The following is a 72,089-nucleotide window of genomic DNA, read 5'->3' on the forward strand; positions in this document are numbered from 1 at the left end:
TACTGTTGTTTATAACATTCTGAACTAATGTCTCTCTTCCTTGTACCACAGCCTCCCAAAACACGCAAGTTTCCATATACACAAAGCATTGCCACAATGCATTGACTACCAAGGACCTTGACCTTGTAAATGACCTTAGCGGTTCATAGGATGTTAAGCCCTGACCAACCAACCTTACTCAGTCACCCCTGAAATTTCCTTTTGAGCTCTTCCACCTTTTGAATGGGAAGAGTCCAAATGTGTTTACAGGGATGAATGAGTAAAGTCATCAAGAAAAAAATCTTAATCATGAAATTGTCTCTGTGAATTTTTTATCCCCATTGAATCCAAGAATATAGCATTTGCATTATTTGCTTTGAACTGTAGAAATGAGATTAATCTGTTTCCTAAAATTAGCTTTGAAAAAGATGCCTTAATTTGTATACAAAATGAGCTCTACTGAATGAATCTTGCATTTGAGCTGGATTGTATCATATATTAGTTATATACCAAAACGCTGATAAAACTTCCTGTCAAAACCTGAATGAGACCTAGGATGATAAATCAATCAATGTAGTGTACTAGTTGGTTAAAATTGAATCAAATCTAATTAAACAAAAAGTTACGTACGGGTTTTATGGGCGAGGATGGATATAAGAGGCCTCGTCAGTGCTTCGTGTCGACATCCATCTCCTACGATCAGAATTAACTTTACTTTTAGTACCATTCCCATAAACAGCTGATGGATGGCAGTTATAATGGGCGCAATTAATTAGATAAAAATATGGATATATTCACTTTGTAATATCACAAATCCTCGAGTCCAATCACTTAGCAGTGTTTTAATTAGGTGCAATGCTTACCACAATGGAACTCCGTCTCTCTCAACACATATTTGTTTATTTATCTAGCAAGGATTATTTTATATGCACCTGACATGATATTTGGAAGGAGGTGTATATTGCATTTACCCATGTTCTTTGTGCCTATAGCTGTCCCATTTTGATATAACCATTTTTATCCAAATATATATATCAAACCAATATTCATTAAACTTTGCTCTTTTCTCTTGCTGTGCATCTTTGTCTCTGTATTTTATTGCATCAAACATTCAAAATGGCCACACCATGACCTCTGAACGGCTGAAAGGTCCTGCTAAAAAAATGACTTGATGATTTTGCTTGGAAACATTTAAAAAAGTAAGAATTAAAGTTAATTTACATGGATTATTTAAGCATTCTGGTTATTGAAACTGGTCATTTTTCCATATATGTGTTTGACTTAATTACAAACCGATATTCAGAATTCATGTAGATGTCTCGTAAAATACATTTTGAAAGGTTTGTGAAGTTAACGAGATTAAGAACACACCTGGCGGTCTGTGATGACTGTCTGTCATGGGAGGAAATGCAAACAGGAAATGAAAGAAAGCCAATACCGTTTAGCAAAATATAAATATTGATGAGTATTACACTGACATCTCCGCAGTCACACCAGACCCACCTTGATTGGAACATCTGGATCACAGAGACGTTTGTTTCACTGTGATATACCAACTCGACATGTAAATACCATCTGTATCACCAAGAGGCTTGCTTCAATGCTTTCAATTAAATGTGCATTCGTGCTGATGAAATTGATTTTTCTTTCCTGAAAATAATTGGAAATTAAAACGAAAGCGATACAAAATCGGCCTTTTCTGCTGGTAAATAGCTGCCTGTGCAAGGCTATGAATAATCAAGTGCTTTATGGCATAAACTCTTTAATGCTTGTGAATCGTGGCCGGATTACAGATTTATCTCCGAGTCATTTAAGACTATTCAATACCCACATACATAGCTTCTCACTTTTAATTGTTTAACCTCATCTTTGATTTTAGCTTTTACAACAACTCTAAAGTACAAAAAAATTGTCATTTCATTGGGTTATATTATTTTTTTTTCTGAATAGAAATCGTAAAAGAGGCAGAATTGTGATCAAAGAGACAGACACCAGTTTCATCAGCATAACACATTTAGACCTTAAAAAGAAATATCTTCTGAGGACAGTATTAGTAGCCAAAGCGGCTATTAATGCTTGGTTTTTTCTTTGTTTTTTGTAAGGGAAAAATCTCAGAATATTGGTGGAAATTGGACGACATTCCTATCTAACAAAGTTTATGAAAATGGTAGTCTGTTTCTTAACTTTTGTAAATGCAAATATGTTTTCAGTTAACATTTTCTGTAAAAACTGAGAATAGAAAAATTGAAAAATCGAGAAAAGTGTAATTCTGTTGGTACACAGGCAGACACGGGTGGTAAATGAAATATCTCTGTGTAATGATGTCCTACATAGAACTCTAATTAATGCCTGTATCCTTGAGCTGGAATGTCGCTTTGCTATTTCCACAGATGAATTCCATAAAATTTTCCTACAGGAGGTTTAAGAAAACAATTCTGGAGTTATGAGATGATTAAAGAAGCGTAAAGTCTTTTGTGTATGTTAGGTGCTTCCTTCGATCAAAGGAAATGGGACACTGTTGTGTGTCGGGGCCTGATAGTGTTAAAGCTATAATGATTGAAACATATTGTGTAGACAGCAATGTTACTGATGTCAGTGATGTTACTGATGTTTCCTGTTCTGTTGCCTAGTTGTCCAACTTTCTATCAGTCCTTGGTTTGGAATTCAAGGCCCCCCTAGGTCAGTAATGCCAGGTATTGACTGTAGGTCAGTTGTTCTTCTCTGGGTACTCTGGTTTTCCTTTACCAATATATATCTGACAAATCTTACATGACTCTGGTTGTATATATATAAGGACATAAAAGGTGACCAGTGTCACTGATGTTACTTTTGCTACTGAGGATGGAAAAATTATCTGTACTCAAATCCTCCTCCCTGTTCTGTAAACTGATTTGATCTATTCATTTATTTTTAATTTCATTAATGATATCATATAAAATCATATGATAGTCGGTTTCTTTCTTCTTCTTTTTCTGTACGTAATCCTGCTACTGATTTGAAAATATTTATGCTTCGAACTATACTTGTATTTCAGATTGGGGATATTGTTCATTTTCACAAATTTGGCTTGATTATTTTTGTCTCTAATACTTGTCTGATTCTTGATTCTCCAAAGTTTCAAACTAGGGGGAGATAATCTAGTGAAGAAGAACTCTACTGAGTCTTATCAACAATTTAGGCTGTGGTGGCCAGCCTAAGAGATATTTTTAACTTTCACACTCATGCGAACAACAATACCACAACAACACGTATAGTACTCCAAACTGTGAATATATTGTTCACTCTTTACTCCTCAAACCATGAATACAGCCATACAGTGTCCCAGAGTGTGGAGCTATATTCCAGCCAGGAAACCTCCTCATTGTGATTGGGATCTATGTTTTGGGTAATTATTTGGAGGCAGTTGGTCTAATTAGGACAGTTAAGGTCATTACCTGTAGACTATAATGGACAGCTGGGAGGGAGGTGCTCACTTGTTCTTCTGTTAATAACTGTTAGTAAGGATCTAAATCAAACTTAGGATACCCCTCCTAATTAACCCCCTATCATCACATTGTCATATTTAAGGAAGGAATGTCCTGTTGCTTGATATTCTTTCATATTAAAGTTTACTAAAGACGATTTTGATGAGATGATGTTTATTCCTTCATTATTTCTATCTGTAGACAAAAATTACTAGCTTATCTTGTAAAAGTGAATGGGAAGTATTTGATATGTGAAGGAAATCATTTAATGATTCTAAAAAACCTTTTCACCTACTCCATGTTGTATTACTATATATATATAATTTATCTGATTATTTAATTCTTGTGATAATTTCATACTAATGAAACATCATCAAGAAGGATTAAAGAGGATTAAAAAGAAGATCTGGGCTGGGTCTGAATGTATAATTTTATTTATCTGAAACGCGTAATTGATACATGAATGTGTAGGGGACACAACTACTGATTAGGAAGTTTATATTACATACTGGACAAGGTCTTCAACAGGGAGACCTCTTATTCCAGGAACTTTTTATTTTCTCCCTAATTTTACTGCATGGATAAAAACTAAGACAGTTTTCAAACAGATTGCTTATATCATATTTAGGTTTAAGATGTAAAGACATTTTCTAGTGTTCAAAAATGTCTAAAAAGGCATTAATTTATTTTTTTTTAAATGAAAAGAAGAAATACCATTGGTAGTAGATATTAAAGAAAAGGGCAAATATTACTTTATTAATATAAGAGTTTATTAAAACAATATATTTAGTGTCTCTTACTGTAATGATACTCCCTACATGTATTCTGCTCTTAGGACATCAGAAGTGTCCAGATTCTGGACATTTGTACTGGACAATGTTATTTCTGGTGTGGACATTAACAGGACAATCTATCAGTGATATCACAACTCTGTGCCATTGTAATAAAGCCATGTCAATTTCCTGCAGAGGTGATCGTGTTCTGGGCGGCAACCTTTTTATCAATATGACCTCGTGGTCAAAAATGGATGTCATAATGACATAAAATCTCCTGTTTCCCTGTGAATAATTTACAGATCGTTAACGATACCATCAGTCATTGACAGTCTGTCTGGGTGTCCTATCGTCAAGGGAAATTCTCCGTATCACTTGTAGTCTGCATCATCTGAGTGTTTGTTGATACCTTCGACAAAGGAATCGTCATTATTCCACTTTATTTTAGTTATAAAAAAACAAATATTTCAAGAAAATTATTTCCAATTTTCCAAAAACATTCCTTTAGGCATGAAAACAGAAAATGACGAACATCATTCATTAAGTCATAAATAATTGATTCTTCTTTTGTTCTGACAACGTTTGTTTAATGTTTTTACGTGACAAAATCTTAACCATATGTTGACAATAATGATAATTAATCCGTTATAGTCATTATTCATCAATATTCTAATAATAGCCCAGATTGTCTCTATAATCGCGACTCCTGCCCATCTGTCGTCTGCTTCATCTCATTGGCAGTATGATAACAGGTTTTGTTGATTGACACTTTTCCCTCTCATTATCGCTGGTCTTCCCCGTTTAGCGTAATTACTTACAGCATCAATCATTGTTTTTCATCAAATAATAATCTCTCGTAACAAATTTCTGTCTTTTCTTTTTGTTCTCAATTAGATTCTGTTTCCATTCTTTGATTTTATCTTTTGATCAAAAATGGAAAAAAATGTAGGCAGTGAAAAAATAAATACAAAATATAAAAACACTTTGCTGTTCGTCTGTATTTATATTTAGCTTCAACAGGGAAAAATCATAATCGTTTTGATGAATATTTGCTAGTTTAATTGTCTGGCTTTTAAGAAATCAAGTGAGAAAATTGACAATAGCAATTACTCAAAAACTAACATTTAAAAAAGAAAAAGACAGAAAAATCAATTTCACCAATTCCGAGCTTGATAATGAAGCCATGCAAAAATTTTCCAAACTAATTTCAAAGTAAAGAAAAAAATAATTAAAATGAAAACTTTAAGCATCGAATGCCATCGTTATTGATACGACTTTAACTTGTCCGTTTGAACTTTGATGTGCACCAGCTGATCGTCTTTAATCGTTGCGACTTTGTTGTCCGTAAGTTGTTTGAAATCGGATTGAGTCGGTTCCGTTTGTGGAGTAGCATGAGGTTGTTGTATTCGGATTGAGTTACGGGCCAGTATAATGTCGTATCCCCGACTCTCATGTAGGCTAGCCTCTAATGTTATGGTATATTGATCTCCAAAAGAATATTGATTCTCGGGTGTTAAATCTTTGTTACCAGTACTCTCCAGCACAGAGCTTTGGTTTCAGCGATTTATAGACCGCATGAAAGCGGGAGTGCTTGCATGACATCATTAAATTCTTACTGCGGTACATATTTAGATGAAATAGCATTTGCCAGCTCATATATGCGTACATATTCATAGGTTTTGGACAGCAACATCTCCGAGGGAATACTAAAATATTCTTCATCATTGAGCTGGAAAATATCACTCTCACATATTTATGAAGCTTTTGTTTTTATAATCATTTGTATTGTGGGTTTTTCAAAACACTCACTCAGACATTCAAATAAGAATAATAAAGAATTTACACGAAGAATACTATTTTCAACAATTTTGTAAATAAATTTGGTTTTTCGTTACCAATTATTATCTATAATAGATCTTATAGGGAAAAGAAAAAAAACATTAAACCATACAAATAAGCACAATTCAGACAATATTGTGAAGCTGAATGATATCAATAAAAACTTATATTTTCTTTGTATTTAACAATTCTACATGACATTGATGATATTATTCATTTCTTTGTAATTAGAAGACATTATATGATTGAGTATTTTTCTTGTACATAAATATGTAAAGCTGAACACCATTACAATCCGAAATTTGTAAATGTTACAGAGAGCTGACATTGAGTTGAATTTCTTATCTGTGCATTCAACAGAAGACAAATAAATCTACTGTTAATGGTAGTTATAGGTTGAGATATATCCAAAAACAAGAGAGAAATAATCCATTTTACCGATTGGTAGTGTTTCTATATAGTTCTGTTGTTGGTGATATATGTGGGTACTGAATTATGGGTAAAGATAGTCGGATAATGGTATGAGATAATGGTACACGATCGGAGAAGAAGGGACAATGATATCAAATTAACTCGGACAGTGTAGACGATTAGAATACAAATATTCACTGAGTACTTAGACAGCGGAGATAAATATCCTCGGGAAGCTAAATCGTCCGGGGAGAAACACAAAGTAAACTATAAAAGTTGAAATATTCATTACTTTAGTAGCCTGAAGGCTAAAAAACAAAAGAAGGAAAAATTAACGTAAATGGCCCCCTGTTTGTATAAGAGGAGAAACTTTACGAGCGTAGGTATTGACTAGTGTAGTGGTGTTCTTGGACTCTACAGAACCATTGCATCACACAACTAATTGATTTATCCGAGAAATTTACAATAACAAGGTTTTGTCCCTGGCTATTAGTCCCCTGTGGTAGTAGCAGGCATAGGGCTGGCTGCTGCGGAGGCTGACAAGTAGAGAGAAGGGATTATTGACTATCAGCTAAGCTGGCCACCTTACCGAGGCAAGCAGAGCCAAGCCAGCCCCATTGTTCTGAGAAACAATTACACATCTGCTGTCTCTAGTTGAGGAACACGTACCCACTCACATGTGTAGGACACTTAAAGAGGGACGGTTTATAGGCAATGGAGAGATGTTAGGAGGGACAGAAAATTCATAGCATTAATTGACTGTGTGACTAGTGTCTTTTATACATATGCGGGTCTCACTTACAGGGAGTTCACTGTCAAACCCCAGCGCAGCAGCAGCAGGATTTCCGTTCAGCGCTGCTCCCTCACAGTCTGTGTATCACGTCCCTGTACCACTGGATTAATTACTATTACACTAAATTATTCTAATCATTCCAAGGATTTACTCGGAGACATTTAAAGGATATATTTTATTATCTCTGTGATTTATTTGGAATTTATTCCTCGTTGCCGTGGATTACGCTGTATTTTTCAAATCTCTATAACCAGTTGTTGTCTCGTTATTTTACCCATCAGGACTGGATTAATTTTATATCCGATTCATTTGTGGAGTCTGCGGATTTAATTTTTGGGATTTTTTCTTGTGACTCTTCATCAAAATTTCCTTACTGGTAAGTGATTTTCCCCTGCCGTTTTGAGCTTATACAAGTTTTTTTTTAAACATTTAGAAAATCTTTTTTCCAATTGAAAAAAAAATTCCTTTCAGTGCTTTCATTACAGCTTTAATTTCTCAATTTTATTTATAGATAATATTAAAGCAAAATTTTCTAATTAAGTAAAAATCTGTCATAATAATGTGACTATTGTGTCATTTTGGATTATTTCATTAAGATTTGTATAATTTCATTGTAATTGAGACTTTGAGTGCTGTATGTTATAGATTTGTTTATCAAGTTGAATCTTATTTGTTTGTTTGTGATTTTTGTATTGTTTGTGTAATTTTCCCCCCTAACCATGGTACAATGATAAAGTACAGATGAGCAAAGACCAGATTGTACCAGATCACTTTTATGGCTGAACCCAGCAGCATCTGCTGGCCCTGCTACAGTTCTGATTAGGGAGGGTACTCAATGCTGATCTTTCAGGTGAGGAGGGGAAATAGCTACGATTCCCCCCTCCCCCAGCCTCTACATACTTAGCTATGTGCCCCTCGTTACCTCCTTGTGTTTCCATACTCCCCCCTCCTGCCAATCTCTGTCTCCCCTCATTATCTACCTGCCCTTCTTTCTACCTAACCCTTTTCAGGCTTTATACTTCTTCCCCTCCCCTTTTCCCCAGCTTTCTCCCTAATCCTTTATACACAAGCCCTTCACCTCCCATCTTCTCCAGCCCCTTCCCTATCCGCAATTTCTCCCCTTTTGTATCTTCATCTAGATATCTCTTGCTATCTTCTCTTGATCTGTTTCCCCCTTGTAGTATTTTGTGTCTAGATCCTCTCCTCTGAATGTTCCCTTCTATACCCTTTCACTTGATCACCATCCCCTTCTCTTTCCCCTTGTATCTCCATGTATCTCCTGTGTCCCCTCTCCCCTTCCCCTCCCCACTTATATCTCCCATGTATATATCCATGTCCATTCAATAATCTCTCTTGATCTATCTCTGTCCTGGAATCTCATGTCCCTCCTCCTCCCTCAATCTGGAGTACATGTGTATCATTTTGACCAATCCTTATAAATAGATCAGAATCCAGTGATGGTCAGAATTTATTTGTATGGGTCAGGCATTGTAAACATAGTTCTATGGACCAAAACTTAATCAAACATGCGGATACATACAAACAGTTATAAATATGTTAAAGTGTGTGGTTTGGATTCAATCAATGTCAAAATATACAATTATAGACATGTTTTGAGGTGAACATTTGGTTTTATTAACCTGTAAAAGAATTTACTGTCTTGCAGAATTTTGGTTTAAAAAGAAACTTTCGTTTCCCCAAAACCAGCTCAGTAAATATTTGACATGTTGCAAGACTAAAATTATAAAAATAACTCCAGAAGAAAGTTCAATTGAATTTTATGAAGATGTTTATTAGATATTTCCTAATTATTCTCATCTTTTAAGTTGACCAATCCTTTTTTAGTTAACAAGTCTGTGCGGGTTTCTTTATGAATCGGAGAGAGAGACTAAGAATTGATTCGTTTCAGTCTTGTCTTGAGGGACTTTCATTAAACTCCATTAAAGTTACAAAGGTCCAGTATCAGCTACCATATGGCAAATCAATACAGGCTTTTATTCTTCATATCGAGCCTTTATCATGGCTGCCAGTGTGGCATCATTTGGCATGGATGCATATTATATAATTCACACACAAAAACTGGTATCAGTGGCATCAGAAACAATACAAATGACATCAGAAGAAATACAAATCTAACGTTATTGGAATTAAATATTAATTCAAGCAAATTAATGTTATCATGTGAAGTGGCATCAGAAGAAATACAAATGTGGCATCAGCGGAATTTTAGAAAAATTCAGACAAAAGGTTGTTATGTTATGTAAGTGGCATAATTGGAGATAGAATATTACATGAGTGGAAATGCAAATACGGTATTGTAAAAAATGTAGCATCATTGGAGATATGAATGTTGCATCTTCAGTGGAAATATGAATGTGGCATTATATTTATAATAGGAATTCAGTTTCTGTAATGGTGGATACTAAAGTTTGGCATCGCCGGAGCTTTAAAAATAAGTTGGTTGATGTACAAGTTGCAGATTAATCTTAATTTAACTTTGTTTTATCTAATTTGACATATCAGATAGCGGTGGAATTTTATATTTTAATGGATGAAATTGTAACTTAGTGGAATTTTATATTTTAATGGGTGAAATTGTGAATTCAGTGGAATTTTATAATTGTGAATTCAGTGGAATTTTATGATTGTGAATTCAGTGGAATTTTATATTTTGATAAATGGATGAAAGTAACTTCAGTGGAATTTTATATTTAGTATGACTCCAAAATGGAATTTGACTTTAATTAATTGATTCGAGGTTCACATTAATGGAATTTTATTTTTTTAATTGATGAAGTGTAGCTTCAGAAGAAATTCATTTTGATTCAACATTTACATAAGAGGAATTTTATATTTTAATTTAGAAATAGTGTGACTCTGCTATGGAATTACAATATAAATACTTTTTTTGTACCATGAATATGTAGACAATGTCCTTTAATACCTTATTGACGTCAGTACTTAATTGGTCTTCAATATTCTATGATAATTTCATTGCATCACAGAATTTCTTCATGTTTGGACACAGAGTTTGATTTGTGTTGGATTATACAGTGCAATGGAAACTTTAAAGGATATCTACCAGTCTAGAAATGTGAAGGAGAAAAAAAATGAAAAGGTCAAACAATACGGATTCTGGTAAAGATACAAACCAGTGAGTGACTTCTAAGGCCAATAGATGAAACATCCTTCAGGACAATGAACAGACATGCTTAAACTTTTTAAATATATTTACTTGTTTTGTCTGAAAAAATCGGCAGGAGTTGATTTTTATTGCTATATATATATAAAAGATTTTTCGACACGCTAGGATGTAAGAGTTCTGTTTCCACATTGGTACATGTTTATTCCATTTACTGAGAGGATTTCAGATGAAACTGTGCAGCTTCCGATGTTAACACATACCAAGGCGCTATAAATCGCGGCACTTTTTGACACGAGTGCCACTCACAGAAACATGGATATAACACAAAAACAAAGTCGGCTATTCAACCTCTGAGCTTTACAATCATATGCTATCAACATTTTAATCACTTTCCAATTATCTTTTGACAAATGAGAACACTGTCTGCTTCAGTTATAGACCTTATAATTCTGTTTCTCCGTCAGGACTATATAATGAGCTGAAAGAGGAGAAATACTGGTGGTTGTGGGGGGTAGACAATTTTTTAAGAGTATTTTGGGGTGGGGGGTGGGGGGTGGTGGAGGGGTAAAGAATTATGAAGCCTGTCTGTGATATACTGTTATGTTGAAGTGTCACATGCCTTCAATCCTCACGGAATTCACAGTTTTGAAGTTTTCTTTCAACTTAGACCTGCAGTGTAAAAGGTTATCTTTTAGTCAAGTACCTCCTCATTTCTGCCAATCTTGAGAAGGGGGAGAAATTCTGGGCTCTCATTCTATCTAGTGTGGGTTCGTGTCTTCTGCATTAAATGTACTGTAAAGAATTGGTGTCTATGTTTTTAGAAGTAAATTTGGTCATTTTTGTAGCAATGATGATTCTTTCATGTATGTAAAAGAGAAAGGAGAAATGTATCCACTAGAAAATGGATTCATAAAAACTATTTATACATTTTTTTCATGTTTACTATGTAAATTGTAAGAGTGAAATGTGTAACATATTTAGTTTGTATAAAAATGGCAGTGAAAAATATATTTAGTTTGGCAGTGAAGGATGTGTCCATTTCAACTGTTTATATAAAATGGTGGAGACTTAGCTGATATAGGCGATGGATAACAAACTGGGGAGACTGAATGTTTCCTCATTGGAGACTCTTGTCAACAACAAATGTAGATTCTGGTTAGATTCAGCTTCAGATGCTGGCCAGGTTCTGGGGAGGGGTACTTAGGGGCCAGGGTGGACAAGAGGGATCTGTTGATGTTAGGTGAGAGCGAGTTCAAATAGCAAGTGAACCTTTCAACAAAATGTTACATATCACAAGTGTTCTGGTTTATTTAGCATGTACTCTAGTTAGTTTATATATGACATCATCGGTCGTCTGGGTTTTTTTTCCCCTTCCGTGATAAATTTAAAGTTAACATCTTACAATAACTGTGAGAAAAAAGAAACAAAATGGAAATCAAAGTTATGAATTAGTAATTGCTTCTTTTTATGCTTGAAAAATTTATTTATAAATTTATAAAATGTACTCTTGAACAAACAGGATATTTTTATTCAAAAATGAAATTTACAGGGATTAATATTGGAGCTTACCAGGGTGATGCATGGTTTAGTAAAATTGTGCTTTCTTTGAAAGAAGCAGGTGATCATATCTACGATGTTCTGCATTTTACAATTAACACAATGAACCAATTTACCTAATATTCTAGAATACAAGTGACGGTTTTGTTATGAAGATATATCGATTTTCTCAATAACTTTGATGTTGGTTCCGATTTAACCAATTTTACTGGCAACAAGCAAGATCAGCTGATCAAAGGAACCAAAAATATTTGTAGAACAGTCTTAATTAAAAGCAAAGGAAAGTAAGATGTGTTTTGAAAAAACTTAATATATTATGTATATATCGAATTTGATTATCATTGTACTATTTTGTACATGAGATTAGGATGGATATATATCTTTCAAATGAAGGCCTTTTTTATTTCAAATATGATTGAAGAAAATTGACGTATTCCGTCTTTGCATATTACTGAGTTAGCTCCCTTGCGGGTAGGTATGGATTGTTACGTCATTATATTTTTAGCACAATTTACATCATTTTCTCCGAAAATTATGAAGTTACGCTTGCAAACACATGACGTCACATTCAATACCAACCCGCAAGGGCAGATAACTCTGTAATATGCAGAATACAGAATTAGCAACACATGAACAGTATATTGTTACATTTCAGTGTTTGGTTTTATTGAAAGTCGATCCGGAGTATTGTGTACCTGTTTAGATAACTTGACACCATACGTAAAGTGTTTGACAATATAAACAGACTACATGATATATGAAATGAGTCCATCCTGTCCCTTAGTGTACTGTCAGGCTCAGCAGCCAGTCATACAATCCTAAAGCACATATATTATTCAACATGCATATATAATTATTGTGTTCTAACATTTAATGAAGCCGGATGTTTATATATACGTTTGTATATCTATAACAGTATGAATCAACTCCCAGGTCACAACTGTGCCTGCGTTATATATCACAAGAAATATCCTTTTATATACAAAGATTCTAACTATCCCTTCATTGTCTAATGGTAACTCCCATTACAATGCTCCTCATTGTCATTCAAAAACTCCATTGCCAGATGGGAGCTTAATATATTCATATTGAACTGCATGGCCATTGTCTTTTAACTGAGAAGTATTATTCAATTGTGAGAACAGACATATTGAAATATTCATTAAATTCTTGAAATACATACGGAAGTGTTTATAATGTCTTACTAGAAGTTGATCTGAGATTGGAATTATCTATTGTTTAAAGAAAACTTATATTGAAGTTTTTATTGTCTTACTAGAAGTTGATTTGTCGAGATTGGAATGTTCATTGTTGAAGAAAACTCATTGAAGTTTTCATAGTCTTATTACAACTCATATTGGAATGCTTGTTATTTGATGAGAACTCATATTGGGTTGTTCATTGACTGATTGAAACCAATATATATATATATATATGAAGTTTTTTTGGGTGGAAATTCAGTTTGTGGAATTGTCATTGTCTTATGAGAAATCTAGTATAGGGATGTTCATTGTTTTATGAACTCAAATAGGGATATTCATTGTTTTATGAACTCAAATAGGGATGCTCATTGTTTTATGAACTCAAACAGGGATATTCATTGTTTTATAAACTCAAATAGGGATGTTCATTGCTTTATGAACTCAAATAGTGATGTCCCTTGTTTGATGAGAACTCAAATAGGGATGTTCATTATTTTATGAACTCAAATATAAATGTTCATTGTTTTATGAAAACTCAAATAAAGATGTTTATTGTCTTATGAGAACTCAAATAAAGATGTTCATTGTCTCATGAATCTGCATTTGGTTAGATCTCGGCCTGTCACGGTCGGCTGACTGAACGGATGATTGATATTCCTGTTTCTGTGTTTTCTGGAATGATTCATCGGTCCATAACTTGTGATACATGAACCTTCTACCATTACCACACACAAAGGAATCCGAATATTGATCTATAATTTTGATAGCTGTCTCTATATTCGCCGACGGTATCACATGACCAAACTCTGTTCACTTTGTTTTACAACAGTCTCGTATCATGCAATGTGTGATAACTTCATTATTTTTATTTCTGTTTTTTTTTCTGCCTTGAATCATTGATGGAAGTCTCATGTTGCAGATTATTTGAATAATTTGGATGATTACATATTTTTTTCTGCAACGATACTATTTATTAGTGGAGGATTGTGCATTCAGAAGGCTTGAAGTCTATCATGCATAGAGAATTAAATCCATGTAGTTAGGTGTAAAAGTAAAATGCATTTCCAACTTCCTCTCCCCTCTTATTAACTCAACTGTTAATTGTTTGAAATCAACAATAGCTGGATATTAACCTCTAGAACAGTGTTTTGTCCATAGAAGCTTTAGTCTACGTCAATTAATTGCTTTGTCAATTTGTATTGCCATAGTGTTTGTCAGTATACTACAGGCTACTATATAATTATTTGCCCATAGATAACCCAAATGATTTGATAACGTTATGTAATCATAGTAATTTGTATTGTGGTGTTTTGTTCATATGAAAGCCTTTTGTTTTATCCTTATGTAGACGAGCATTTTTATTTGGCCCAGTATAGTGTATTTATGTATGACTGCAGTAGTCGAATGGTTCAGATATTTCTACACATTGCACCAGCTCTCCATCTCTTTGGTTATGAGTTTGAAACCCATGTGTTGCTAGGCGATGTAGGGTGATGGGTCATCTCCTTTCTTCTGGCTTTCACCTCGTAAACATAGCATGTCCTTAAATGGCGGGTAATTGAAAATGCAAAAACCCAAACCTTGACATATGTAGGCACTAGCTGTGTCTTGCCCAAGTGTAAGCCCAGTATTTTGTCAAAGTGCGCATGGCCTTATTTTGTTTTGTTTTTATCAGGAGACAATTTTAAGGATATCCTACTTTGTCATCAGTCCCTGATCAATCTTAAGAACTGAGAACAAGAGAGAAATCTCATCAAATGCATACCACTTCGGCTAATATGTAGAACTAATAGGATTAAATATTCATTTACAAGCTGTGGTAGTGGGATAGATAGAATCTTGTGATCCTGGCTCATGGAGACATCCTGCTAGTTAAAGTCATTTAATTGATAAGGTGGCATAATTCATCTCTGCTCTCAGATCAGACACCATTCTGATGAAAATTGCACATTTCTCCACGCTTTGATTTAAATTTAAATTACTTCTTAATTGAATGAATGAAATCCAGAAAGATTTTAATATAAAACTTTCATTCCCCACCCTTCCCGTGGCTGTCGGGGAAACGCCCCCCTCTGTAGCACAGGGCCACTATAGATTACTCTGACTCAGAGACCTCTCCAAGCTGCGGGTGAATCATTCCATTTCTGGCCATTCATATTTTTCTGTCATAAGTGGTGTTAAAAAACAGTAATCCACCACGACTGCATCTCAAGAAATAGCACTTTAAGAAGTTAGATGTGTCTGGCTAGCAAGGCACGATTAATAATCCTCTGAAGTAGGTGACAGATCTGTGGGGAGTCGAGTTAATGTTGTCTTGGTCCTAAACAATTACTCAAACTAAGAAATGTCTTGTGATACAGCTGGATCTTTTTAATGACCATTATTCCATCCAAGATCCAATTTGTGTATGATATCTGTGACAATGCTTTAGTGTCACAGAAGTTTGTTGTACTCTAGTTGTAGATTTCTATCTTTCTCCTCATCTGCATATATATACTAAAAGTACCTCAATGCAAAGAGGCAAGCATAGGAAGACAACATTTCTGAAGAATCGGGAATGCCTATATCAATGAAATAGCCTACATGGGTGCAGGTGATTACTAATTATAACTAAAACGTTATAACATGACAACTCATCGCTGTAGATGTTTCCAAAGGTGCTTTGTAGATATTGGGATTTTTGACTCGGGATACAGAACATGTTTTAGTCTATTTTAGAAAAATAATGTGCCAAGGTCTTGTCTTGAATCTGTTGAATGTTAAAATGAGCAAAGACCACAAATATTGGGGGGAAAAAAAAAAAAGTTATTATACAGGCCCTTTATGCCTTTTTAATGTACAAGATAAGATGCAACATCTTTCTTTGTTTACAGCCAATATGATGTGGTTTCGGTTACTATAAGCAAATGTGAGGAAATGTAAGAAAAGCTCTTACAAGATTGTAATAGGCCCTTTATGCCTGTTTTAGATAACCTTCAATGATCGACTGTTTATAGCATACATGATACAACATCATTATACAAGTGTTGGTTAAAAACTTACAAGCCAATATATGTTGTGATGTCTGGTGAATTATATTCAAAAGACCAGCTGTTGTGTAGTTGAATGAAGGTTTATGAAATGGTACATTATTTGTTGTAATTGCGTGAGTTGTACAGATATTTCTGAAGGTCTCTGATGGTTTTAAAGCCTGACAGTGGTAATGAAGCATGCCGCTGACAAGGGTATGCACTTCCTGGGGTCTGGTCGAACCAACATGGCGCTACAAGCAATGAGGAACATGTCGTAATTGTTACGCCAGACAACGTAATAGCTTTGCTTCACCTTGTCCGATGGGGATGGCTGCCCACAAATGGGATATACATCTCTCTTAATTCCATCATCCTGATTCTTTTTCCAAGTTTTGTGGGTTTTTTTTTTTTTTTTCCTTCTGAACTCTAATAACGCTGACTTGAGGGAAAAGATGTTGCAATATTGATATGGTGATAACCGAGTGTAAATTGAGGAGTAATTGGCAATCATTATCACCAATTTCTCTGGTGCTATCTACTTTTATAGTTGGTTAATTTGACATTGGCCCGAGCTGAAAAAGCTCAGCTGTGATCATTGCTAGGTCAAAGGTTGGAGGTTAAAATAGCTTTAACACCCAATACTGATGAAATATTTCTGTGATAGCAGCAAAGGAAGGTTTATCGTGATGTTGGCAAAACTGTATCCAAGCAACAATGCCTTTTGTATGGCTTGGTGATGGGGGTCAAAGGTCACTACTTCCTGTCGGTAGGATTCCAATGGCACTGGCAGTTCTATTGTGTGAGGTGCCAGAGGTCAAGCTGGGGTCGTTACCTTGGATATTGTCTATATTGTTGATGGATGTTGATAAGTGAGAAAAGTCTTATCTGTTGACCTATAGGGATTGGTGTAGACTGATGGGGCAATGGCAGTGTCAGATACACCAGCTCAAACCCCCTGTGATTGGCTGTCATCGATAGGCCATCAGGGGGCGCTGCAAACACAAGACAGGTGGCTCCACCTGTTAACTGTTGGAGTAAAATGTATTAATATTATTGGTTATTTACAAAAACAGAGTTATTAAAGAGAACAAAAAGCAAAATTAATTTGAAAATTACTAAAATGATAGCTAACATTCGACTTTAAACTTCCAAAGAGGAAAATTCACGAATCATTTTGGCATATTTTTTTTTTCAAAAATCAACTGCTTTTGTGCAAAAAGAAAAAAAAATTAAAAGATGCAAAAAGCTAAAAAGATAGAGCTGTCAAAATATCTATGTATGTAGGATTATTTTGCTTGTGAGATTTTAAGTAATTGTGACTAATACCAGTATATGGAGTAGGTATATATGGTTATAAATCATATCATCACTTATGTTTTTGTACTTCATGAGGCTCAGACCTCTGTCACAATGGTGTGGGGTAGAAATGTTTTGTCAGATAAGAAATAGTCATTATGTACAATTGAGGTGCTGACAGCATCCATTCTGGTTCCTGACAAACATACCGTGGAAAACAACACGATGGAAATGTATGTGCATCCTACAAAAACACCGCTCTTACAATGCACCTGCATAGTTTTTGTAAATGGGGTTCCGTTCTGTGTTGTCCAAATTACAACAGCATTAGTGTTAAGTAAATGTCGGCTCACGTCTGTGGATGGCATCTGGAGGATAGAGATGTCCAAAGTAATTGTACGTTTGTGTAGGTCTTTCTAGTGCTTCAACGTGTTCTACATTATACACTAGAGTGTTTGGGCGAGTATATTTATAGGACTACCTTGTTATACATCCCATCTCTAGACTGTCAACAAAATAGAATATATGTTATTGTTATTTGAAGTAAAATTATGAGATTAAAATGATTCAAATTGTTTGTAATTGTAAACAAACATGGACTCTGTGGTACTTTGAGGATTAGAATAAGGCTGTGCTGACACACTTTAATATAAATGAAACAAGACCATTAATGAGGTTATTTAATTATCTTGTTAAACGACAATCAGCAATTGATTAATGGAAACAGTCAGTACCAACCCGGCCCAGGCTGAGATACCTTGTTATTTCAGGCTATTTCGATTGTCGTTAGACCTAATTATACATTTAACAGTTTCTATCAATTTAAAGATTTTAATTAAGTACCTGCCTGCTCACTGTTCCTTTATTTGAAATATTATTCTATTACATGTTAATGCTTGAAAGCTGACAATTTAAATTCTCATTTTATTCAAAGGCATCTTTGGCAATTAATCTATGCATTTTCAGAAACCTTGTTTCTCCTGATAAGAAACAAACATTGACAATAGCTAGGTTATATATCCAAGTATTAATGGTTCGGCATGCTAGCACTGTAAATGTCTATGACGCTATCTCAAACTTGATTTGTTTTATTTAAGTATATATATAGCTATAATGATTTGTCTTATATAGCATTTGTACATCTCTGAAATGGTATTGTATTCATTGTTGATAACAATACAATTAAACCTGTCTATAAAGACCACCCAAGGGACAAAGGAAAAATGGTCTGATATAGCCAGTTGGTCTTTATACACAGGTTGAATAGTGTTGAAATTGATCATGTGAAAGTGGTCTTGTTATAGAGGTGGTCTTTATACAGAGGTGGTCGCTAATGCAGGTTTTACTGTGCTTTGTACTTTTACTAGATGTATCTTGATATAAACAAATACAAGAAATTGTTATTCTGCTGCATCGACAAATGCACACAAATGCCAATATTTCCGATATGTTAATTAAAATGCCAACAATTGCTACAGTTTTCATGTCCTTCATTTAGCCTAGATACTTTATATTAAATGTCATCCCCATTATATACCAGGATAATTATGATATCATATAAATTGGCCATATTTCCTACCTGGACGACCATATTACCTGGTATATACCTGTCCAGGTGAATTAACCGGCTGCTGGTGTTGGTAATCAGCCAACTGTGTGGGTGTGTATATATAGCTCTCAGGATGATTTTATTTCCATTGAGAAATTTCCTGTGTTTGAAATGTTTGGCATGTTGTAGTAAAGTTTAACATACTCATCCAGTGTTTTCCTTCACAACAGTATTAACAAACATGGCGGTTTGCCACTGTCGGCGTAAACGGTTCGTTTGAACCTGCTCGAGATGTTATATTGCTGTGTTAAATGGTTGAATTAAAACAAGCATTAGGTGTCAGTCAAACAGACTGAGTTAGAGGAGAGTATATCTAGATGGTGTTTGTGTGTAATATTCTGGATAAAAGTCGATCTGCTTGATTCAGAAATATATTCTGAGACCTTAATACTTTGTATTTCCAAACACCCAGCCCCTCAACTATCCATCCCCCAAAATTTCACGGAAGCTCTGCCCACAAATTACCTAACAACAAATATCCTTGTGAAAAATGTGCCTGAAAACAGAAAAAGGTCAAAAATAACTTCCTTCACCCGTTTTAGCCCAAATCACTACCCCAAATAAACCTTGGTCACAAAAGTCTTAAATAAGCCATTGATGAAAAGAAACTCTTTACCACAAATAAGTTTTAAACAGATCAGTCTGAATTAGCCCATGACCACAAACAGGGCTCAAATACCAAAATTAATTATTTATTTTTCAAAATACTGCAAGTATTAAATAGTTGTTAATCTGTGTTAATTGTTTTTAATTATAATGATTTCAGCTTTAATTCTTATTACAACAAATTATTATCAAATTACCATGAAAGAGCCAACATAAGATCACTACATATTTTTAGTTTAATGAGAGGATAATTAGTTTGCCAGAGTGAGAAATAGATTTTGATCAGTAGCGTTGTCTATTTCAAAGACGATGTTAATATCTTTGTCATCTGTGTCAATTTCACTGTCAGAAAGAAATGACAAAGAAATAAACGACTCCTGCCAATCAAAGATCTGAAGTACCAAAAATAGCATTACAGATTGTATACAGATGGCAAAATTAGAACACAAGTTTTCATCATGATAATTCATCTTTATTTAATTAATATAGAAAAATCAATACCAAATTAACAAACAAACTTTCAAAGTATATAATGGCGAAATTTGATTATATGCAGAAGAACCGTTTTAAAGTGTATGATGACAAAATTTGATTATGACAAAGGAATCGCTCTGAGTTGGAGGATTTGTGTGGACAGTGCATGCTGTTTGATTACAAAGATGTCGCTTATTTAGCCCAACGAGAATGATATTCACAGTAATGTGTAAAAAATGAATGATTAAATAGGTCTTTTGTCTGCACGATAATGAAATATTCTCTGTAATTGGACAGCGTGCCGTGAACAACAAACAAAGACTAAACAAAAGATATGAAAATGAGTGCTAATTGTGTTTCAGTGGATGTAAATACAGACGCCTTTTATTTTATCATCATTCCTCTGGCTTGGTAGAGGTATCTGATTTCAAATGATTTGGGATTCATTAGCACAGCTCGTGTGATGTAACGTAATCTGTTTGTTCAGAGACTAGCTTTATCTTTGCTGTGTTGTTATACACTGAAAAAAAAACCTTGTATGTATATCAGCCCGCCAAATATTTACCTAAATTGTTCACCTCTCTATGAAACACTATATTATGAATGGACAGTCTAAAAGTGGCCATGATCGTGGGTTTATTTTAAGCATTTAATGGAATCATTTTCTTTGAAGCTTCATACAACAAAATCAATTTTGTGTTATATTGAAAACAAAAAAATGTATAAGCTGATTTTATCTTGGACAAGCATTTCCCTATTTTCAGCTTTCATATAATTATTTTTTCAGTGCTGGAATTACAGAGTTTAGATTTCCTTTTTTGTTGTCCATTGTGAAGTATTTATAGCAACATGATGATTATGTTGTGGTCTGCCGTATTTTCCAGATTATGTCATAAGTCACAACTTTTATTCTCTAAAAATTGGGAGAATGACCAAACTAAAATCAGACAATGGTTTAAAGGGGTACTTTTGATGGCTGCAATTGCTTAATATTTTTTACCTTAGTAACCTTTAAGAATATAGATATTCATTGTTTTGTTCCTCAAGATGATAAAGGAATCAGTAACTGGTCTGTGCTGTTGTGGTTTTCTACTATGGACAAGGCCCTTAAAATTACCCATTACTCTGTTGGTGGGCTGGTGACATGGTAATAGTCCCATGAGGCGGTTACCAGCTACTACAAAGAAACTTTGGTCTGTTTCCAAACGATACCGACTGTAAGACAGATGAGAATCTATTAGTGGCCCATCTGACACTGATGAGACCCTGTAATTGTTAGGTATCTGTTGTAGATTTGACTAACGAGTTCGCCAATAGTAATGTAATTAAGGATACCAGTATTGGAATGGATCACCTGTTAACGAGGTTTTGCACCTGTAACATTGTGTGACTGACTGGCTACAGTAGCATCTGGTTTCACTCGGAGGGGTCACTCACTGGTCAGCTGACGTGACCTAATTTACCTGTAGACACGAAAGGTTGCACAAGGTTCTCGGCTGTGGGAGGTAATTTACACCTGGTACAATATACCTACATAATTCCCGGATAATAAGCCGACATTTATGTTCAGTTATGACATTATAGACTTGTAGCTGGATCAATATGTTACAGTAGTCGTTGTGTGATCTCGTTACCGACACGTTCTCTTTGTATGGATGTCCATCATTTATTGAATCATTATATCCATTCCTGCTTCTCATTTACTTGTTTCTATAGCTGCTGATCTACATGTAAAATATAGATGGCAAGGTTGCATAATGTCGATATGTGAAGCTGTCAATCCATGATGTTGGACCAAAGTCTCGTGTTCAGATTAGAGAGGTTTCTGTATAGTAGTCAGATTATAAAAGATTCTGTACAATGGTCAAATTAGGGAGGTTTATAAGTGTTCAGATTAGAGAGGTTTCTGTAAAGTGTTCAGATTAGAGATATTTGTTTATATTGTTCAGATTAGAGAGAGGTTTCTGTATAGTAGTCAGATTATAAAGGATTCTGTATAGTGGTCAGATTAGGGAGGTTTATAAGTGTTCAGATTAGAGAGGTTTCTGTATAGTGTTCAGATTAGAGATATTTGTTTATATTGTTCAGATTAGAGAGAGGTTTCTGTATAGTAGTCAGATTATAGAGGATTCTGTATAGTGGTCAGATTAGGGAGATTTCAAAGAGTTCAGATTAGAGAGGTTTCTGTATAGTGTTCAAATTAGAGAGGATTTTGTATAGTGTTCAGATTAGAGATGTTTCTGTATAGTGTTCAGATTAGAGAGAATTTTGTATAGTGTTCAGATTAGAGAGGTTTCTGTATAGTAGTCAGATTATAGAGGAGTCTGTAGTGGTCAGATTAGGGAGGTTTCTAAGTGTTCAGATTAGAGAGGTTTCTAATGAATTTAGAATATAGGTTTTTGGCTGTAAGATTTCCACATACATGCGATGTATCAAAGCTTACTTCTATCTAGTGTAGATGTAGCGTGGAGAGATATTGAGACAGCGTAATGAATTATATATGGGGTCACCTGGTGATGCACGTGGTGAACTGCCTCAGTCTCCATAGTAATTTCTATCCAATCACTCTGATTTGATTGGAGAACAGTAAAGCCATGCATATATATATAGTAGTTCAGTATTAAAGTGATTTTTTACTCTCATGTTCTATAGAAGGGATTTCTCCTTGTACTTTTATTGTTAATTTAATTTGGTCGAAGGAACTTATTTGTTTAAGATTTCCGAAGAAAGGCTTCCGAAGAAAATTGATAAGAACAAATATATCATTCATTTTTTAAATTCTTTGCAGAATTATGAAATTAGGAATACTGTATTAGTTCATCTTTGGATTAGAATTGTTATATGATTATAAGCTAATTAAAACACAGCCTATCCACACTTCAGATGGTATATTTCATTTGTAATTATTGCATATGCAGCACATTCATTAAAGCTGGATGTCAGATTACACAGCGGTCGGATTAGACAAGGGTTTGTCGTCACTGTCATTGGAAATATATGAACTTATGACCTCTATAAGTATCATGGCAATTTATCATTGTGTATACAACATAAACATAATAGACAATGATAGTAACCAGATTGGAACTATGAAATGTCAGTCTGTTCTTTAGAGATGTAAATATCTTCGTAACCACAAGGAATTTTTAACAAATTTTTGTGTGTGCTTTATTCACTATAAAATTATTATAGCATGCACATGAAAGAGAGAAAAACTTTGTCCGACGATGTATTGATATTAGTGTATCTACATGTTGTATTAGCTTGGCGAGAATTTTGTGATGATCACAAATTTGTTGATGACATATAGCTTGGTTATTTTACGATATAGGAATTTTGTGACGATGCTGTGATGAAGCTATAATCGTAATGTATGTGTCCTAATGTACAACTATCTATGTACCGATTCCATCAGGCTAAACTATAAACGGGTACAGCTGGGAATGTTTAGTACCTAGATCCACAATCGGTGCTGACATTCACGACCCTAATGACAATTTATCTCCTTATCTTTTTATGACTATAGATATTTTCATTACCAACTCATACCATAGAAACATTCTTCAGGACAGAAATGATTTGTATTATGTAAGTGTTATGAATTAATAAAGAAGCTAATTTAAGGACTGATATTGTGAGAGATGTCAATAATTTCCCCGTAGTATCTGTTGACGAAGATATGACCATTAGGATAAAAAGTTGTATGTGACAGATATTGAATAGTTCAAGAGATTTTTACAAACAGGACATGAACGAAGCACATCAGTACTGTTACCAACGTGAATGTCATGAAAGTCCTGAGTAACCCTTTCTGGCACTGCAGGCTGTTAGCCTTTCCAATCAGCAGTCACAGTTGGAAAAACTTCCTATTGAAGGACAAAGTTAGCCGATTGATGGACAATGTTAGCTAATTGAAGGCAAAGTATGCTAACTGAAGGAAAAAGTTAGCTAACTGAAAGACAAAGTTAGCTGATTGAAGGACAAAGTTAACTTATTGAAGGACAAAGTTTGCTTATTGAAGGACAAAGTTTGCTTATTGAAGGACTAAGTTTGCTTATTGAAGCACAAAGTTAGCTTATCGAAGCACAAAGTTAGCTAATTGAAGGACAAAATTAGCTTATTGAAGGACAAGGAGAAAACTTATGTTATGGTCTAAGAAATTCCGTTATTTTGCATGGTTTAAATTTTTTGCATTTAACCATCATATATTTCGTACCTCAAGGCCCAACATTTTGTGTATATGTGACATGTAATATTTTAGCATGGAGACGAGACTGGGCCTAATTTTTATCACATGGTCCTGACTTTGAGGGAAATCTGATGATGGTAATATATCCAATTACCTAAGAGCTTTGGAATATACCCTTTCTGGCGTATGTCAGTGGCAGACGCCATTTAAAACGCATCTGGGTGCAGAAACTTGGACTACCGTAAAGCTACTTGAAGCATAATTTGTCACAAGATTTAGGTGGTTGAGCCGCAGCCAAGTTGAGACCTTCCCGCCTCGATCTGTAAAAATTCATAAAGATGGACACCGAAAGTAGAATGTTATCAATTTCCGGGATAAACTTGGCAGCATCTGTATAGCCGAGGATTACCGCTAAATATTGATTCTTGGGCTTCACAATCACATCAAGTCTTGGCCAAGAAATGTGTCCTGATTGGTTGATCACTAATGACTATAGGATGTAGAACGCATGTACGCGGCCGAACAGACACCGACTATTTCATTCCCTGATTACTGATAACAAATCAATCAGCCTCAGCATTTACTGTACCTCATCCACAGACTCAGCAGAATCGAAGATATTGTGAGAATTCCGCATAATAAAGAGTTTTTTAAGAGAATTTGATTTACACAAATGAGAGTTGATTGTTACTCATTTTACAATACTGGATAAGAATTTCCTTTCATAATGTTGAGAGATTATGAGAATTTGGCACATATAAGAGTCGAAAGTTTTTTGGGAATGTTATGAACACAGAGGAAAGTGTATTTTACCATAAGAGAATTTACTTTATTATAGAGCGTTAATTCTCAGTATTTATTTTACATGGCTGTGAGAACTCACTTTTACACATAACTGACAGTTTGTGAGAATTTTCTATACAGTATTTGATTATTTAGAGTTTGTGAATTATACATGTTTGTCATAATCAACTTTGCACACATGGTTCATAGTTAGTAAGTTATTTTTTCTCAGAGTTGAGAGTTTGTGAGAATTCACTTTCCACAGGACTGAGAGTGTGTGAGAATTTGTTATTCAGACCATGGAGAGTGTATGAGAAATTGAGAATTTGTGTAAATATACTTAACATCACATTGGAATTTTAATCATTAACTTAATTAATAGAGTTGAATGTTTGTGAGGGTAATTGGTGAAGAGTGAATTGGCTGTATCGAGCTGAGAGAGCTGTGGAGAGAATGTTCCTCATAGATAATGGTCAGCTGTACCACTGACCAGTACATACTAGCTGACCACTACATAGCTGACAAATGAAGATGAACAGAAGACAGGTATTATTGAGGCCATATTGGATGCTCTATCAGTATGTCTGTATGTCTGTACTATGGATTCTCTGATTACAGGTCCAGGTTAAATAGATTCCTTTGTCAGGTGCTACAGTGGCAATACAGGCTGGAGATAGATCGAACTAGGGAATGGATGGGACTAGATATTTCTACAGTCTAATTATGGCTATCAAATAAGTCTATACAGCGCTGTCATAGTTCTACCATCTATTATGAGGATGAATCTGGCTCTGGGCACAGTACACAGGGTACTGTCTTGTATCTAGACACAGGGTACTGTCTTGTATCTAGACACAGGGTACTGTTTTGTGTGTGGACACAGGGTACTGTTTTGTATCTAGAAACAGGGTACTGTTTTGTATCTTAATTGACACAGGGACCTGTATTGTATCTGGACATAGGGGATGTATTTTGTTAGGAAACAGGGTACTTAAATCAAAGATTTAGCGTTGTTACTTCATATTATGATTATCCACTTTCATTTTAAAATATCACATGTTCAATTACCATGGATACCTTTATTTACATTGTAGCATCTGAGAATATAAAAATTATATCAAAGATCCGTCAAATTTAGATTTCAAACAATTATGAGCTTTAAATGTTAGTAAACAGTATCAAAGATCTGCCAATTTTAGACTTCAAATGAACTTTAAGTGTTACTGTATACCAAGATAGACTTAATCACTTAGATGTTACACTTAAGTGTCATCAAACTGTTAATCACAAACGTTGGTGAGCTCTCAATTACTTCCAAGAATAATTTTTCAGTATCGCATGGTTTTGAGATCCATCTAGTCAAGCTTGTATGACGGTGTTAGGTAATTTCCTTTAATTCTTTCATTTAGAGATAAATCAATAAATGTCAGTACAAAAGAAATTCTTTGAAATAAAGTGTGGTAAGGTAGTAGCATTGCTACTGTATTATCTAACAATGGAAGAGTTTTCTCCCTTACTCCATTGTACATTGTCTGTAAACCAAAATTTTGTATCCGGAAATATATGTAGCTTTATTTGTAAATGATTATGAAGTTCAGTACTTTTGTTGTCAGTGGTAAAATCAATGCTGTCTATTAAGTCTGTATCTGTTTACTTCAAGTATTGAGATGTAAAGTGAGGTTGTTTTAAGAATTTTAATCCCTTTTCTGAAGATTCAAGAAATATATGTCATAATGCTGTTTTGGTGAGCCGCAAACATAAATAACACAAGACTTATTTTCAGATAACAGGGAATTCAAAGTTTAAAATAAGGCTGGTAAATCTACAATATCTACAGAAATACTCCAGTTTTAATTTTAAAGATATTGTGCTAAAACTTTTGAGTGAGCATTTCTTTTAGTATATGGTGTGTAAATCCTTGCTGTGAAGTGGTTTGATCAGAAGCTAAAGACTAATGTTTTTAAATGGAAAAACAAAGATAATTTGATTTGTTCATAACTGTAGGTGAAGAATAAAATCTAATGGTCTGGGATGCTATTAATTGTGATAAATAGTCAAAAGTAGGACTTATCCAGATAGCATTTAGTGTATACATGTACTATAAGTGCTTTGCTGGATAATATATTCCACTTGTCTTTGACACAGCCAGTCAGCGATAAACACCAAAAAGTAGGACTTATCCAGATAGTATTTAGTGTTTGCTAAAAGTGCTTTGCTGGATATTATATTCCACTTGTCTTTGACACGGCCAGTCTGTGATAAAGAGTCAGATGTACTTGTAATGATAGTACGTACATAATCCTGAATGTCAGACAGGTCAAGTGATTTATATATATACCTATCATAACAGACATGGAAATATAACGTCGATGACAGGAAAGGATTTTAACTTTAACTTTATGTTCGTTTTTATTTCCGCGAAATGTTTTCTTAAAAAGAAAGCAGATGGAAATTAGTTTCAAATTATCTTTACAATATTTTACAGTCAAAAGTATGAAACTGAAGGAATTCATCAAATAATAGAGGTAAGCCAGAAACGACAAATCCTTATACACAGGTAATTTAGTACAATATAATGGATCTTTTATAGACAGATAATTTCATGAGTGCATGTGGTCTTTGTAGACATGTTATTTCTGGTATGTAAGATTTTTTTCTATACATCTAGATTATATAGTGTATAGCATTGATCTTTCTAGACAGGTTGTTGGGTATATTCAGTTTGTCTCTTTCAATAGGTATGTATCTCTGTTTAAATGGTTATTTTAGGCAGGAAAATTCCCATGTACAAATAAATCATTCTAAAAAGGTATTATACTGCATGGGTTGGTTGAAATAGTTGGTAGGACCATTGCTTTCTTTTTAGATGTTTTTTTTTTTGTAATAAAAGATTATTCAAAGAGAGGCTTTAAATGCTGACTTCATATCTCTCCCTGTTTTTATGTAAGTTGAGATGATTCTTCTATACAGGTAATTTCCTACGAAAAAGGAAATTCTTATAGACAGGCACAATACAGATGGTCTACTAATAAGACATGCAGTTATTATAAATGGTTCCTGAAGGATATAATATGTGGTTTGTATTGTGACGTTAAAATAATGACAGGAGCCTATTCAAATCTGCACCAGATAAACAGAAAATGTACCTTTGTTGGAACCATCAGGTACTGTGACAAGGGAGGTAACTCCTAGACAATTCTGTAACAGGCTGTGACAGCCTTGACTGGTGGTGGCTGAGTGTGACAAATACAAATATTGATCAATGCTATTTCCCACCAAGGTGAAACATTTCGGGGATAGTTTGGGGATCAGACATAAGTCAGTGTTACCAATTATTCAACCCTGTAAACCCGAGCCCTATATATAAAGTGTACATTCCAGTGCTTCAGCACCCATTGTGTGTGTGTCCTTATCAAGGACTTTAGCCCCCTATAAATCTATAAAACAAGTTATAGTCACTTCAGTGGTACTAGGATCACGGTATAACGAAATGTTTGAAAAATTGAAAAAAAAATGTTGTCAAAGTTTTTTGTCAATGGAGAATGCTTGTTTCCAGTTTTGGTTGAAGTAGAAATTAAATAGAAATTTATTTAACCTGTTTTTACTGCACGTTTCTAAATAGTTTGCTGAGGTCATGTCGAGTATATGACGCATGCTGCAGATATTTAAATATCAATATTTCAAACCTGATTCGAAACATGTTAAGTTTGGAATGTTATATAATCGTGATGTTGGTCCTCCTATATGTTGTAATTAATCAATCGTTCTATTTTCTGAAACATGCCTAGCTCAATTTAATTCAGATTTTTTTTTATGGTAATGTGAACTGTAGATTTAATTTTAAATATCTTAATTTGAGGAGAAAATGAATAAAAAAAATAATTTAAATGGTACAGTTACTTCATAAGTTTGAATTTGTGTAACAAATACCATATTTATAGCAGTGAGATTTCTGTGCAGCGAGTTAAGGTTTGGGAAATACTTGAGAAAAAAAACCAACAACCTTGAATCTATACTGATAACTAAAACAAATGTGTACAGTACGTGGGCTAAAAAAGTGGAGTTGGGAGACCAGTGCAGCCTGGTGGAATTAGCTTTTTATTCGGTCTCACCAAAACAGGTACAGAGATTTTATTTTGTCAGAGTAAACATTCAACATCAAGGTCAGTGAGAATGACATCTACTAACCTGTCTATAAAGACCACCCAATGGATCATGAAAAAAGGGTCTTTATACAGAGGTTGAATTATGTTGGAATGGACCATTTTGGACTTCAGTGTAGTAAACTCCAGGAGACAGCATGTGTGGTCTTATTATGAAGGTAGTCTTATTACAAAGGTAGTCTTATTACGAAGTTGGTCGTTATACAAGAGTGATCACTAAGGTTTACTTTATATGTGATACTTATGTAGAGTGATCGAAGGACATTTTGGGGAAGTTTGACCCAGTGACACAAGTGTAACTTTAACCTGAAGAGTGATGGGTATATATTTATGGAAAATTATAACTTTCCTGACCTAAAGGAACATCACATATGTCCTGAGAAGAACCGTGAGATTTGTTGGGAACTGACTGACTGTCTTAGTGACACAGCTAGGACACCTACAGTGACAGTCAAGTGACAGTCAAGTGACATGTTTAACCAATAACATTAAGTCCCTGTGTTTGGATTGAAATCTCCGCCCAGATACATTATAATCAGTGTCCACAGCGGGTGTATACCCGACAACATCACCACAAGTATAGATACGCGGTAGTATGACGTCTGTTTGTGTATACGTGTTGTACGCGACCCAAGAACTTTAGCCAACCTGTTCAAAGTGAGGCCACTTTCATTGATGACTCATTAGGCAAACTGCCGATTATACAAATCATTCGATCACATACCCGTAATGTTTTCCTCTACCTAACCTTATCTGGTGCCAGCGGGTTAATGGAGCATGTATACTCACACATTCTCATCTCAAAGATTTATTCTGGAGTGGACTAGAGTTTTTGTCTTAGATGTGAAAGTGTTTGATATTTTTTTTTGCCTGTTTGATCTACGTCAATTCCTTAATAAGATCAAAGAGATAAAAAGTTTGATTTGAATTTAAGTCTGTGTGAGAGCAAACTTTGGGATTAGTATATGGCTGAATACTACAGTAATTCTTAAGGATGTATTCACAGATTTTTAACTTCTAAGTGGAAGTCATTACGACTGTTGTCTGATGTATTGAGTTCAAACCCAGGACTAATAAAAAATTTAAAAGTGAAGCTCATTTTTCTCAAAGTAAATTCAAAGCTATTGCTTTTTGATTTTTTTTTTCATTTTTTTTAAGAGTACAACAGGAAAGGGTGTTTCCTTTGCATTATATAAATATAATTTCAGAAATCATTTCCTGCAGATTTTGAAATTAAGCTTTTTTATCCAAAGTCACCCAGACAGAAGTTATTTCAGCACTAATTGTATTCAGGCATTGTCATAAATGCATTCAGAATGTCATAATATCAAAGTTCAGGATTATTCTAACAACACATTTTAATGTAAAAATGATTTTTATTAATGTGTCTTTCACCGTAACTATCGTCAGATCATCAATACGGATCATTTGTAGCGGTCCCTTGATCACATTCAAGACCGTATCTCATTTCCGAGTTTCCACTTAACAGGAACCTGTGATAATAATCACACGTTTATCCAGGTAACACAGGAAATGACAGGTAGACCGTAATTGTTGGGAGTACAGGCCTGATATCAAGTCATGTGTGCAAAATAGTCTTGGTCACGAAGGAGTCGCTAGCATCATCACTCTAATACAACTATTACGTCACGTTACTTGATGTGCAATTTATTCATGTACTCCATTGTTATTTTTTGTTTTTCAAATTAAAAAAATTATTGGCTTTGTTGATTCATATTCCTTGAATCAAATAAACAGAGAACTTTAAAAACTTGTTGAAAGAAATTAATTAATATATATTAAGATTAATGATGAGAAGCTAATTACAGTGTTAAGTGCATATGTTCATGCAATAGACAACATTTCAAAATCTCTTTGATATTAATATACATATTTCGAAAATTTCAATAAACAGCAAATGTGATAAAACTTTATTTCAGATGATATTTGTGATTTTAATGTTAAAGATTTCTGGGTTGTCTTTCTTTGGAACATGACACTCTGTTACATAATGTTATCTGTATATCTCAAGGTCATGAGGTGAAAGGTCATAGTAAGTTGAAGGGTCACTGATACCTGTTTTTGACCTATCTGTACTGTATACATGTACATGCACAGGTGTGCATACACAGGTATGTCATGCAGGTATTGCAATCAGCCTCTCTTTGTAGTTTACACCTGAGCTTTGTCAGGTACGCACAAAAACAATCGCCCTATTCATGGGTGCTATTGTTTTTCATTTTAACAAATTTTATTGACAAAATGTTAGACAAAAGATTGACTAACAGAAAAAGTCTATGTAAATTGTGTCGTAACGTTATTGTTTTAAGTATTCTTGTATTTTATAATGGAAAACGGTCACGTCATGTTTTGTTTTATATAAGTTTTAATTGGTAATATGACATATGAAAAAATAGCTTCACCAATCAAAATGCTCAATCTTATTTAGTTCAGCCAATCAGAGTTTTGATGTATATATCTGTGGAGGATTGACCAGACAGAACTGTTTATATGCACTGGTCAGAGCGGTCTGAGTCATGCTTTTGTTTGGGGGCAGTTTTCTGTACACACTTCATCTGTAGATACAGCTTGGTGAAAAATCAATGATATAGTCTCTCCTTGTCTGGCTTGTAATGGAAAGAGGCCATTACTGTTCTCAACTTGTATATATATATGTTCCATTTGTACCAAAGTTCTTGATGCTGTTCCACTGCGTTTCCTCAAGTTTAACTATATTGATTTTTAAAAACACATCTTGTTTACCGATCTGAATCATTAAAAAATAGATAAAATAGACCATGGAATAATGTTCCATAAGTTGGTTTTGTTCTGGAAGCCAGATATGCTGTATTCGTTTGACAATTGTAGTGGAATTAATTAGCTTTTAAAGGTGGTCAAAAAAATGATTTAATAAACTTATCCTGTATGCACCTTTAAACTAGCTGTCATTTTGAGTCTGCAACTTTGTTTATGTCAAAAGATTTTCATGTTAGTATTGCTGTCAGCAGAATATATGTTTCTGAATGATATATATGTTTTGCTGTTTTGAAGGGAACAACACCCCCCACCCCCACCCAACACCCCCACCCCCACCCTTCTCCACCTCCTTTCAACTGATAAGGCTCACAAGGCTCTCACTGTCCTCTCTCAAACCCCCCACCCCCCACCCTCCCACCCCTCCCCACTCTTTTCAGTCATGCTATTACATATGCCTCAAATTTCCAGAAAAACAAACTAATCACTTTCTTTAACTATAAATCTGCAGTTAAAACATGAAGTTTATAAGTATTTATACCTATAGCAATAACATCTAATCAAATAGGGGGTCATTAATTGGACATGTCTAAAAAGTTGTTTATGTTATTTGTATGGCTGTATGTTGTGTTCTACCACTGATGGTATCATTTGTTATACCGAGGGTGGTCAGTCAGATCCTGTTCTGGATAGCTGATGTATGTTCTGGAGACACAACTTGATATATATCATGTACTTCAGAGAAAAAAATACATGGGTTTTCATGCAACTGTCACTATGAAGCCATGTGCTCACTTCATGATTTCTTCATAACCAGACTCTGCATACTTTACTTTTCCATTGACAGATCCAGAAGGGTTCTTGGAGCTGCTATATATCCTCAGAATTATCATCAAAAATCATGCATGTATTTCCACCATTTTCCCCAGATTGCAAACTCCTTGAAACCTGGACCCTTAGGAATTCGGAAACTCCCTAGATAGTTCTCGACACCTACTGCTTTTTTCCACTGTTACATTGAAATTAAAGTGTATAAACCTATTGTTTTCGGGTATAGTGATTTGATATTAATATTTTGGTTTTGTTTATAATTTTCAGATTCAGTGATTGAGTCATGTAGCTATGGATTAATTAAAACTTTCTGTGTCTCAACGCAATCTACACCAGGTGGCATGGTAAGTAGCACAGCCTCATTTTGATCTACCAATCACAGTAAAGGTACAATTTTGCCTCATTTTGATCTACCAATCAAAGCATAGGTGCATTTTAGCCTCATTTTGATCTACCAATGGTAATATTAGGATTATTATAAGCCCTATCATTCAGATCTTACAACAGAAATAAGAGCAAGGTATTAGATATGTTTTGAAGCATTTTACAAAATGCACTATGGAAATTGATTAAAGTGTTACAAGTTGTGTAAATTGCTGATCAGTTTACAAGAAGAATTTTGTATGTACAAATAAGAGATATATACTTATTTTTAGTATTAATTGTCAATTACATTGTTACAATCTGTTGTAAATTTTCGATACCGTATACCATCATCCCTCGATCCTTGGCTGTTTCCAATAAATATTATAGTCCAATAGTTTTAATGAGGTTAGATAGTTTTATGAAGTATAGGATTTCAATTGTAATAAGAATTTTGATGAAGTGATATGGCTTGGATAAAGCTTATGAAGATGTTTAAGTTGCAAATCTACTTCTAAAGATTGATAAAAAAACTTTACTTGTATTACATATATATTTTTATTGTAAGATAAATTCCATGTCAATCCTAGAAACAACTTTATAATCGTGACGATTGAAATCCTTACACTCGATACCAGTCACATACCTGGCATGTTTTCTCACAGAAATAGATCTCTGTGGGTTATAATAGAGCATTGTTCACAGACAATCTCAGTACAACAATCTCAGGGGAGGTAACTCCTGCTGGCCTGTGACAAAGCTTGCTAGCTCTGTACTCAGACAATGGGAAGAGCACTACAAGGGTACATATAGCCTATAATTAAGGTTATTATGTGACCCCCTAGGGGTCAAGGAGCCCTTACACATAATACTTAGAAGAGCAAGAATGTCAATATTTATATGTTGTAAAAGGTTCAGGTCAGGGCACTTAACACTATTGACGTAACGAGTGACAATTATTTCTGAATTGAAACCGAATCTCAACATTTTTCAGTAATTTTTTTCTCATATATTTTTTTCTTTCAAAGAAAAGATATTTGTCACAGATTGTCAAAATTATTTAAATCTTATTGGGAGAATATCATATTCTATTTGTGTCCTATTCAGAATTGACAAAAAAAATGATCTTTATATGAATTAGGTGTATTGAATAGATAAGGTGTATTATCTAACCAATTTTATTGTCAAACAGATAATGCATTGTCATTGTTTGGATAGGGCGGGACATTAGATATCGTGTCAAAATGTCACGGATGCATTATTTAAAGTCGCCTTATGGCGTCACTGTGATATACCTGCACAAGATTTTTTTACTTTAAATTGACCATTTACGAAATGAACTTGTTAGAAAATTGGTTAGTTGTAAGGGTGAAATATGGGTAGCAGGAGTTCATCATAAAATATAATGCCATCTCTTAAAGCATTTCCTACACTTACAGTTTTAAAAAATGAATCAATTAAAAAAATATACAATTTTAATTTTTTTTTTCTAATTTACTATAATATGATTATCATTTAACCTTTTGATATCGTGTGAAAAAAATATTCATTATCATATCTGCAAGTATTGATCCGGATTATCGTTTCTACCAGAGTGACATTGCACTAAATGATGTAATGAAGCGTCCTGTCAGCTTCTGTGTTGAGCAGGTCACATGACCTTTGTTATAATGTTATTGTTTATCGTTGTTTTATGATATGTTCGGTGATAGAGATTTAATTCCGTGTTGCTAAGCGATGATTGGCCGCGATTAAACATTAGAATTTATAAATCATTTAGAACCTGATTGTTACACGGTGGAATTGGTAAATAATCGTTATATGGAATCCGGATACGTTTGTCAGGTGATGTTGGTGCTGGGGATCAGAAAAAATTAATAAAACAGGTTTTGAATGTAATAAAAATCCACTAGCTACTAATAGTGCTCTACAAGAGGGGTCATCTTCAGAAAATAAAACATTCTTAGGTTGAATATATGGGCCACCTCAAGGAAACAAACCCCTCCACATTTAAAGGTACATGTATAGGGCTATATTTAAAAGTACATTTGCCAAACCTATAAACCTATGATGGGTGTGTGGAAGGGCATGCATTGTCAGAGAAGCAAATTAACCCCTCTAGTGTTGGGAATATTGTCAGATTCAGGAATAAGAAGATACAACATTGTGGGTAGGGTATTTTCAGAGGAGCAAATGCCTATAACATCATCGGGGTTAGGACAGAAGAATCCTTGTATGGACAGTGATATTAAGATTTGTGAGAAACTTGGATGAGTGCACGTAGGAATAGTCGTTGGGGCTTCATTATCACAACAGACAAAGGATCTTCTAAAGATAAAATCTACAAAGTGGAAGTATAATCATACAAAGTGAGGGTTTTATCATATTGTTAACATGCAGACAAAAATTTTAGGAGCAAAATATTGGTGATTGTTTAGCAGTGACAGCTAGAACAGACAAAAACTTCTAGAGACAAAATCTAGGAAGTATGGTAGGGCATGTGTTTGTCAGGACAACATTATCAGGACAAAATTTAGGAGGTTGGGTAGGGTATGTATTTGTCAGGATAAAATTTAGAAGTTGGGGTAGGACAAGGATTTATCAAGACAAAAATTATAAGTTGGAGTAGGGCATGCATTTGTCAGGACAAAATTTAGGAGGTTGGGGTAGGACAGGGATTTGTCAAGACAAAATTTAGAAGTTGGAGTAGGGCATGCATTTGTCAGGACAAAATTTAGGAGTTGGGGTAGGACAGGGATTTGTCAAGACAAAATTTAATGGGTGGGTTGAGGCCCTATATATAGTTGGCATTCAGAGTGTACCAATTTCAAGCTATGTTATTTCTCAAAATATGTCTCTCTAGAGAGATGTGAATTTTTTTGAAAATATTGGTATTAATTTACAAAATACGAATAGTTCTTTTCTTTATAAGACTTGTATAGCCACAGGTGCAGTATTTATCTTTTGTTTCCTAAGCTCGTTTAAAAAAAGATGGCTGCACCCATATACTGAGGTGACAGCAGTTTACTTCAAACACCTTTAAATGTTTTATTTGAATAGACACTCTATTTTAGTCTGCCAAAATGAATTTGTAAAATGGCTTCAAGTTTTCTCCCTCTTATTGATTATTGAGGCAGAATCATAAAAACAAATAATTAGATTTTCTCTATGAGAACAAGATAGGTTTGTTCAACTGCCTGTTTTAAAATAAAGTAGCATTGTTATTTTTTTTATTTTGTAAAGCACAAGAAATATATACCACCGTTGTTTAACTATAGGGCCAACTGTTTAATTGAAAAGTTGTTGGTGTCGTATAGGGGGAATTGAATCAGCTATGAAGTTTTTAAAATAACCAATATATTGGATTTCATTGTTTGAATGCAAAAAAAAAAAATGAAAAAAAAAATAAATAAATAAATAAAAATAAGTGATAAGTAATAAAAGCAGTAATAATTGTACTGTAATTTTCGACTCTTAAAAGTTAAAAGCTAACCAGGCTTTCAACACATGGCATTTATGTGGTGGTGTACTTTTGGCGAGTAATAGAAACAATTCGTTGGATGGTGTCCCAAAATGATTTAGCAGTTTTATGTTGGAATAGCATGTGTGCAATTCATTCATTAAAGCTGAATGGGAATTTTGTTCTACATAGAATTAATTCACAGGTATGGTGCAGGTCTTGGCTCCTGTACAAATCAACAAACAAACCAGATAACGTCCAGTTGGTCCTAGACTTAGTATGTAGACTTTACTTTTCCTATGATAAATAAATAAACCAATTGTTTATCCAGTCAGTGTCCTTAGGCCGTTGACCAGTACAGACCAGCACTACCACCGTTCTATTTATAAATCACTAATGAGAGAGTTTAAAGCTCACCTGGACAGGTATATGTAGTACAAATGAAAAAATCCGGTCCTAATGAGTGTTTGTAATTCATTGATCTGGCGGTAATGTGTGAAAACACTCGAGTTAGTAAGAATAGCCCGAATGTGTGACCTAATTCTTTGTCCATTCATCGGTCCTTACACCTACTCAGAAATTAACGACCTCTGACCTACACAGGTGACTATAGCACACCTGTAGTATGCTGAGCTTACCTGGGTTGTCCCCCCTTAGCCATTGCCGTTGACATGGCCAGTGTCACTTGTAAGGACGTCTTTGATTGGCTGGCTGTGATAAAAAGAACCAACACTATTCAAAAGCTTGTGTCCCTTGGGCATTGTGACTGGTGTATAATGGGAAACCTCTTGCTAAGTGAATGAGTGTATGTACATATCGTGTATGTGTCATCGGTACTATCTGGACACCTGTACACTTACGGACACCAAACTGGTGCTACATGTACACGTTTGTCTGTGACCAAACCCAGAGGAAACGTGTTGGATTTTAATCTGTTCGTTTCGGACGTGTTTTTAGTGTTTGTGTGAAGAAAACTATTGGGATTTATTTATATACTAAGGATGTACTTAGACGGCCTCAGAGTTCTGTGAGTTTTTGGTATACAGGTGACCACAGATATCTATATGTAGTGTAGATGAACCAGGTGTTGTATATACCTGTGTGTTTTATCCTCGTCAGTTTTATCATTGTTTATCTATAAAAGTACAGGTAAATCACTATATACCTGTGGGGACAGGTCAAGTTTGACCGACCCCCATAATAATAGATTAGATTAAAGGTATAAATACTCAATGGCCTGAGCATTATCATGTTTGGCCATAAAGCTAGTGTAGTCTAACAATATGTTAGTCACCTGTAAAACTCCATGTAGGTAAAGTCTTGAAACTATTCCTTGTTCCTCCTGCAACACTGTATATATACATGTATGCACATAAATTACATGTCTTCACTTTTCTTTTTGTGATTTAATCTCCCGTCTTTGACATTTGAAAGATGTCTGACATTTTAGGTCTGTGATCTCAACCACGGAGATGGTCTAGAGAAAACTTTGTTTGAGATTAATATGATTGTATCATCGTTTTACTTACAACCTTCAGACTTTTCCCACCATTTTATATACAGTATGCAGCAGTACCATGTTAGAAAATTCCTATTTAATATCTTGTGTATTCATGTAATGCCAAAATAATTCAAATGCACCTGTAAAATATCTATTTTGTATGAATTTTATTCCAAAAAAATGACTGCATATATATATACGAGGTACACAATTATCTTTTGATCTTTTTTCAAATTTAATTTCCATTGAAGAAAAAAACCACCAACCTTAAATAGCTACAGATACTAATATAAACTAATAATGCACTCATGCAAAGCTTATTATTTATATATCTAGCTTGAAATTGATTGTCAAAACCTTTCTGTGAATGTTGATGTGCAGGCTATAAGAAATTGTATTCCTCACCAGTCCGTCTTTTTTTGTGTGTTTTTATATAACCCTTACCTGTACTTAAATAAATCAGCCACCTTACAGTTAGAGCCTCCTTTGATCACCAGATTCTTACCTGAAAAATTCAGTCTTAAAGGTGTTTCATCTTGATGCTGGCTGTTAACATCGGTTGTTTATTAGCCATCCAAAGTCGAATCAATAAAACTCAACATTATACTAAAACACATTTATTTTCTTGAAAGCTGGATGTCTGCTAAGTGTAATTTATTAATACATGATAAGTTTGCTCATCAAACTTGCATGGAATTGTATTGAACCATTCATGGTACACTCCTAGAAGGACTCCAGTCGGACCAAGGGATAAAGATCTGCTGCAATCAGGAAAATTAACATTTAGCATTCATCGAAGGGAATTATTATTTGCGAAATTAATCTGAAAATTCCAATTCCTCTTGTGGGATATTCTTAGTTAAACCTAATTTACTGGCAATCATTGCGAGTGGATGTTTGCTTGTGTGGGGCGAGTGTGCCAGATCAGGTTGAACTGGTTACCAACACTTGCATGCATGATCTTGGCATTATGCTACCCTTCATCACATCAGAGTCACATCCAAACTCGTCCCTATTGGGTATTCCTGTTTCAGTCCTAGTTAGATCCGTGTGTGGCTCATTCTGAGGCTTACAAAGTTGTCTTGCTGACTCTTGCTTTTGCTTGGCAGCCGAGAGCATCAAAGCCTCGTTGGTGATTGGTGGCGATGCTGTGTGCTGTATGTATACACAAAGTATACAAACTAGTGCCATCTTTGTAAATATGGAAGTCTTGATTTGAGGCGGGGAAGTATTTGTTTTTACACTTGGAAACGTTCTGTCCGATGTGACAAATGAGACTCCTTTTTCTACGCGGCCAATCATCAACTTTAGTTAACTCAGGATGAAGTAAAGAGCCAAGGTCTCATTTGCTTTTCTCTGTCAGGATTTTTTTTTTTTTTTTTTTTACACTACTGTGAAAAATTTCAGGAGCAATTTTTATCTGTGTACAGGGCAAAGGTAGAATTAACCTTAAATTAGTGAGGATTAGTGAAAGTATTTTTGCTTGAAGGCGCCCATATGACATTCAATTGTTCAATTGGATTTTAAAACAAACGCAAACACTAATTGCATCCCTTATGTTGCCTGACAGATTGGGAACACAACCTCGTATTTTGGCAGAAAGTTTACTCTATTTGCCTGTATCGGGATTTTTTTGGTATCAAGTTCCATCTGGGGTAATAAGATTTTTTAATGTAAACCCAGGGAAAGAAAGCATAATGGATTAGGTGTTTATCAAGGTGGGTTGGAACAGGGATTTCGTTTTAGGAAACTAATTTGTTTCGCTGAGATTGAATGTAGGTAAAGCAAATTGAAAGCTTCAGTAAGTTTATCATGGAAAAAGGTGTAAATTGACCAATGATTTCGGTACGGAAAGCAGTAATGACTTATAGACAACTAATGGAAGTAAATGTTACATCAAGGTCTTAACAAGTGACACAAGAGTCAAGGCATAAACTTGGTAGTTTTGTGGAATTCCGTTGGATATATGGATACATACTAACATTACTAACCACACTAACAACGTTCGTTATGTGATACGAACATTGGATTAACTGCCCCGGATTAGTAATCACGTCGGATTAACAGCTTGGTGGAGGGATGATGGTACATATCTGTGGGTAAAGTTGCATGTTGTAAATTTTGTCGTACATTTTCAGGTAAAAACAAAGACGCAGCTTTAAAGCTGTCATCATGAGAACTTGCGCGGTTTTTGGAGTTATCTCCTGCCTTGTGACTCTGTCCTTAGCGGCTGAAAGAGGTATGTATCATTTGATTTTAATCTTTATAAGACGTAGATTCAAAGGTATTGAATGTCCAAAGCATAAGTAATGTCAACCAGAACAAATTTAAATAACAATTAAAACTACTCAAGTATTGTTTGCCATAATCAAATTAAATAAAAAGAGTACATCTTTTAAAAAGAAAGTGTAAATGTAATGGTGAAAATTTTGTCTTTTTATATGTCTTTTTGGACATTCATACCATTTAAAATTTCAGCCTAAAATCAAAAAAAGTCTGATCTCAGCAGTAGAAAAAATTAATGTCCCTTAAATGAAAAGTTCAAGGGTCTTTTTCCAATCTTCGCTTGATTTCTTCTTGATTGATAAACTGTAAATTGACAAAAAATAAACAAAAAATAATTTTGTTTTTCAACAATTTGGATACAACATATTCTAGCTAAGGTCAGACTTATTTGACACATACCTGTATGAACTTAATAAAGAAAAAGACAAAAATATGATAATACAAAAGGTTAATTAAATACCTGTAGAGGTGACTGGTTGCCGCCATTGATAAAACAATAGTTCGTTAAATTATAAGTCAGGGGAACAATGCCTTCATTTAATTACCCGATTCTGTGACATTTTAGGAAACTGAAAACTCACGAACTAGTTTTTGTATATGACGGGTTGATTTAAGAAGGGGAATAGTAGGATTTCATAAACCCCAAAAATAAAAGAATGGAATGCAATACTAAAATTATAATTACATAAAGAGTCCTACAAAATTCTTAATACTAAAATAGATTTAAAAAATAGATCACTTAATGAGTTTCCATCCATGGCTTTATGATTGCATTCTCTTGAAAGTTTTTCTGGTCTTGTCTTTCTTTTTAGAAAAGAGGCTTTCATTTAGTAAAAAAAATCATTAAAACCAAACGGCCAAGTCCTTGTTTCTTTGATAATGTTAACACGGTTGTCATTAAATAATCTTGGAATACTACAATAGCTAATTAACAGCATTCTCCAGGTCGTAACGAACCCTAAATCTGTTGTTTATAGTCAATCAACAAGAAACTCTCTAGAAATGTAATTAAAAAAGACAATAAGATGTTTCAACTGACACTCCTTAAGCCTGATTTAATTCTCCATTGTTTTACATTGTTTCTAAGGATTCTGAAAACATAATAAAGAAATAGAATGGTAAATCCAAGGCAAAAACTTGACCTTTAGCCATTCTTCATTCTGAAAATTCATTTTGAATTAAAAACAATGTGAACGCAAAGTTAGCCTTGGTAGTATATGTATGGGCTTATCATATAGATATATGGCCCAAACTAAAGCAAACTAGTAGTGACTAGATAACAAGAATTCAGACCTACTAAATCTAGGGATCAAAGTAGCCCAGGGAATCGGAAATGATGTTGGGTTCCTTAACTCAGATTTCCTCTTTAACTCCAAAAATGCTTCCAAATGGAGAATTTCAAGTTAAGGAATTTCCTCCATAAAGAACATTGATGAATCTGGGGCCGCAAACTGACCCTTTATCTAATAGTAAGAACCCTATTTTAATAGCAATATTACAGGTATTGTGATTTACAAATATAAAGCATTTTCCTAAGGATTAAAAAGAAATTAGTTTTCTAATTATCATAAAACAGATAAAAGAGTTTATCTTATCCCGATATCTGGTGTGATGATTGACAGTAATTGACATGTTAGCTGTTCCGATTACCTACCGTTTCCTAACAGTACTATCGTACAAAGTCTGTGTGGTGTACCAATAATTAATGCAGTATTTGCATGGCACTGCAACCCTTGCCATGCAGTAACGGGAGAAAAAACACATAAAGATATTCGATGACTATAGTGATAGGGATATCTCCAAGTAATTTGTTCTAAAACATTATGGTAATTTAGTCAAGATGGCCGAAAGTGATAGGCTTGTCAATGCTGATTTCCTTACCGGGTGCTGTGATGTGCAGTGGGGCTTTCTACGTAAAGCACCAGACATCTGTAGCGATGCGTAATACAAATATCCTTTCCCGACTTATTCCTTGTAGCTTGAAACAAATAGAGTTATGCAAATGAGACAACTGTCAGGTTCTAAGATATGTAGATTTGTATTTGCATTTGCAAATCTTGACGAGTGTTAGTGCAGATTTTGCATATAGTTCATGTGTAGGTTGTCAAGAAATTGTTCAAGGCATTTTTGTAAATAAAAAAACGTATTCGTTGAAGTGAAATCTTTAAAAATGATCTTAAAACCAACTGGAGATTCAATATTATATTCGGTAATCTTTCAGTAATCTTTCAGATACATCTATATGGTAGTTTAAGTCAAACCTGTCTATAAAGACCGCTCAATTGACAGAGGAAAATAGTCTTTAAAGTCAGGTGGTCTTTATACATAGTTTGAATTATGTTGAAATTGGTCATTTGGGACCCTAGAAAAGAGGTCTTATTAAGAAGGTGGTCTTTATACAGAGGTGGTCGCTTAGGCAGGTTTGACTATACATATAGCATGCTGGTAAATGGGATGAGCTGCTATCTTGGCCCAACATTTGTATGTCTGAAACACAATGGTACAGAAATCAATGGTTTCAGAAGATGTCCAGAATAGGAATGCTCTCTGAGTTTTAAGCATTGATCTTGTCCACCAGAAACGTGTACAGTCTTGCACTCTGCATGTTTGCTTTGTTCCAATATTGTAACATGATGGGTACCCATAACAGAGAGGTTTGAATTTCTAGCTTGGCGCTTTGTCGCAGAATTGTCAGGAGAGGCCATTCCTAATTAATTATCGCTTGAAACATTAACATATGTGTGAGAAATCCGAACCCTTGGGTCCATGCTAACAAACACTGAGTACGTTATGGCTCTCGGCTGTAAACAGGCTGCGCAATTAGTCAAAATATGTTTCTCAAACCATGACAGCTTAAGGTAATAACAGTGCCATGCCCTGAGGCGTAAGATCCAATGATGTGTCGTTGATAATTGGCAGCTCTTTTGTAAGGATTCCTGGAAGGAGATACATTTTAAATTCAATAAAGTTTCCATGTTTAATTCCTTCTCTTATGGCCTTCAGCAAATCATAATCTTTACTCCAATTTCTCTTTATTGTGGCCATGGTATGATTCAAATGTGCCATATTGGTAATTTGTATTCACTTTATATAGTGTCAGGGCTTGGGTGTAAAGGTTGAAAGCATCAAAGGACAGTTTGGAAGCAAGATTGCTTCAAATCTCAAAGGTTTAATCAGCATTGCCGAATTTGTTCTCACCATATGACAATTTGGACTGTTGTCTATAAAATGTCCTTTGAGTTTTGCTCTGATTTTGAATTTGGAAACTTTGGATGATGTTTTTGAAAGCCAAATTTTACACCCCACCATGACCATTCTTGTTTCTCATTCTACATTTGTTTTATGAATGACATTTAAAACGTTTAAATCATTTTGTTGGAAGGCCATGATGAAAATTTGCAGAATGCAAATTCCAATGCCTAAGATTAACTGTTAAGCAGTGAAATAACTCCCTTAAGGCATTCAAAGTCATAAACGTATTGATGAAGTTTCAAAAGAGATATTTCAAATTGCTGCAATTCAATTTTTCTGTATTTTTTAGAAGAGTTTGACTAGAGGTGTGCAGTTTGAAAGGTAGTACATCAAAACCTGTTTAATATGACACCATGGGGATTGCATTTCTGTGAGTGTCAGATTTAACAAGTTGTCAGAAAAGCCAGGTGTCGGATTAGACAGGTTCCAGTGCATGTATTTGTTTTAAGCTTTATGATTTGATGAATCATTCGCTGTTGTTCAGCGATATATTGCAGTATTGTATCAAATATGCTAACCGGTGTAGGTATGAATAAGTAAACGGTATATATCGATTAGATGTACATGACTGATTGTCAGCAAACAGTCAGGATCAGCGTTGCGTTTTACGCGCTATTGGCTAAATTCGTTCTGACAACACCACGTTTGTCAGCGTGGAGGAAATGAACGGACTCAGAACAAATAACCTGACACTTTAGTTTCCTGCAGCATTGAATAAAAATGATGAAGTTGTTTTAGGAATTTGAAGTATTTTGTTACCTGGGCTGAAGGACAATGACATATATATATAGATTACAGGTAATTGATACGAAGGTAGAGTTCAGGTGCAGGCAAGGTTCTGTTACTGTCACAGGGCTTGTGAGTAATACGGCATGTATATTTCATTATACATTGATTGACAGGTTCAGTTAGATGGAAACCACATCCATTAATAAGACCATATGCATCCCGAACAATACGATATTACCTTGCCCTAACGAGAAATCATTAACACCTGTAATATCGTTGATTACTTTATACCTGCCTGAGAGTAGTAAACCAATTATCCTATTTCACTTGATAACTAGGAAAATACCAATAGGATTGTAGAATTGTCAGGATAGAAATCTGGCCTATACAGGCATGGTCAGCGTCTATTTGGACACCTTATTGTGGCCTTTATTACCATCATTAGTCTTTAGAAATTTTGTATCATGTCTTCAAACATCAAATATGTTTAAACATACATCTTAAGTTCATTCAATTTCAGTCCTCTCTGAGATCTATGTGAAACTCATTGTCTTCTCTCTTTGTTCGGGATGTTGTGAGCTTGTGAAGTAGAAACAGATGTGTCTAAGTATGAACCATTTCATTTTCTATCAAGTAAAATAGTCTTCAAGTAGGAAATATTGGAAAAAGATATCAATGTTTCAGTTTATCTCAATATAGGTAAAGAAGAGAAAAGGGGGTTTATTGTTATTAGGGATTATAGAGGAAGGCTTGTTGTTATGGAAGAGGGCTTGTGGTTATAGAGGAGGGCTTGTTGTGAGGGAGGGCTTGTTGTGAGGGAGGGGATTCAGTTGCTATGGAGAGCAAAGTTTTTTCCTTCTGCCAGAATCAGTATTGTAATTATACCTTGATTGTACCTTCAACCAATCTTTCTGATATTTTTCCCTAAGTTCTATCTCTATTGCATTAAACCTATTAATTTGCCACTAGTATTTGCTTTAAACTGGAGAATCCAGCAGTATTTGTTTGCTTAAATGATCCTGTATCATTGTTGCTGAAACTAGGTGAGCTTGCCAGGACAGAATGAGAGAAATCGTTCATCCTAGTTTTAATGCAAATGGTTTTGGGAGGTGAATAAGTGTTATTGTGTTCTAGTGTATCGGATATGGTTTTTGATATTGATATATTCACATACTTTAAATGAAGCGTTTAATTTATGCTACCAAAAAAGCAGTAATTTATAATTGTTAGAAAATTATTATTTAAAATAAAAATTAAGTATACTTATAAACTGTAATATGCTAATAACAAATTTCATCACACGGTATATTCCGTCTTTGCATATTACAGAGTTAGCTCCCTTGCGGGTAGTATCGATTGTTTCGTCATTATTTCGTGAGCGCAATTCACATCGTTTTCTCCAAAACGTATGACGTTACGCTCCCAAACACATGACGTCGCAATCAATACCTACCCGCAAGTGCAGATAACTCTGTAATATGCATATTTGGAATAGGTTTGAAACCATCAGTGGTGGAAGTACAATTTCGGCTATGACTGTAATCAATTTGTTGTAGGTACATCCTTAAGGCCACCTTAGAAACAAATAATTTGGTCTTTACACATGTATTTCGTGGTACTGAAATACAGGTCTTTATCGATTACTGTTGTACAGGACATATTAGATGGTGATGATCTAGCTGTGTTGTCTTGGGTACAAGTAATTCTATATCAATTTTTTTTTTTTTTATTATCTGTACTCTTATATATTATAGTAGGTATTGAAAACATTGGCGCCACTAGGAAATAGAAACAAATTCTGTACAAGATACGGAAAGGTACGTCTCAAACAGGAAAAAAAAAAAAAATTATTATATCTATTTTATTATTCTTTTCTTTTGACAGTCAGTAATAGTGGTTCATTAGGTTTATTGTAATCACCGTTGGTTTTTTTTAATTTGATGATCGGTAATTATGATGATGTAAACAAAGTTTTCCCATCAAGTCTGACAAGTTTACCATCGTAGGGGGAACAAACGCGCCCGAGACATGTGGCACCAGTCTCCATGTTTGGTTGAGCTATTTTTTGTTTACAAAATTTCCCTTTTCACTAAAGAGTCTGTTCAAATCTTAGACCAGATTGTGTGTGCTAATTCAAGCAATGGCGATACACAAAAAATTAACAGCCAATTAAGGTCAACTGTACAAAACCAATCTGCTGATATAATCTGTTAATCGGCATATTATCTGACGGAATTGCGTGATTCTGCTGAACTGTGACACAGTGATATCATTTGTGGTGTCTAACGTGGTTTTTAAACCTGCCTGCGATTAATTACCCTGCTTTTAAGTCAAGCAAGTGCAATGTTTCATCGAGAAAGCGACGCCATGCTGACATCTGTATTCTAAGATGCCTTTTCTGAGATGTTTTTGCTCATTGGAAGGAGCGTATAACATCTCTTTTTTTCATATTTCCTCGTACTGGCATTAAGGCTTTATTGCATCTGATTATCTTAATAAATTATTTTAATATGTTCAGTCAAAAATGTTGAGGACGTAGTTTATCGAATATTACACTAACATGTACATCAAACTTGTGAAGTATCTAATGCATCATTATCAAATTTGATTATTATAAATGTTCTTTTTCATGATAAAATATGGGTTACAGTAGATGAGCATTGTTTTAATTAATAGTTGTAATTAGCATAAAATTTTAGTGTAATTAATGACTGCATCTCCGTCAGAACCAGAGCACTTCAAGGTCGCTTCATTGTCAATGTCACTCACAGCTTAGCAGACATCTTGGAATAATTCTTCTTAACGTGAGAGGTTGTTTGTTGGATTGGCATTTTGGATGTCAGAAGAAGTCTTCATTACTAAAGCAATAAACTAGATAAGACACGTGTTTTAGTATTATCATCCTTATACCTTTGAAAGAATATCTTTTGAATATTTCAATTTCTAAAATATACTACTGTGTCAATGTACGGAAAAAATAAATAAGGCCAAAAATAGGTACAGGTATGCTGATGAATTTAACGAGATAACGCCTGAGATAACGCTGACATTCCTAACTCACCTGTAGAAAGGCTATCAAGGACTTTAACACCTGTGTATCGACTCTCACAGGTGTGGGGGAGGATCTATCGAGGTCAAGCTCAGGGGTCAGCTAAGGTCAAGCAAGGTCAGACAAGATGATGACAACATTTGTTTTAGCTGAAGTAGATCAACATCGCTGGGTAAACATTGTCAGGGAAAGCGCTGTCTGATGTTAATGTCATTCTTTGATGTTTAGAGAAAGGTTTCTTAAGATGCCAGGTAACAATGGCCATGCTACTTTTGTACAGGTGATCTACAACATATTGTTCTGGATATATTTATAGGTAGGAGGAATGGGCATATTTGTGGTCAAGTTTATATTCAGAAGAGTATACATTTAATATATGACTATACAGTTGTCAGAATAAAGGTTGAAGCGGCAAAAAAGCTGATGTAATTTCTGGTTATTTGAGATTTACGATTGTACAAGATTATCAAGCAAATAAGAGTACTTATATGATGAATAAAGAAATGATTTTATATCATCTGCATAAAGGTTCCTTATACCTGTTTAGCGGAATCAGGTGTTTCTAAAGAGTTTGTACCCTTCTACCTCATATCAGAAGTGCAGGACTATAGACCAATTATTTGATATGGTCCATATCATTGGAGAGAATATAGATTGAGTCATAAATATGCCAAAAGGAATTTCTTATTCATCTCTTATCTATTTCCAAAAGTGGAAAGGTCTAAGAAAGTTTGAATATATATTTTGCAATGAATGGAATGGCTTAAATTAAGCAATAAATTGATGATAAATTTCTGAAAATTGTTTGCAAGTAGATAGTAATTTTGATTCTACTTATCATTGTTGTAGGGACAAAGCCATAAACAGATTTGCAAACTGTACTAAAAAAAACCACAAATCAACATCGTTTTGAAATTTATGCCATTTCAGCTTCCATAAATTAGTTTTAAACGATAAATTGTTTATATATTACATGACCAATTTGACATTTAGGGCCAATGTTTTGCCCATGATTTTGACGTTTGAAATATCAACATTTCCATTTGAGAAAAGGTCATGGTAGTTGTCACCAGTTTAAACACTCTCTCTATAAAAACATTTCATAAATAAGCTTGTAACTTCTCGTTTGTTTGTGAAAGTTCAACCATAAAATTACAGATGTGCTGGAAATGATTGCTGTAAATATTTTTGTTGCGCATGAGTTAGATTGTACGGGTTGTCTGGTTTCTGTCAATAATGTACTTAATGTTGCACACGTTGGTAGAAAGTCTCACCGAAGGGGAAAATTTACTTGTATACTAAATTGCTGGAATTTTATTTAATACCTGAGGAATGACTGATATTGAATCTATTGTGAAATATATTAATTCTAATATGATAGATTATTAAACCTAATACATCAGGGAGAACTTCAGTGTCATGCTCAGTGGCGAAAAAAGAAAAGAGGCATAAATATAAAATAGAAATAATTAATCTATCGATGGTAAGCGTTGGGTTATATGATAAAACTGGTTGTGCTGGTGGTTTTTGGGGATGTTCCAGTACCACTAGAAATTAAGGATGGATTAGATTTGCTTTTCTATATGAACTTACCAGCAGACTGTCTTGATTTGTTTGATGTTGAGTTCAGTATTGTCTACGATCACCCAGCCCGACATAAACAATAGCTTTGTGACAGATCTAGTCGGGTTTGTGTGACCCAACACGTTCAGCGGTCATGATTCAGATGCAGGTATTGGAGCGGACACCTTCATATATAACGATATATATACACTGCCTGGCTTATCATACACACACCGCATTAGCAGGTTTTTATATGGGAAAAAGTAAATATTTTATAATTTTGGATGGGTTTCCTGGTGTAAGCTAAAGTGGCTGCTCTGTAGTTTATGTATGTAGATGTTGAAGCCTGAATGCTTTATGAGTTTGCCTCCTACTGGAGCGGGCTTTTTTTTTATCACTGTCAACACGCATTTGGGGCCAACTACACAGCAGACCACACGAGGAACAGAGGTTTTTAGTCCACAATAAAACACTGTCTCAGGGGATATTCCCAGAAAATCGTTTCCTCCGATGCAATCATGCCAAAACAAATTTGTCTGCTACTATACAGGCACTGTTCACTAAATAGGTGATCTCCACTTTAAATTTTATAACGTCGATAGTACAATTTAAGCAGAGAAAAAAAAGTTTGGCTTTGACAATCAGCATAATTTTGATAAATTTAGCATAATTTTAATAAATTTCTTTGAATTTATGATTGATTTTTGAAAAAGGCTGATAAAAGCAGGTTATGTTTTGTAGAGTTCAAAAGCTACAAGCTAGGTTAAGACGGAGTGACTTTCGACTTAATCACTTATTCCTTACAAGTTTCCCATAAGGCTCATGGACTCCAAAGGGAAACAAATAATTTTCAAGGGAAATAACTCTATAAATCAATTTCATAGACATTTCACTGCCTCTGTTAGTTTTAATATTTTTACTTCAAGTAACCAAATGTCTTCCTTTTGGTTAAATTGATGTATACAGTTAAATTTTTTTTGATTTATGTGCACATTAATATCCAAATGTCGTCGGATGAATTCAGAATTTAGGCATGGAGAATATGGCTTTATGCATATTTTCTGGCTAAAAATAGCACAATTTTTCAGTGCGCATATTCTCATGCTCCAAAGGATTTGTAAAGGAGATTTGGAAAACTTGGAAGGAGATTGAATTTATGTTAGTGTGTGTAATCGAAATTCCGGAAAATTTGTATTCCGCTCAAAGAAGCGAAGGTTAATGCAGACTCCTGCTATTGATTTCTGGAGGTTCTTCTCCATAGGTGGGATTACGGACTTCTGTTCGGGAGAGTTCTTGAGCATCGATTTCATAATTACCCATCAATGGTGACTATGTTTATGGCTGTTGATATCAAGACCACCGTTCTGCTGTGTCGAATTACGCTTTATGTTTCCGAAAATCTTGGAGCAACACCTAATGACACATGTAAACATTGGTTTGATAGATCCCCAAGACACTCATAATAAACACACAATTTGTACCCTATATCTCAGTAATACTCTGAACTTAGTTTTGTGTAGATAAGCATGACAAAAGTGCACAGAAAAGAATTTAGTGTTAAGTTGACTTTGGCAATGAAAACAGAAAGATATTCCCTCGGAATTAGGTTTACAAGTTTGCTGCAGGTTTCGTGGGGAGAAACATGTATTCCATGTCAATTATTAATCCACCATATGCTAGCAAGGAATCAGGAAATGTATAGCCTTAGAAATAAACGCCTGTATGTATAATTTCACCAGATGATATTAGTGCTGATTAGCATCTCGATGGCACCTTCTGAGAGCTGACACTCTGGCAGGTGTCCTCAAGCCAAAAAAAGGTGATCATTACAAATTCATTCACATGCCTAGTGGTCATCTTGTCTTGTGACCTCTGGTCAAACTCTGAGTGATTTATCTTCCGACCAGTCATGTGTGACATGTGAAGTTAACCATAAAAAAGATATTAAATTCTGATAGGAACATTTATTCTGTTTGTTTGAAGTCCAAAGGATTAAATCTACATGGACAACTATAAAATTTAAAAGTTTTCACGTATCTCTCCCCAAATGTGTTGACTCATGGTGAGCTAGGTAAATCTGTTCCCACAAATTTTGATATGTTATTGTCAAAATTTGTAATCGAGCTGAATTTCGATGACTATATCTTAAAGCAACAATATCCACTCTGGGGGTTATGTGCTGATAAAGATCTTGCTAAAGAAAATATTTCAAATAACCACTTCAGTGTAGGTAACTTTTGAATTTTGAGATAGTTTGCATAACTTGAACGCTGATTTGATATGCCGATAACATAAATTCTTTATTTCATATTTGATACATGTAGCTATCATGTTACTTACTTCTGCAGTATACCCACGGACATAATAACAGAGTTGTCATGAATACTTATCTATACAATGAGACTTGGGGTGAAGTTGAATGAAAAAAAAATGTAATTTATATCTCATATATAAGGACAAGAAGTTGAAAAACTGTTATTAATCAACACTAATTTTGATATCAAATAAGTATAGCAATAAGCATTTGTCTGGTAAATAAGCCTTAATTAATAATGACTTGTAATACACCCAAATCTGATTGTAAGCTTGTGTGTGTTTATAAGAAAAATTTTGATGATGATCTACTCGCGCATATCTTGCAAATTAGGGAAAAAAGTTATCTTGCAAATAAGCCTTCTTTTGAGAATAAGTTCTAAGTCACCAAGTCTTATAATAAGCCTTAACTTATTTCAGTTTTTTACAGCAATGACAAGTGATCATCATTGCTAGTATATAAAATGTTCAAATAAGGTTTTTGATGAATAGATAGCTGTTATAAACTACTTATCATTATAACCATAAAATTCTTTATTATCAATATCGGACCTATTAAATGTTAAAATAGGTGATTAATATTCATATGAACATGAGTAGACAAATATTAAAACATGTCCTTTATGAAGTTATTTTTCATCTCTCTGTAAATTAACCATATTGCTTGCAACTGTTAATTGAAACGTTGGGGCTTTTGAAATTATTTCCGTCCTGGAAACAATAATTGACAAATTTGACTGCTACAGTAACGAGAAATGGAGATTAGTTTTGTTGTTTAGAACGGCAATAGAAACAATAGCCACATGTTTGTGTGGATTGTATGTTTGGGGGATTAATTTACAGGTGTGAACAAGACTGATGGTTCTACTCTTCAACTTCATTATTTTGATCCTCGTCCTACCAAGCCTTGTTAGCTTAACCAGACCAATCAATTTCATTACAGGGATCCTTGTAATTCCAAGTCTTGTCAGCTTAACCAGACCAATCAATTTCATTACAGGGAATCCTTGTTATTCCAAGTCTTGTTAGCTTAACCAGACCAAACAATTTCATTACAGGGATCCTTGTAATTCCAAGTCTTGTCAGCTTAACCAGACCAATCAATTTCATTACAGGGATCCTTGTAATTTTAAGTCTTGTTAGCTTAACCAGACCAAACAATTTCATTACAGGGATCCTTGTAATTCCAAGTCTTGTCAGCTTAGCCAAACAAATTTACTAATACGTTAGGTCATTACAGGAAATTCAACTATGTTGTCAACTTAATCAAACCATTAAGGCTTGTTAGCTTTGACTGACCAATCCTACACATTGAATGGATTATTTTCATAACATGTGTTGTCAGCATAGCTAAACCCAATTAATCTAGTTCATTACAAGGATTTTGTTCTCACCAAGTATAGTCACCTTAACCAAACCAATCTGATTCATTATAGGGATTTAATGTACAGGATGCCTTGTCAACTTAGCCAATTCAAGGAACTGTTTTGTACTGATCAAGCAATACAATTCAGAAGAAATAATTATAATATTATGCTAATTTAATTAATAAGGATAGTAAAATGTGGAAACGACATAAATTTCCTAGTTCCTTAAAAGACAGAAATCAAACCAACAATGCAAAGGAAATATTGTCTGCACTGATTTCACGAGAAATAGGCGTTTGACACCCTGCCTTGTTCATTTCCTGACTGTCCTGCTGGTATGTTTTGTATCATGGTTTCAAACCGGAGGCATCCATTCCAAGTCTGATGGTATATTAGGGGTAGAATGGCCAACTGAATAAAGAGAATACTGCGCCATTAGGGTTTTGTAATGTTGATAAAATGTTTCCATTTATATTGAAAAGTGCACATTAAGTGAATGTATCTCTCCCAGATACACTTAATATCTGTCTTATGTTGTCTTATGTCAATAGGCATTGTCTACTGGCAAGGACAAGAATGCATATCGTTATTTAAAATATACCATTATACTTATAAATACAGAGTGTAGAAACATAGCTAAAGGATATTTGTGAATCAATTTAACAAAATTTGTAATTTTCTAACTTTACAGTTTGTTGACCTCAAGTGAAGTCCTTCCTGTTTAATATACAAGCTAGTCGGTTTTATACGTTTCAGGAGGTGACTTTAGGTAGATACAGCTTTAAGTGGGAATGCACTAAGTCCGCGGCCGTAAAACTAAATTACGATCGCCTTAACTCATTAAAATACTACACAGACTTGTTGTCATTAAAAATTTAAAAAGTCACTTGAATTTGTTTGCCCATGTCCTGTCAGTTTCAGGAAATGTATACTTCCTCTAGGACTTTCTTGAAATATATGCAATCTGTCATTCCCAGAAATCATGGAATCATATTCTGCATGCATAGGATGTTATTGAAATTAGATAAAAACACCAATACATATTACTTTCTGTCTCCAAGAAATGCATAAAAGAAAGCTAATTAAAAAAAAAGTCAATGACATAAATGATATGTTTGTTTTTGGTAATGTCCTATAAACATCTAGGGTCATTTAAGGGTCTTTTCAGCCAGTTTTGAAGGTGGGTGAAAGCCAGAGTACCCGGAGAAAAACCACTGACCAGCAGTCAGTACCTTTCAACTGTCCCACATGTGATTTGAACTGGCAATTTAGAGGTGGATGGCTTCTGTTATTGTGTCGCGACATCGTAACCACATGCTCGGCCACTGCTGCCCCATATACAGATTACATGGACTTGACATGTGCGAGTATTTTTCCAAAACTAGTTTGTAAAGAATAAAAAATGTCTGTGGAAGTTCAAAGTTTTACAGACAAAATAAACCCATCCTGTAGCATACCGAAAATTCATTTTGAGAAAATCAATCGAACGATGACTCAGAGGGCTATTCCTTTAGTGGCTCCGTCAATCAGCTGCGGTGTCTGCTAATATGCAGGCCTTACCAGCACTAGTCGCATCCCAAGATGCTATTCCCATCCCATAATATTATTCTGATGTCTCGTGTGCGTGAAAAATATATCGCGTCACTGAGGGATTTCTAATTCGCACAAGAGATTCGCCAAATTTTATGCAAATGTGGCATTTTTATCCGCTTGATGCAATTTAAAATGCGTTTACATCAACAAGAATTGATTTTTTTACTGTATGTGCTGATGTTGCTGTTGGTGAAAAGGTGGACTTTTGTATGCAGTCAAGCTTTTTTACGAACCCTGTATACTTTGAATTGTGATTTTCAAAACAAAAAACCTTCATCATAGTTGATTCAACTTGATTTTACTTTTGGATATAAATTGAGATTAAAAATTCCAAAAGTCATCAAAACAAGATGATAGCATCTTATATTATAACTTTCCTTTAGGAAAGCTTAAAACAATAAGACTTTGAATTTGCATTCAAATCAATATGATAGGTCTTTGAAAATGGCAGCCATGTTTGGTGTAAGTTGTATGGTTTATCATAACTTATAATACATAGAACACCTCATCGACTAATTGGTTAAGATGTCCCAACTTTTTACCACAAGCCCTCCATGCATCTCTGGTGTAAGACACGAGTTTTAATCTTATATGAGACAGAGTTGCCAGGTACTGGTCACAGGTTGGTGGTTTTTCTTTGGGTACTCCGGCTTTTCTCCACCTCCTAAACTCGACACATTTTTAAATGACTCTCAAGGACATTAAACCAAAATACCCCATCCAAGTATTACTCAGACCATTTTCAAGGTGGACAGTACAGTGAACAGTCAAGAAACCGCCTCAGGAAAGATCAGCAGTGTTAAAGCTCACCATATATAACATGTATAATCCTGACTTTGGATAAAGAGAAAAACCCAAAAAACATTCTTTATGCTGCAAAGTGGATGTAATTAAAGAAAAATAAAGGACAATATATATAGGACTAGGCTGTTTCACCATCACCTCATAGATATACAAACCTAAAGAAGTGTCGTCTGGTTTCAACCTTGGCATTTCAAAACGAAAGATAGATCTCATCAAGAGGGATATATTGGAAGCAGCAGTGATGCTTTAAATACCCAGTTTGGTTGGAATTGTGACCATTTTCTTGGAATTTCAATGGCGTTTAGCCAAATTAAAGTCGCAGACCGCCGATTTTTAGACTCTATATTTAAGCCCGAGCTGGAACACCTGAAGAGGCTAGGATAATGCAGGCCGATGGTTTTGTCTTCTGAGGAGATCCGATCATATGGCAAACATATCCTTTGGGTTTCAAATAGTTTTATTATTGATAACTTTATACATTGTTTGTCATTCTAAAGAATTGTGAAAATCAATTATTAATAGTAATTATTTGACCACTGAAAATTTGTTATGCTTGAATCCATGCATGTCCGCAAATGGGCAATTCAACTCATTTGGGAATTCTATATGTATTTGATCACTCTGCAGCTTCCATTTTTATGCTCCCATCATGAAATGGGAGGGAGGGGCATTACTCTTAATAGGAGAGAGGGGCATAAAGTATTAAATATGTTCTAGCTGTCCCATCCCATCCAACGTAGATATATGAAGGGCTTTGTTGTCTGGCAGACATATCCAGTCTTTTAAAAGTCAGTATTTATTATCAATTTACTTCTCACTAATCTCCAAACAAATATAGAACTACAGCTCTAAGGTACTGATTGAATCACAGACTGCCAATGATACAAAACACATTTTGAAAGATTTGTTCATTTCGCTAATGACTACAATCTTCGATTTGATTACACACTTGAAACAGATTGAACGTTTCGAATATGAGTCGTTTCTTAAATTTATCACTATAGCAACCAGAAGGCATTGTGAAAAGCTGTAGCTATTTATAGAGTCTTGAATTAGTCATTTCGTATGTTTGGTTCAAAGAAGGGTTTGTCACAACATCTCAAAGACAATAGGAGCTAGAAAGCAGCCATGCTCTCTCAGCCATTGTCTGTTCGGATAAAATTTTCATGGTTGTTTTCAATGGGTGATTTTGTTGACAGATCTAATCTCTTGTTATATATACTTATACGTGAAGTACTTTATTCATATTTCATGTACAGCTCAACGGTCCCTTCATTCACTAATTACTCGAGTGTGATATTAGTAATTTCAGAGGTCATAAAAAAACACTTACGTGCTAAAAATATACCAGTTGTGTACTGAAGGTGAATTCAGGTGTGACATGCTGTAGTAATGAACTTCAAATTTCAAGAGTATTTGATAAGATTTTTGTCATATATAAATATTATTTCATTACAAAGAAACTTCTGATAAGATGGCTTCAATGAAACACCGATAAAAACTGATGAAAAAGTCTTAAATATTTGGGAAAAAATTCGGCAAAAAGAAATATCTAACTTTGACAAAGTCTTTGTAAACTTTCATTAGGGGTTAAAACGGTCGCTTAGTTTAAGATTTTTAAAGTACATGTATATTGATAAAGTTTTCTAGTTCTTCTGACTATATCAGAAAGTGCTTTACCTCCCACGTAAAACAAAACGCTGCAAGCATTTGAAGTTTGCGAAGCAGGCAATAAACTTCTTCTAACATGACATACTTCGCATGTGCTGATCTATTCGGGCCAGTTTTTCTTTGCATGTTTTACGATATAGATTCATTCAAAAGAGCCGGTCATGAAAGACAGATTTAAATGAAAAAGATGAAAACCATATATTGATACCGCGTCAGCCAATATTCTTTCTTATCCTATCAATATTTCCGTTTTATTTCTGGTTTTTGTATTTTATCAATCAATAATTTTATCATTCCATCTGCCTCACTGAGTCAAATAGACTCCCCTGGAGTTTGTTGTGGGTGGGTCCATTATTGATGAAAGGAGGCACAGGATAAAAATGAAATTTGCTGATTTTTTCATGGCGCCTACCAAATCCTGTTTGCATGCAGTAAAGGAAATATTTGTGACAAAACGCAGAAATTTGCATATAGTTTAGGTTTCATACGAAATTTAAAGAGAATATTGTTAGCATAAAATGATAACTGAATATGTTTTTACGTGCGACTAATGCAACGTGATGTAGCTGATTTCCTCTTTGAAGTCGTTTAATGTGTATAACACTTGGCTCGTTGAAATTCGCCTCCGTGTGTGTTTTGTACGGAGATGGAAATCATTCACACGAAGCCTTTGTTTGAATGAATTATTAATATCCACACCTAGAAAAAAAATGTATTTCTGTATCGATAACCTCTAGAAATATATGATATATGCACTGTTCGTGGCCAGGAGTGGCCAAGAGGTCATGTTATATTAATATATAAGGCTTCATTAACATAACAAAATCAAACTGTGATAGAGTTTCTTGTTTTGGAAGTCATCATATCCTGGTTTATGAAGAGTCCAATTTCTGAGAGTATAAGCTTCCCTTTTGCCGTCATCCAGTAAGCTCTAGATATACTGTTCTAGTTCCAAATCAAACAGTTGGACATTATAGCCGGCGGATCGGGGTCTGTCAAATCATGTTTTTAACTGTAGGTAGTCATTAAGGTTTTGGATGCCTCAATGTTTGTGTATACATTAAGTATACAAACAAAAGATTGATGGAATTTTTCGATGACAATGTGACAATGCCATATTGTACCATTGTGGGTAAAGGCACAAGGACATTGTACACCCAACCGACCATTTTTCGATGGAAATTTGATGGAATCAGTGACGGAATCTTTGACACAAATTGCGATAGGTCAGCCAGATAGATGTCATACATATGTCACCGTCTGAATTAAATCTTCAGACATTTGGCGATAAATATAGGTCAGACATCTTTGATGTTTTGTTTCCTTCCTGGGGCTGTTGATGTACGATGTTTTGTTCCTTAAGATTAATGTAACACGGCCAGATTTTAACCAGAACCATTGGTGTATGTCCGTAACAGGTATTAATCAACATTGTACTTCAGCCAGGTGTTAAAATCTCATTGTAAAGGTCACGTGACCATTGTCCAGGTGTGTATTGTACTTTAATACACATTACTTCAACTTGGCAGATATTGAGTCAAATAATAACCGAAGATGTAATATTTGAGGAATAATCGGCTTAATGAAAACGCTAAAACTAACAATTAGAATAAATATGATCAAGATATATTTTTTTTAAACTTACCAAGTCAATTTTCGAGTGCAAAATTTGAATTTTAGTTTAAAAATCTCTACAATCTCAATTTTGGTTCTTGTAACTACAGCGCTTTGAAGACAATCTTATTTTTCTCATGCCTTAACTGCATTAGGTACAGCACTTCTGTATGAAAGACGAAATTGTCTCCTCCAATCATATTAGCACATTCCCCAGATTTGAATTTGAAATTAAGTTACCTAGCTATTGTAGACAGATTTCCATAGCTCTAGTGTGTCAATGTTTTATGCAAAAATGTGATGATAGATACGCTGTTAGTGTGTAAATGGAACACTTTATTTCAATTTGTGCTTTATGGTGAATGGATACGGGACGATGGGTTGTTACGTCGACAGTCACCAAGCATGTATCTCCATCTTTGTGCTTCAACTTCCTGTCAGGCCTCTTGTCACCTGATTATAATGACAATTGCTCCGATCTCGAGATTGTCCTCTGATAGAGAACTGAATAGGTGAAATGCATGTCTGTGAAATAGAGTTAAGGAATAGACTGCAGATTTTGTTATACCTCTATTTTGTCAAAGAGAAGATGGAGAGTTGATAATATTCTAGGATGTCATATTGAAGTTTGGTTTGAAAATTGCTGCACAATTTCTTATGTAGGCCAATTTATGTCACTTAGACAGACTGCATGATATTGTTTTTTGATGTTTCAGTTCTTTTGCAAAAATGGTTCATGAACCAGTAGATATTTCTGTCTGTACTTTGCACCTGACATAAAATAAATGACGTAGCTGAATAAGAATATGATTTGTCCAAACTTGGCACCTGGATACTATCTCGTGTTCGAGTCTGAAAATGATTCATTTGTATGTTTCTTTCAGTACTTTCTGATGTTTTAATCTGCTAAAGATTCTGTTCAATCCTTCGTCTATACTTGGCATAAGTACTATCTGCCCTCTGAGTCTGAAAATGGTTCAGTTTGATGTTTATGTATATTTGACAGTAGTACTATCTGCTGTCCGAGTCTGAAAATGGTTCAGTTTGATGTTTATGTATATATGATAGTAGTACTATCTGCTCTCCGAGTCTGAAAATGGTTCAGTTTGATGTTTATGTATACTTGACAGAAGTATTATCTGCTCTCCAAGTCTGAAAATGGTTCAGTTTGGTACTTGTCTTTACTTGACATTACTACCATCTGCTCTACTTGGCATTAGTATTATCTGCTCCTCGAGTCTGAAAATGGTTCAGTTAGGTGTTTTGTCTCCACTTGGCACCAGTAGTACAGATGTGAGAGCCTGTTCTGTCGGTAGATGGCACCACCTGGTGTCTGTATGATTGTAGAGAGGTGAGAGGTTTGGTCCCTATGACATCAGTCTGTCTACACGGACCTACTGGGACCTTCACTAAAGTACGAGGAGCTCTGCGGAGTTTTCCTCGTCTGGTATTTCTGTCTATGAGATATTAATGTCATCATACTCCTATTGTCTCCAGGAAAGTAAATCAAAGACAGTTTCAGTTATAGGCTCTTATGCCAATTGTTTATTTCGTCACATGTTTTGGGAACATTTTTTTTCTTACATTTTTTCAGACTTTTCTGGCCAATTGCTATTCATGATCATGACTTGATTTCTTGGTATATACGGGTATCTTTTAAAATAAATAAGGTCTTTTCTAATATGTCCGCAAACTTTTTCTACAAACAACATTCTAAAACCTATTTTTTTTAAATACAATATCCAGGGAGTGGAACATATTTTTCACTTTCCATTGGACTTTCCTACATACCATAATCCAAAGAGTGAAATACGCTTCTCACTTTCCGTTGGACTTTCCTACGTACCATAATCCAAACAGAGAAATACGCTTCTCACTTTCCGTTGGACTTTCCTACGTACCATATCCAGGATGCGGTGTTAAGGTGCACTATAATTGGAAACATGCAAACTACAAATTTTCATGAATTTCATATTAGGCCATCAAAATGCAAACTGATCGGCAGCCTTGCAAGCAAAAGTTAATGAATCGTAGTGTTTCTCCAAGAAATAAGAAAGAAATAAAAGTTTTTCATTAGAGTTTTCTCATTCTTAGGACTATATGACGACCATAAATGTCAAGTTTCTGTTTGTAATTATCAATAGGGTCTGTCTTTAGCCATTGCGATGATGACCTTCCTACTACATGTTTGTTTCTATTGATATTGATTCTAGACACACCTTCTTCTTCTTTATGAATTTTTGTTTTCATTTTTCTACTTCTTCTTCCCTTTTTCGTCTTCCTCCTCTTCTTCTTTTCCTTGTTTTTCAAAATTTAAGTCAAAATTTAAAGCAACATATTTGCCTTATTTCTTGGAATTACTAGGTTGATTGATCGACTTGGATTGAAAAGATCTGTAGAATGTTTTGAGGTTTACACCATGGTTTATATATGCCATTAGAAATATATCTGAGTAAAGAGTAAGTGTTTTCAGGTTAGAGACTTAATTGGTCTGTGGGAAAAATCTAGAAAGTAAACTTGTTCCCAGGTCGGTGTTCACGGGTTGGTGTTCACGGGTTGGTGTCACGGGTCTGTGTTCACGGGTTGGCGTTCACAGGTTGGTGTTCATGAGTTGGTGTTCACGGTTTGGTGTCACAGGTTGTTGTTCACGGGTTGGCGTTCACAGGTTGGTGTTCACAGGTTGGTGTTCAGGGGTTAGTGTTCATGGGTTGGTGTTCACAGGTTGGTGTTCACAGGTTGGTGTTCACAGGTTGGTGTTCACGGGTTGGTGTTCACGGGTTGGTGTTCACAGGTTGTTGTTCACGGGTTGGTGTTCAGGGGTTGGTGCAGACAGTGGTGGTTGAATGGATCTGGAATACAAACTTGTTCTAAGGTTTGTGACCAGTTTGCCCATTTTCATTGATAAGACAATTGTATTGGACCTGTATGGAAGGTCATTCATATCTATTCCATGGTGGCAAAAACCAATGGGAAAGATATACACATGGATTTCAAAACTCACATCCATAAAACTACAGAAATTAATTCAGTAGAATTAACCGACTAAGGGACCATAACATAAAAGTCACATGACTCAATTATCTTGATCATCATTTATGTTACTGGACACGGACACTGGTCAGTGATACTCAGTACTGACCAGTGATGTGATGATCATCAAATATGGTCGGTTGTAGTAATAGTACATTTGTAGTGGAACCTAATGGTCACTCTATGGACAGTGTCCATTATATATTAATTTGTAATTAGACTCGGGAGGTCATTGTTCACCAGTGGTCAATACATTTTAATCTGCAATTAGCTTTTGTGGCTATTGACAAGGACAGTGGTCACTGTGGCTTAAATGTCATAGTAAACATTGAGTACCCTACCACAATTAATCCACTATTGATTATTAGGGGAATTATCATATTACAGTATCTATGGGTCGTCCCAGAGCCGTCGATACTCCAACGCTTGGTATGGTGAGACACCTTGTATCAACACGGTGGGAAAACCTGCAAAGCTTTCTGGCACTGACAATTAAAACAGAAAGAGGATTTGTATCGCTTTCAAGGCGATTAATATTTGATTCCTTCCGACTTCACACTCGGTCAATTTGACTAGCTGAAGCACACACAGAAACCATTAATCGAGCTTTGTGTTTGCTATAAAATATTTTTACTTCATTTCTTCGATCTATAGTGTTTTCAAGTACAAAAGCATGAAACAAGCAGAATGATCTGTTCAAATTATAATTTTGCAAACAAAATAGAAAAAAAAGAACAGGCAGTAGCTATATCAATTTTTCATCATTTGAAATTTTATTCATTGGCAAGCCAGTTCACCATGGCGACAGTGTGTCATTGCCAGGAATAGTTGGAGCAAAAGTCAGCGAGGAGGCGTAGGGTTCTCATGCATATACTTATACTGACTCATACACGTTCTACTGTAGGTCCAGCCTTGGCTCATTATACAAATGGAAATTATGATTACAGAAGTATGAACGGTAGAAACACAGTTGGAAAAATCCCTTCCATTTGTTATCATAGAGCCGAAATTAGTCATAAAATTGTGATATGAATTGTATATGAATTTCTACAACTCGGTCTGTCCATGGGGAATGAGATTTGACCGTTATACAGATAGGAATGAGCGTGAGGTTTACATGGAATTAAATATTAATTAATTAAATATGGAATTTGCAATGTTAATTTGGTAGTTTGTTAATTTATCTCAATAACGGGAGATCTTCTTTAATCTCTAATGAAGCTTGTTTTAGTAATGAGAGATGTTTAATCTTTATCTAATGAAGCTTGTTCTAGGTTACAAGTGTTCTATAAACATTTGTCGATAAAAAGCAGAATAAATTGATTTTTCTTTTTTTTTTTTCTACGAAATATTGCCGAGCGGGACAAATGATCGTAATTGTGGTATTCTTGTCATGGGTCACATCGCTCCTGTTTTCCATAAATAACCTCGCACCACCTGAGTGACAGCACAGGTTGTGTCATCCGTACAATATGGATACACACTGCGGTATTCCACACAATTAAAACTTTGTGTAAACACAATTGAGTCCCTCGAGACCCCGAAACCATGACATAAACCTAAGTGAAACATATTAATACTTGATAATCAAATTTGATATTGTCTGGTCCCAAACAGATCACATTATTATTTCCCCTCAATATTTTCCCTGCTTAATGAGATAGATGAATAGTATTGATTCTAATTCCCCTTTTGTTGTATGAAGCATAAAAAATTGGCATTATTATGTACCTACATAATGATGAATATCAAAATAGGTTCATACCACTATGAATGCCATTAATCCATTGTAGTGTACGTCAATATTTTGGATAAAACAAGATTAATATATTTTCTAGTTTTTTGCCAATGTAATTATTTCTTTCTGAAATGAATGTAGCCTCAATACCGAGTTTAATTTTCTCTGAATATGGCCACAACGAAAATCATTTAAACATTGATAGTGATGGAAGATGTGTTCTAGTTGTTGCAATGTAACTTCAGCTCACTCCTTAAATACGATTGGATAATGAACTGAAAGGAAATCTTGTTAATTAAAGAAACACACATTCAATCTGGCTGTCATAGGAAGGCAGGTTTTACTGCACGCCTCCAGAATATAAATAAAATGAACACTGCCGCAGGTATTGATGTTCTCTAGTTTAGAGAAGTATCACTGCATTATTCAATTATGTGCAAATAAAATTTTATTGTAAGGTTTTAAATTCAGTTAAAATCTGCCATTATGGGTTTGTAAAGAGATATATCGCGCCATTCTATAGCTCGGTAATTACTTACATTCACAATACGCTGGTAATCATACCACAATCAATACGTCCTTTGTTTCACTGAGCTAGAAAATCAAAAAGTTAAACGTAGTCAACGGTGGAACGAATGCAGTTAGCGATTGGAAAAAAGTTCATGGATTTCTGATTTTCTGAAGTTTTCCGGAGTGTTGGCCTTCAAATCATTGATCAGAACGTTGTTTCAAAGTTAATGAGAGTTTACAGCAATGGTATCGAGTATAAGATGGACAGGTATCTATTACTGTCTATGGCTGAGGTCATCTGAACTGACCCATTACAGATTGGATGCTATACAGGTATCTCCTGGCCCTGATGGGGAAGGCATTTATCGTCGTCCTGTAGATAAGTCTTTGGATGATTATCTTAAGGTCGTTCTGGATACCTGAAAGGACTAAAACATAGTGGTTAGAAGATCTAAGGATCATTCTCTAACTTTTTTTTGGCATACCATATTTCTAATTTTGATAACCTCCTGCAATGGTCCTACACAAACTCATAGGTATGATGATTTTATCCATTCTAATTATTTGAATTCATTATCAGTTCAATCTGTTATCCTCAAATCTAGCTTCTAATTTGAATGTAAGATACATGTATATTTAATTTTTTCTTTAATAATAGTTAAAGTCTCCATGAAGCTGGTGATTCTAATCTTGAAACCTTGTGAATTAATTCCGAGATTACATCACTAGGTGACTTAATACTTGTGTAACGTCCAATATTTACCTGTAATTCCATGTCAGGTGTGATGTGTCGTTAGTGTTACCTGAGGAGTGATATATAGAGATGTACCTCTAACGAGGTGTAAAGTCTTACTGGTGAAATAGACATTTTCTCTCTGTCAATCAAACAGACACGGTAGTGTCATCTGCTGCAAACCTTTCCTGCAACTTCGGTTCGGTCCATTTACCTTCGGGTGTAACATTTCATCTGTATCAGAATTTTGATTGATTGAATTTAGCAGATAGATTAATCTATCTTATCTGTAACACGACATCACCGCATTAACGCATGTACTTGGTGTCGGGTCAACTTGTATGTCTACGAAAATGAAAAATTACCCCAGAAGTGTCAGGTTGTGTCAAAAAACAGAAAGATAATGAAATCTCCATGTGATATTGTCGCACTGGAAAATTGCATATATTCTAGTGTATTTCTATTGAGATTTACATGTCTGAATTTACGTTACTGATGTACCTTTCCAAACATACTAGGTGTAAATTTCCATTCAGGTACACTATTATCAACTTGCTAACACCAATGAGTTATCATATTCTATGTCCATATCCGAGAAGCTTTGTGCAGTGTTCATTTCAAACAGAAATATTCATGACATTATGTGATATATAAGTAATATTTAAAAAGGTGGCAGTCTTTCATCTGCCTGAGACACTAATCTGGAGTAAGTGTGGGTATTTTAGGGTGGGTGCAGTTCAGCATTTTAAATTCAAATAAGTTGGAACAATCTTACGAAAAATCTTACGAGAAATAATTGCCTTTGAACAATTTCTTCACATCTTGCATCAATATTAAAACCTATTGGTAACATACCTTAAAAAAGTCATTTATTTTTAAGCATTTGCATGACTTGAGAATGTATAAAACATAAGTATTATTTATGTAAAAGGACATCTTTTTCCTGTTGAAGATAATTCAACTTGGATATTTACTGCAAAACCTGTAAACTGCAAAAAAAAGTAACCAGTACTTTCTATGTTCCTGTAGAACATTGACTCAAGTAACCTGTACTTTCTTATTTCGTAGAACATTGACTCAAGTAGCCAGTACTTTCTTATGTTCAGTAGAACATTGACTCAAGTAACCAGTACTTTCTTATGTTCGTAGAACATTGACTCAAGTACCAGTACTTTCTTATGTCCGTAGAACATTGACTCAAGTAACCAGTACTTTCTTATGTCGCGGTAGAACATTGACTCAAGTAACCAGTACTTTCTTATGTCGCGGGTAGAACATTGACTCAAGTAACCAGTACTTTCTTATGTTCAGTAGAACATTGACTCAAGTAACCAGTACTTTCTTATGTCCCGGTAGAACATTGACTCAAGTAACCAGTACTTTCTTATGTCCCGGTAGAACATTGACTCAAGTAAGTACTTTCTTATGTTCGGTAGAACATTGACTCAAGTAACCAGTACTTCTTATGTCCCGGTAGAACATTGACTCAAGTAACCAGTACTTTCTTATGTCCCGGTAGTAGAACATTGACTCAAGTAACCAGTACTTTCTTATGTTCGTAGAACATTGACTCAAGTAACCAGTACTTTCTTATGTCCCGGTAGAACATTGACTCAAGTAACCAGTACTTTCTTATGTCCGGTAGAACATTGACTCAAGTAACCAGTACTTTCTTATGTCCGGTAGAACATTGACTCAAGTAACCAGTACTTTCTTATGTCCCGGTAGAACATTGACTCAAGTAACCAGTACTTTCTTATGTGTAGAACATTGACTCAAGTAACCAACTTTCTTATGTCCCGGTAGAACATTGACTCAAGTAACCAGTACTTTCTTATGTCCGGTAGAACATTGACTCAAGTAACCAGTACTTTCTTATGTTCGGTAGAACATTGACTCAAGTAACCAGTACTTTCTTATGTCCCGGTAGAACATTGACTCAAGTAACCAGTACTTTCTTATGTCCGGTAGAACATTGACTCAAGTAACCAGTACTTTCTTATGTTCGGTAGAACATTGACTCAAGTAACCAGTACTTTCTTATGTCCCGGTAGAACATTGACTCAAGTAACCAGTACTTTCTTATGTCCCGGTAGAACATTGACTCAAGTAACCAGTACTTTCTTATGTCCCGGTAGAACATTGACTCAAGTAACCAGTACTTTCTTATGTCCCGGTAGAACATTGACTCAAGTAACCAGTACTTTCTTATGTCCCGGTAGAACATTGACTCAAGTAACCAGTACTTTCTTATGTCCCGGTAGAACATTGACTCAAGTAACCAGTACTTTCTTATGTCCCGGTAGAACATTGACTCAAGTAACCAGTACTTTCTTATGTCCCGGTAGAACATTGACTCAAGTAACCAGTACTTTCTTATGTTCAGTAGAACATTGACTCAAGTAACCAGTACTTTCTTATGTCCCGGTAGAACATTGACTCAAGTAACCAGTACTTTCTTATGTCCCGGTAGAACATTGACTCAAGTAACCAGTACTTTCATACGTTCAGTAGAACATTGACTCAAGTAACCAGTACTCATACGTTCAGTAGAACATTGACTCAAGTAACCAGTACTTTCTTATGTCCCGGTAGAACATTGACTCAAGTAACCAGTACTTTCTTATGTCCCGGTAGAACATTGACTCAAGTAACCAGTACTTTCTTATGTCCCGGTAGAACATTGACTCAAGTAACCAGTACTTTCTTATGTTCTGTCCTGCACAGCAGAAAACTCCTCCTCAGGATCTGACTTCTATCGTTTCACCAACAAAATCAGGAGTAAGTTTGAGAAAGGCAGGCCGGAAAAATGTTTTCTAATATATCTCAAACATTTTATACCAGTAAACTGAGAAATATTATCAAATACTTTGTTATATATGTCAAGCAATTTTTACCACTAAACTGTAAAACTTCCCTTCTCTAGGCTGGAGTCTGTAATCAGGTATAAATACAGTCTTGAGACGAAGCCAGATTGTCTTTGTCTAATTTGCACATTGTAGTTTAGTTATTTTGGGACAGAAGTATTGAAGAGCTGTAACATTGCTAAGTCTTTCATTGCATCCTGCCATAGATGTATAGTATTCATCAGGAACTATCATGGGACATTCCTGTGTAATCTACCAGTGATTTTACATCGTTTTTATATTCAGAGACTTAATGCTATTAAATTTTTCTTTAGTTGTTTAATTTGTTTTAATTAGTTCTCCAACGTCGCTTCCAAAAGGTTAAATTCTGATATCATTAATTTTGTTAACAATTAAGACTTGAGACTGGAGCAGGGAAGAAATTTTTGAATGAAATCCTGCAATTGATTTTCTACAACTGTTTGGGGGAAAAATATGATGAGGTTGGTAATGTTTTAAAGCAGATTTGGAAAGGAAGCAGTTGAGGACTAAGCTATTAAACAGCTTATTTGTGAATAACATGATTTAAGTTACATAATAGTTTCCCGAGATATTTTTGGGGGGAATAATATTCTATTGTTCTAGTAAAAAAAATCCATATTATCCTCTCTTGACAGTAGAGTTTATCTCCCCTTTACATAACTTTTTGTTTACTAAAAGATACCTTATTATCTCCCCTGTTTGCTAAAACATATGTAATTATCTCCCCTTCAGATGATCTGGTCTGTTCACTGAAATATACCTTATTATCTCCCCTGTTATAAATTTGCTAAAACATATGTAATTATCTCCCCTTTAGATGATCTGGTCTGCTCACTGAAATATATTTTATTATCTCCCCTTGACGAAATGTTCTCAAAAGTCTTGTTTATGGGTTAACAGTCTGTTGCATCTCATTATGTATGTAATTATGTATTGGGTCTAATTGCTAATGTTGGGGTAATATTAGTACCTATGAATATTCATTAATCGTGAAGCAATTAGTGAATATTCATTAATCAATTAACCGTTGGTGAATATTGATTATTGACATGTCACATATGATAAATTCTTCTATCCTACATTATCTTAACCTCGTCATAGATCAAACTAATTTTTGTTTGTACTCAAAAGATAAAGGGACATTTAGCAAAGATTTCCAATCATTTGAACTAAGTGAAAGAACAATAAACCTATTTTGTTTGTTTTGTATTTGAAAACATTATCCTGGTCTGCCCTTTCTGTTGGAGTCAGGGGAGATGTGTTGGTTTGTGATAAAACTACTGCACATCGGTTTAAATGTTGTAGATATTATGTCTCATTTCAAAGCTTTGTTCCTGATAGTCAGTGAAAATGGTGTTTAAAGCGGGGAGGGGGAGTTTGACTTCATACAGACAATTTGAATTCGATGAAGGTAATTAGATTTAACAAAACTAAAATCATTCGTGGATAGTGGTACCTTGATATGTTGACAAGGAGTAGTTGGGGCTTTTACAATGTTAATGGAAAATAATGAATATTGAAGAAATCCATTGTTCAATTCTAGGCACTGACTTTGGTTAAAGAAAAATTCTGCAGCTCAAATTCATACGGATGACAAAAAGTCCACAGATAGAAAACATGACAGATGGTGGTTTTATGACAGTGTTCATAAATTTACCAATCCAAATTTTACTGCAGTCATTGATGAATGTTACTGTCGTTGTTAAGGGTACCTGGATGTTGATATGGGGCTCATATCAGGATTAGCCATATTGTAAACATTAGAATGGAATTAGATGAGGATCTGAATATGATTTCTATTTTCACTGACTGTCAGAGACCTGTTTTGTAATTAGCCATAATATCTGTTGTCATTCATTCCATGTGTGGACATGATTTGTTTTCTTATCCAATCGGCACACTCAGCATAATCCCAACAACCAATCAACTGCAAGATAAAAAATCCAGTGTAATCTCATCAACCAATCAACTACAAGATAAAAAAATCCAGTGTAATCTCATCAACCAATCAACTGCAAGATAAAAAATCCAGTGTAATCTCATCAACCAATCAACTACAAGATAAAAAAATCAGTGTAATCTCATCAACCAATCAACTACAAGATAAAAAAATCCAGTGTAATCTCATCAACCAATCAACTACAAGATAAGATAAAGCAGAATCCTAACAACCAATCAACTACAACATAGCAATCTCGGACCCTCCTCCTATCTCCTATTGTCAAAAGTGGTCTGGAAATATAAAATTGTGTGGACAAAATGATTGAATAAAGCTATATATGTAAACAAACAAACATAGATTAGCATGAAGTTAATCAATAACATCAGTGCACAGTATTGAAATCTTAACAAAGGTTTAGAATACATTTAACTTGATTTAATTAGAAAAGATCTTTTGAATTTGAATTTTCATTAGTTTTCAGTGAAGAGTACATGTAACCACTGTTGAATTTATAAGTGATTCTTTAACAGAAATTTTATGTAAATTTTACCTCAATATTGGTTTTGGAGGGGGATGGGGGAAGGAAGAGAATGAGAGGGGGGGGACCTGGTAAAGAATAATCAAGAAAGTGCAGTTACATTGATTAAAATTTCACACCAATGAATCGATAAGAGGCACATTTCAGAATTTCAATTTCCATTATGATCCCCAGTTGATGGTAGAATTCATGGTGATTCTCTGCCTTTTATGTAGAAAAATTTCTTTCAGATATCAGGTATATTTGCACATTTTTTTTTTTTTTAATTGATTAATGATGACTTTGTTTCTTAAAAAGTCGACCCATTCCTGATTAGAATATATAAATTCTGATCACATTTACAATTTTAATATCCATAGATCAAGATTATTATCAGATTTTTGAGATTCTGTTTTTTGGATCGTAATTGTCAGTTATGTGCAACATTTTCATATTGAGGTGTAGAATTTTTTCTCACCTGTTATTACAGTGAACAGATAAACTTACCTACCACTGAAGGTAGAAATCCTTCACTCATCCAACTGTCACTAAATAACAGTTTTCCCATGCTTGTAAAGAAAGATGATAGATTTAAATTTTTATAGGTGTTTCATTGCAGAATGAGGTCATGTTGTTATTTTTTTTTTTTAGTAGTTTGTGGGAAAATTTACCTACATCTGTATATCTTGACACATAATACTATCAGTGTCTCCATGTAGATGGATTCAAGAATGATTTCCATGGGAGCTAAAAGGTCAAAGAAAGATCTTACAAAAAAATACCTTAAATGTATCTCGGAGAGTATGTTATTAACCCTAAAACCTTTTAAAATTTAGATAATCTGTCTAAAAAGTCCCTAAATTCTGATTATGTATACAGGTAACAGGTAATGTAAGCTAGGTTAAGGTCATGGTTACAATGTCACCTTGTCTGTGGTATTACCTTTGTCTGTGATGTCCTCCGAACTTCCAACAAAATTCTTATCTGATAACTGAAAATAAAATTTATATTCAGAAAATCTTGGATAAAAACAGTTCTGCAGGAAATGTTGTTTATACTTCATAAGCATTTCATGAATAGGTCATGCAGCAATGAAAAAGGTTTTTTCATATATAAATATTATAAAAAGATATTTTCATTTAATTTAGTTATGATGTTTTCTTTTGTTGTTTCATTTCTGTTTAACCCTGTTTTCAACATTCTGACGTTTGGAGCCACAATTTTCAATATGAAACAAATGAAGATTTAGAATATAAATTCTATATAGTACAAAACATTTGTTTAGATTTAAAGAGGAAGTTGAAAGCAGGGCCAGACATCAATGTTATGTGCTGTTATTTGTATGACTATGCATGCTTTGTTGTAAATCACCCAGGGGTATTGTGTATCCCATGGACATCTGAGTCATTTTTGCGTCTTTCTGTGCTTTCAGATCCACCGCAGATCACACAAGCTCCAAGAAACCAAAAAGTGGCAGAAGACTCCATCATCAGTTTCTTCTGCAAGGCATCAGGGAATCCACAGCCTCGCTTTCACTGGGAGCGGGATGGCAAAAGGATTAATCCAAAACGTACACGTTACTTTATATATGATATGCCCCATGGAAGTGTTTTGAGAATAGAACCCGTGAAAGCAAGGAGAGACCAAGCGACGTTCACATGCATCGCTGACAATGGTATCGGAGAACCAGCACGATCGAACTCAAGCCTCAAGGTCTACGCCATGAATAGAGACAAGGGTAGGTAACTCTATATGCATGCTCTTCAACCTAATATTCCAATCTTTTTCTTTTGATAACAACACAAAGGTATAGGTCCCTTAACAAGCCCGATTAGTCTGATAACACATCTGTGTACTGAAGCTCTTGTTAGTATCTGCAGGATAACTCTTGCGCTGCCATGTGGCGACTTGCATTATTGCGCAACTTGCACTAATCTCAGCCTTATCATAAACATTTAGAAGATGGAAATAATTTAACAATTAGATAATTCTTACAATGAATGTTTGTCGAAATTTTTGGTGTTCCAGTTTATGCATGTCCATATACTACCAAGGGGAGATAATCTCTGCTCTCCTGAAAGTTATTTGTGGTAATACTGTTTCATCAAACTGTTCTTGTCAAGATGTCTTTTGATAACGTAACATGGAATAAGTTAGTTGTGATCTAGTGACGTTGTACTTATTGAACTACAAATAAGTTGGTTGTGATCTAGTGACGTTGTACTTATTGGACTTCAAATAGGTTAGTTGTGATCTAGTGACGTTGTACTTATTGGACTTCAAATAA

The 72,089-nt window shown here is 34.7% G+C and overlaps 1 protein-coding gene and 1 long non-coding RNA gene across 2 annotated transcripts in view; both read left to right on the forward strand.

The window, feature by feature from the left end:
* The first annotated feature begins 6,930 nt into the window (after positions 1 to 6,930).
* On the forward strand, positions 6,931 to 33,227 carry LOC138324756 (uncharacterized). The gene is made up of 2 exons (XR_011208676.1): positions 6,931 to 7,635; positions 33,147 to 33,227. It is a non-coding gene; the product is annotated as an uncharacterized lncRNA (long non-coding RNA).
* A 9,102-nt stretch (positions 33,228 to 42,329) lies between these two features.
* LOC138326158 (receptor-type tyrosine-protein phosphatase delta-like) overlaps positions 42,330 to 72,089 on the forward strand; it is a 166,093-nt gene continuing 136,333 nt past the window's right edge. The window contains exons 1-4 of the mRNA XM_069272286.1: positions 42,330 to 42,430; positions 59,575 to 59,756; positions 67,183 to 67,236; positions 71,235 to 71,540. Coding sequence (XP_069128387.1) covers positions 42,330 to 42,430; positions 59,575 to 59,756; positions 67,183 to 67,236; positions 71,235 to 71,540 — 643 coding nt within the window. The remainder of the gene's footprint in view (positions 42,431 to 59,574; positions 59,757 to 67,182; positions 67,237 to 71,234; positions 71,541 to 72,089) is intronic.

The sequence above is a fragment of the Argopecten irradians genome, chromosome 6 (genome assembly GCF_041381155.1).
Source record: "Argopecten irradians isolate NY chromosome 6, Ai_NY, whole genome shotgun sequence".
Lineage (NCBI taxonomy): Eukaryota > Metazoa > Mollusca > Bivalvia > Pectinida > Pectinidae > Argopecten > Argopecten irradians.